Source organism: Alligator mississippiensis, chromosome 15 (genome assembly GCF_030867095.1).
Source record: "Alligator mississippiensis isolate rAllMis1 chromosome 15, rAllMis1, whole genome shotgun sequence".
NCBI classification, from domain to species: domain Eukaryota; kingdom Metazoa; phylum Chordata; order Crocodylia; family Alligatoridae; genus Alligator; species Alligator mississippiensis.
In genome coordinates this window covers 34411583-34483361 of record NC_081838.1, presented here as the reverse complement: position 1 = coordinate 34483361, position 71779 = coordinate 34411583, and the positions used below count along the sequence as shown (strand labels likewise).

Sequence of the window (71779 nt, the reverse complement as noted above, 5' to 3'; positions counted from 1 at the left end):
AAGCTGGGGCTCTACGGACTCTGGTGAAGCTGCTTGCAGCCTCCCTGCTGCCTGCTGTGAGCAGCCTGGGCTCTGTGGTCAGTAGCAGGGGCTTTCCCTGAGCCTGCAGGGTGAGGAGGCTGCAAGGAGCTGCACCAAGGCCTGTGGAGCCTCAGTCTGGCTTGTTGCTGGCAGCGGGTGCATACGCACCTTGGGGTGGACTGCGGGGAAGGGACCAGGTCTGAGCTGAGACGACAAGGATTGGGCCCCTTGTAAGATGTTGGCATGCCAGGGGCAGAAGTGGAGGTGGGGGGACTTGCAAGTCAAAGTTGCAGATGGTTTTGACACTGCCAAAAAATGTTATGGACCCCTGCTCTTAGAAGTAAGTCCATTTAATAATATTTCTACAGTTGGTCAGAAAAATAAATATGTTTTTAAACAAATAAAATATGGTGGAGTTCTCTCCTGAACACTTGATATTTTCTTTAGTAACAAAACAGAGGACGACAACCAGGGCAGCAGCCCCATCCACTGCTCTTGTAGAGGGCTGCAAGACTAGAGCTGTTGTGAACATCTCTACTTCCCTGGGCTTGGAACCCGCCTGTTAACACGTCTTCCATGTCACCAGGAACCCCTGAAGTTGTAAAAGTAATTTAGTTTTTGGGCCACTGAAGATTATCAGCCAAAGCAATTGAAGACAAGGTCTAACATATTCTGAAGTAGATGAGTTACAAAACATAGAGCATGTATTTCTGAGATCTGAAGCCAGTTTGCATGCTTAGTTTGTACACATCCTACCAGCCATTTTATTACAATTTTCCCAGCTGCCAAGTACTTAACACACTGGCAGGGTCTATGATATATGTCCGTAGGAAAATGGAAATAATATGGGGTTGTATTTTGACTTCATAGCTTCATGATCAGCTCTTCCTGGGTCAGACTTGGGCACCAACATTCATGAATTATGGACTAAAAAGGAGCTAGGCCAGTGTATGCCAGTATGATAGTGCATTGACAAGTTCTTCATTTTCATAGACATGGGAAATGTATGAGCTCTAGTCAGGGGCAGTGAAAAAGGCTCTGTAGAACCACTGGCAGAATATTTTTCCTGTACAGTTTTTGGATGAAATGCCACAATATTCTGAATTGAGAAAAAAGTTTCATGACAATTTTTGTCACAACAGGAACTCTATTTTTTCACCAGAAAACTGCCTTTAAACTGAAAAGAAGGTGGCCCTCTAAAAATCAAGTCATGCATAATTGTGGGTATGTGGAAAGGTGAAGTAATTTCTTGCTTGCTCTTCTTCTGACAAAGTAATTCCCTTTCCCTCCACGGACATCCCAAAAAGCACTGTGGATGATGACGTCCAATTGCATCACTGTGACTGAGTTCCTACTCCTGGGGTTCTCTGATGCCCTGGAATTGAAGATCTTGCACTTGGCCAGTTTTCTAATGATATACCTGGCAGCCCTGACTGGCAATATCCTTGTTATCATGCTCATAGCCTTTGACAGCCACGTCCACATCCCAATATACTTCTTCCTCCTCAATCTGTCCATTCTTGACATTGGATCCATCTCTGTCACTGTTCCAAATTCCATACTGAACACCAGGCTGATTTCCTATTCTGGATGTGTCATTCAAGTTTTTCTCGTCGTCTTCTTCATTGCAGCAGACCTCACCATCCTCACCATCATGGCTTACGACCGATACATCACCATCTGCAAACCACTGAACTATGAAGCAGTGATGAACAGGAGAGCTTGTCTGTAAATGGCAGCCACAGCCTGGAGTGCTGCTCTTCTGTACTGTGCCCTGCACACGGGGAACACCTTTAGGCTGCCCTTCTGCCACTCCAACATCATCAACCAGTTCTTCTGTGAAGTCCCCCAGCTCCTTAGGATCTCTGGCTCAGAGGTGTTTACTAGTGAAATTCAGATCCTTATCTTTAGTGCATGTTTAGGTCTTGGTTGCTTTGTGTTTATATTTGTGTCTTATATTCAGATATTCACTACTGTACTGAGACCCCCCTCTGAGCAGGGCTAGCATAAACCAATTTCCACCTGCCTTTCCCACCTCATTGTAGTATTCCTGCTTGGTAGCCCTGCTCTGATTGCCTATATGAAACCCACATCTGGGTCCCCATCAGCTCTGGACCTCATGGTGTCTGCTCTTTATTCTATGATCCCACCAATGATGAATCCAGTCATCTACAGCATGAGAAGCAGGGACATCAAAGCAGCACTGTGGAAACTGTTGAGATGGAAATAATTTATTGTGATGAAGATGCCAGTTTTTCTCCAGTGACTGTGGTTTCACTGAACATTTTTTATAGAAACTGAGCTGATTTAATACAAATTAACTCCACCAATGTCAGTAGTGGATTTTTTATAGAAACAACCAACTGTGTTATTCATACAGATTAAGATAACTAATGTCATTTGTTTTTTTTTTTTTTTTCATGTTTATACCATTTTAAATAACCTCTCTATCTAATTTTCACCCTAAATCTCACTGGACTAGTTGTCTCTAAAATACCACTCTGTCCTTGATAATCTTTTTGTTCCTGTTAAATTTTATCTTTGATGCTTATACTGTCATTTCTTACTGCACTGTTGCAACAGCTTTTACGTACCTTAAAATGTATAAGATGCCTTTGTGGAGAATATCACTGGATCTTTCTCTCTTCTGGGTTAAAACAGTTTTCTTGAGGTTTTATTATTTCAGACCTGGAAGGAGGGTATGAAAATATTTAAAAGGGAGTGATAACAGTTTTTAGATAGTGGGTGTCAGTGATTACTCAGGTGCTGGGACTTTCAGTCATGCTTTCCTGTATGGGTTCTTCAAGAGCGCTGAGGGTTTTCCTCCACACAACACTGAAGAGATGGAAATGATTTCTTGTAAGTGTGCACACATTAGAGCTCCCGTGCACGTCATGACTGTAGTGATGCTGGATACTGGTTGTTCTTTTATTCCACTATAGGGATGCTGGAGATAGTTAAACTTGGAGATGTTGTCAATGGTTTTACTATGTCAAGCCCAAGTGACGTTCACACTGCTAGTCTGTAAATCCTTTCAGGACAAGTTGTGGCTACTTTCACTTTTCCAACAAGAAGCCTATGCCAAAAACTCCAAAAATGCAAATAGTGTGGCCTTTTTTAGAATGGATGTGAAAGGAAACTCAGTAGAGACCACTATCTGTTACTGTACAACTCCATCAAAATTGGGACTTCTATTCTATGGGACATCTGGCAAGGTAAAAAATGTGTTTTTCTTGTGTCGCAGAGCACTGAGGTGCCCTGCTCCTAGAGGGCAGAAACTGCCAGAGGAAAAGCTCTGGCAGTGCATAGGGAGCCCTAGCAGGGAATAGGAGCCCACCTGTGGGTTGCCAAGGCAACTGGAGGGAGCAAATGACCCACACCTGCCAGCGGTCAGCTGCCTGTAGGAGACAGAGGCTGGCTCTTATAAAGCCCAGGGCTGAGGCCAGACTGGCTGTTTCCTGCCAGCAGTCAGAGAGGTAGGAGCTCTGGGAGTAGGGATATGAGAAGCAGTGAGACCCGCAGGTATTACTTGAGCAGAGTTAAAGAAGGCAGGTCTAGGGCATTTGTGCAATGTGGTTTAGCCAGGCAGCTTTACATTATCTTATAGCCAGGAGGCTCGAGTTTCTGTAGTATTTTGTTGTTTATTACACCGGTGGTTTGGGTGAGGCTATAAGGGGTTGGAGGAGGCCTCATTGGGGACTCACAACGGAGTGTGAGGACCCCAGTGCCAGAGCGGGCGCAGTATCCTCATAAATGGACCCACAGTGGTGTGGGGGCCCTGGCGCCAGTGAGGGTGCAGTATCCTTAAAGGGGCCTCACAGTGGAGTGTGAGGACCCCAGTGCCCAGGAGGGCGCAGCATACAGGGTTCATAGACCCTAGCCCTAGAGAGGGGCACTTTTTGAGAAGCCCTAGCATGGGTGTAGCAAGCCCCAGAGAAGGGGACACTATTGGGAAGCCCTAGTATGGGCACAGTGAGCCCCAGAAGGGGGGTTGCCCTACTGAGAAGCCCAAGTTGGGTATGGCGAGCCCGGGAAGGTGGGTCACACTTCTGAGAAGCCCCAGCGCGGGCGTGGCGAGCCCCAGAAAGTGGGCAACATTATTAGAAAAGCCCAAGTTGGGCATGGCGAGCCCCGGAGAGGGGAGCGCCTTATTGAGAAGTCCAGTGCAGGTGTGATGAGCTCCAGGAAGGGGGCAATATTTGAGAAGCCCAAGTGTGGACACGACGAGCCCCAGAGAGGGGGCACTATTGAGAAGGCCCCGAGAGAGGGCAACAGTGCAGTGAAGGCCCAGAGTGGGCGAGGAGAGCCCCAGGAGGGGGCGGCAGCGTACATAGAAAGAGAGAGATAGACAGACCAATGTCAATTCCATCCGAGGCTTGGGGCATGGTATCAGGGGTGGTTGGAGCCACGCATAGCCCATAAGGCTAGGGTGCCCCAAAGCACCCATTTGTAAGACAATACCCACGAGGAGTCCGGGAAAACCACGGGGTCTGAATAAACATAGAGATGTGTCCAAGAGGGCGTAAGGTAGCCTCCCAACCAATTCAAACCATCAAAGGCGTGGTGGGTGAGGAATAGAGGGTGCCCTTGGGCCAACTTGACACGGGGAGGGGGCCTTAAGGAGATCACGGCCCTCCTGTAGGACCCCGCTGTGATACTTGCAAATCAGAAAAAAAAAAAATCAACATTTCCCAGAATGCCCCAGAGAACAGCATCTTCCAAAAGAAAAATAAAGCAAAATATCAGCTCAAGGTAATTTCTTCTGAGAGTTTAGGTAACTGTCCAGAACTGACACCCAAAAGGAAAATTTTGAAAGTAATGAATAGGATTATTTTGAGTGATAGTGACTCATACTGTTGTGCAATTTGAAGCTAGTTCAGGCAATGTGCTTTTCACACAAGAAACAGAAGCAAGGAGAAGTCTGCCTTGAGCTGAAAGGCAGAGAGATGGTACAATCTCCTTCCTAGGAGGTTCTTAAGAGTGGGCTAGACAAAACCATGGTTGGCATGACTCGGTTGGAGATAGCCTTTCTTTGACTACAAGTATAGGGATTTGTCTGACCTAGAGTTTTGCCTTTAGTCAGGGTTGGACTAGATGACCTCCTGAAGTCCCTCCCATCCCTAACTTTCTATGCTTCTATTATTGTATGAGAGGAGTGGTGTTGTAAAACTCTGAGGGATGTTTTCCCTGTGCCTAACACTGCTGCTAACCAATGACTAATCTTAGGATCATAGAAAAATAGGGTTGTAATGGACCTCAGGAGATCATCATGTCCAACACACTCCTCAAAGCAGGACCACTCTCAACTTGATCATCCCACTCAAAGCTTTGTATAGCGGGGTCTGAAAAACCACCAAGGATAGAGCTTCAACCACCTCTCTGGGTAACCTGTTCCAGTGCGTTACTACCCTGCTGATAAGATTTTTTTTTCCTAATATCTAAACTGAACCAGAGACCAGTGCTCCTTGTTCAATCATCTGCCAGTACTGAGAACAATTGGACTCCATCCTCTTTGTAATCACCCTTAAGGGAGTTGCAGGCTGCTATTAAACACCATCTTGGTCTTATCTTCTCCAAACTAAATAAGCCCAGTTCCTTCAGCCTCTCCTCATACAACTTTTCAGTAATGGGAGGCCCAAAGCTGGACACAGTACTCCAGATGTGCTCTCACCAGTGCCAAACATGGGGGAAGAATCACTTCCTTTGATCTTCTGGTTATGCTCCTGCGAATGCAGCACAATTGCTATTGGCCTTCTTTGCAACAAGGTCACAACATTGGCTCAAATTCAGCTCCTGGTCCAATTTAACCCCTAGGTTCTGCTACTAAGCCAGTCAGTCCGCCTTCTGTACAAATGCATAGGATTGTTCCATGCAGGATTTTTCACTTGTTAGTGAACCTCATGAGATTGCATTTTGTCCAGTCCTTCAATTTACTGAGGTCTCTCTGAATCATTGTCCTGCCCTCAAGCATATCTATTACTGCTCTGAACTTGGTGTCACCTGCAGACTTGCTCAGGGTGCACTCTCTGCCATCTTTCCAGCTGTCAACAATGATATTGAACAAAACTGGTTCTGGACCCAACCCCTGGAGCACTCCACTTGATACTGGCTGCCAGATAGACATTGAGCCATTGATTACTATCCCTTCACTTGTATCCTCAAGCCAGTTTTCTATCTACCTTGCAGTCCATTCATCATCCCCATACTTCCTTGGCTTGCTTGTGAGAATATTGTAGTATACTGAACTGTCATAGACAGTATCAAAGGCCTTGTGAAGGAGACGATATATCATGTCCAGTGCTCTCTTTGCATGCACAGTGGCACTCATCATGTTGGTCACTCATGACTTGTCCTTGGTGTACCATGCTGACTGTTCCTAATCACCTTTGTCTCCTCCAAGTGCTTAGAAATTTAATCCTTGATGACCTGTTCCATGATTGCTTTACAGACTGAGGTGTGACTGACCTCTGTGTAATTTCCCAGATCCTCCTTCTCCCCTTCTTCACTTTCTTAAAGATGGGCAGTATTTTTGCCCTTTCCAAACATCTGGGACATGCCCCAGTCACCATGAGTTTTCAAAGATAAAGGCCAGTGGCTCTGTTGTCACACAGAGGGATTACTGGGACTCATCCAGCCCTCTGACTACTACCTCATGCTGCTCATCTGTGGATGAGAATGATATAGTTGGGGGTGATCCTGAGCAGAACAAATAGGATTACAGAGCTCTGGATGCAATGGTGAAGGGTTAAGGGACTTGGGTGGTGGTCTCCTTGATCTTCCCAGTCAAGGGGAAGGGCCCAGATAGGAGCAGATGCATCCTGCAGATCAATGCATGGCTGTGCAGATAGTGTCTCCAGCAGGGTTTGGATTCAGTGACCATGGGGTGCTGCACCAATAAAAAGACTGCAAGGCAGAGATGGGATCTCCCTGACAAAAAGAGGGAAGAGCATCATTGCAGACAGGCTACCTAACCTAGTGAGGAGGGCTTTAAACTATCTATGCCATGGGATGGGAACCAAACCTATGATGTAAATGTGGAAGTGGGTGAACTGGAGGAAGCACAAGCAGAAGGGGACAACAGTGGAAGCCTTCTAATTCTTCTTGAGAATGTAGGATAATCAGTTATCTCATGTGTCTGTACATGAATGCATGGAAGCTGGGGAAGAAGCAGGAACAACTGGAAGTCTTCACTCAGTCATGGCACCATGACATGATTTGAATAACAGAGACTTGGTGGGAACTCACATGACTGGAGCACTGTCCTGGATGTTTACAAACTGTTCAGGAAGGGCAGGCAGGGGAGAAAAAGGAGGAGGAGTTGTGCTATATGGTAAAGAGCCCTATGATTGCTCAGAGCTCCAGTATGAAACTGGAGATCAGGCCTGTTGAAAGTCTCTGCGTTAGGGTTGGCAGGGAAGAAGAAGAGTGATGTCATGGCAGGGGTCTGCTATAAATCACGAGATCATAAGCATGAGGTGCATGATGTTTTCTTCAGACACCTACGAGAAGTTTCCTGATCACAAGCCCTGGTTCTCATGGGGGACTTCTTTCACCCTGACATCTGCTCAGAGGCAATACAGTGGTACATAGGCAATTCAGGAAGTTTTTGAGTTTTTTGGAAAATGTTGCTGAGAACTTCCTGGAGCAAGTGTTGGAAACACCAACTGGGGGTTGTGTTCTTCCTGATACGCTGCTCAGACATAGGGAAGAAGTGGTGGAGAATTTAGTAGAGGATGGCAACTGGGGCAGCAGTGCCTACGCGATGATTGTGGGCAGGATCCTGAGGAAAGGAAGGATGGAGAGAAGTGGAATAGGGAAAACAGACTTTGACTCCATCGGAGAACTCATGGGCTGGATGCCCTGGGAAGCCTGTCTGAGGGGGAAGCGGTCCAAGAGAGCTGGCTTTGTTTTAAGGCAACCTTACTGAGGGAACCGAGACAAACCATCCCGATGTACATGGAAGCTGGCAGGTATGGCAGAAGACCAGCATGGCTCAGCAGTAAATTCTTCAGTGACCACCAAAGGATGCTACAAGAAGAGTACGCTTAGATCAATGACTGGGGAGAAGTATGAGAGTATTTCTCAGGCCTGCAGGGATGAAATCAAAAAGGGCAAAGAGCAGCTGAAGTTTCTGTTAGTTAGGGACATGATAGGTAACAAGAAGGATTTGTATAAATATGTCAGGAACAAGAGGAAGATGAAGGGAAGTATGGGTTTCTAGCTGAATGGGGGAGGCAACCTAGTGACCGATGATGTGGAAATGGCTGAAGTGCTCAATGCTTTTTCTATCTCAGTCTTCACAAAGAAGGTCAGCTCCCAGACTACTGCACCGGTCAGCACAGTTTGGAGAGCAAGTGAGCAGCCAACACTGGCAAGAGATCAGTTTAAGAGCTACTTAGAAAAGCTGCATGTGTACAAGTCCGAGGGACTGGAAACAACACACCTAAAGTGAAGAGGGGAACTAGCTGATATGCAGAGGTGTGCAGAAAAGAACAGGCTTCTTCAGGTATATGAACAAGGTGGGGGAAGTCCCAAACTTGTAGTTGTGGAAAGCACCCAGACCACTAATGTTAGAAGCTGGAGAAGGAGACAGCCCTCCTCACTTCTGACAGAATCAGAGAAAGTAGACCTAGAAGGGATGTCTGGATGTCATCTATTCCAGGCCTATGGGCAGAAAAGATGTCATACAATCAGTGGAAGCAAGGGGCTGTCACGGAGGAGGATGATACCTCCATTGCTGAGGACTGCAGGGAGGCGGTTAGGAAGGCCAAGGCAGAGATGGAGCTGGGGCTGGCGACCAGAATTAAGGATAATAAAAAGTCATTTTTCAAGTACATAGAGAGTGAGAGGAAGGCATCGGGTAACATGGGGCCCCTACAGGACAGGCATGGCAATCTAGTGATTGCAGCAAAGGAAAAAGCTGATATCTTCAACGAGTTCTTTGCATCCATATTTCCAAGCAGGGACCAGGACAACTCCCCCACTAGGATTATGGACAGGCTCAGGGGACACAATGGCATACCTAGCGTCAGAGATGATTTAGTTAGGTTACTCTTGGAGGGGCTGGACATGTTTAAATCAGCAGGTCTGGATGCTCTTCATGCAAGGGTACTGAGGGAAATGGTGGAGGTCATAGCTGGGGCACTGGCACGGCTGTATGAGTGTTTGTGGTGCTCAGGCCAGGTCCCAGAGGACTGGAAAAGTGTCAATGTGGTCCCCATTTACTAGAAGGGGAAAAAGGAGGACCCGGGTAACTAGAGGCTAGTTAGTCTCACCTCGGTCCTTGGGAAGACCTTTGAGAAAATTATCAAGAAGCACATCTGCAGGGGCCCAGCATGGGAGGTAATGCTCAGGGGCAACCAACATGGGTTCATTGCAGGCAGAGCCGGCCTGACCAACCTTGTTTCCTTTTTGACCAGGTCACAAAGTCCTTGGATGTGGGCATTGAGGTGGTTCGATGGTCACACCCAGAAAGTGGTGGTGGACAGGTCATTTTCAACCTAGAGGGATGTGGGGAGTGGAGTTCTCCAGGGCTCAGTCCTCGGGCCTGTGCTATTCAACACCTTTATGAGCGATGTGGAGGTAGGCGTGGAAAGCACACTGTTCAAATTTGCTGATGACGCAAAGACGTGGGGAGAAGTGGGCACACTGGAGGGGAGGGACTGAATCCAGCTAGATTTTGACAGGTTACAGAGGTGGGTGGATGAGAATAGGATGGAGTTAAATACAGACAAGTGCAGGGTGCTGCATCTAGGGAGAAGGAACCTGCAACCCACCTGTAGGTTGGGGAACACCCTTCTCAAAAACACCCTTCCCAACAATAGCCAACAACACCTTTCAGCACCATAGCTCTCAGCCTCTCGTCGTAAGGTCTGTTTTCCTGACCTCTGATCATTTGCATGGCTCTTCTTTGCACTCTCTCAAGCTTCTCCACATCCTTCTTGAATTGTGGAGCCCAAAACTGAACACAGTACTCCAGGTGCGGCCTCACCAAGGCCTAGTGCAAGGGGAGAATGGCGTCCTGGGATTTGCTTGAGAAGCATCTATGGATGCAAGCCAGTGGTTTGATCACTTTACTAGCCGCAGCATCGCATTGCAGGCTCATGTTCATCTTGTGGTCAATGATAATCCCAAGTCTCTTTCTTCTGTAATGCTAGCCAGCGTAGCACTGCTGAGCCTATAAGGATGCTGCAGGTTTTTCCTCCCAAGGTGGAGAACCTTGCATTTTTCAGTGTTAAACACCATCAGGTTCTCGTCCACACATCTGCTGAGCCTGTCCAGGTCAGCCTGGATCTCCCTCCTGTCTTCAGATGTGGATGCTTTGTATGATTGCTTAGAGCTCCAGTATGACACTGGAGATACGCCTGTTAAAAATCTCAGGGTTAGCCTCAGAGGGGAGATCAAGAAGTTTGAAGTTGTGGTGGGTGTGTGCCATTGACCACCAGACCAGGAGGAAGTGTTGGATGAGACTTTCTTCCAGCACCTTGGGGAAGTTTCAAAATCACAGGCACTGGTTCTCATGGGGGACTTCAATCACCCTGATGTCTGCTGGGTGGGGGTGGGGGGCAATACAGCAGTACACAGGCAATCCAGGAAGTTTTTGGAGAGTGCTGGGGACAGCTTCCTGCTACAAGTGCTCGAGTGGCCAACGGGGAGCCATGCTCTTCTTCATTTGCTGCTCACAAAGAGGAAAGGATTGGTGGTGGATGTACTAGTAGATAGCAACTGGGGCAGCTGTGACCATGAGATAAGTGAGTTCAGGATCCTGAAGAAAGGAAGGATGGGGAGATGCACAGTAAGAACTCTGGACTTAAGAAAGACAAACTTTGACTCGCTCAGGTAACTGAAGAACAGCATCCCTGGAGGCCAGTCTGAAGAGAAAAGGAGTCCAGGAGAGCTTAGTATTTTAAAGAAACCTTCCTGAGGGTGCAGAAACAACTGATCCTGATGCACAAGGAGACCAGTAATTATGGCAGGAACCATCTTGGCTTAGCAGGGAAATCTTCAGTGTCTGACTGACGACAAGCACAAGAAATACCCAGGTAAGAGACAGGATCCCAGATAGTCCTGGGGTTGGTGGGGGGCTGGGGGAGGGGTGTGCATACACTTTCAGGAGGCCTTCAATGCCTATACACTAATGCTCACGGTATGGGGAACAAGCAGGAGGAACTTGCCCTCCTGCTAGCTAACACAAACCCAGACATAGTGGGGCTCACCAAAGCTTGGTGGGATCCAACGCACAACTGGGCACTGAACATCAAGGGCTATAGGCTGTACAGGAGGGATAGGACAGGGAGGAAAGGCGGGGGTGTGGCGCTCTAAATCAAGGGGGAATACATATCCTTAAAGAGCAGCATTGGGTCAGAGGAGGGGCACACTGAAGTGCTCTGGGTCAGAATACAAGGAAATCAAGGGAAAAGGGATTTAATGGTGGGGGTCTACCACAGACCACCCAACCAGGGAGAAGAGCTGGACTGGGAATTATCAGGTTAGCTCGCGAAGGCAGTTAAGTCAAAGGATGTGGTCATCATAAACTATCTGGACACCTGCTGGGAAGAGCAGTCAGCCAGGTCTGACTGCACACATAAGTTCCTAGCCATGTTACAGGACCTCCTTCTAACCCAGGAAGTGCACAGTCCCACCAGGTGAAAAATTTTGTTGGACCTGGTCCTGGACACAAGCAAAGACCTGGTGAGGGGACTGCAGGTGCTCGACCACCTGGGCAATAGCGATCATCACCTGCTGGAATTCAATATCCAGTGCAGGGTGGAAAAGGCCTGCAGCAAGACAGCAGTCTTGGACTTCAAGAGAGTAGATTTCATTGAGCTAAGGAGACTAGTTGGGGAGGCACTGAGGTCCCGGAGGGGAGGGGAGTTGGGAGTCCAAGAAGAGTGGTTGTTCCTGAAGGAGACAATCCTCCAAGACCAAAGGGTAGCAATCCCAACACGGATCAAAGGGGGCAAAGGTGCTCAAAAGCCCCCATGGCTCACCAGAAGTATCCAGGAATATCTCAAAGCTAAAAAGAAGCATACACACAATGGAAGGGAGGGGCCATCACCAGGCAGGACTATACCTTTGTTGCTTGGGATTGTGGGGAGGGCTCTTAGGAAGGCCAAGGTGGAGATGGAACTGGGGCTAGTGACCCAGATCAAGGATAACAAGAAATCCTTTTTTAAATATGTAGGGGGAAAAAGAAGGTTCCGGGTAACATGGGGCCTCTGCAGGACATGCAAGGAAATCTGGTGATCTCACCAAACAACGAAGCTAACCTATTTAACAATTTCTTCTCCCCCATTTTTCTGAGCGGCGACCAGGTCATCCCCCCACCAGGATCCCTGATGGTCCCAGGGGAGGTGCACCTAGGCCCAGGGTCAGTGAGGACCTAGTCAGGAAACTTCTGGAGGGACTGGACGTGTTCAAATCAGCAGGTCCTGATGATCTCCACCCAGAGTGCTGAGGGAATTAGCAGAGGTCATTGCGGGACCTGTGGGATGGCTTTACAAGCAGTCGTGGTGCTCTGGCAAGGTGCCGAAGGACTGGAAAAGGGCCAATGTGGTCCCCATTTTCAAAAAAGGGAGGAAGGAGGACCCAGGAAATTATAGACCTGTTAGTGTTACATCGGTCCTGGGGAAGGTCTTTGAGACAATTATCTAGGTGCACATCTGTGAGGGGCAAGAAGGGGAGTGTATGCTTAGGGGCAACTGACACAGGTTCATTAAAGGCAGGTCCTGTCAGACCAACCTGGTGGCCTTCTGTGACCAGGTGACAAACTCCCTGGATGCAGGTGTTGCGGTGGATGTAGTCTTTCTGGATTTTAGAAAGGCCTTCGACACTGTTTCTCATCCCTTCCTCATGAAAAAAAAACAGGAGATTGTGGTATCGTTGCCTACACAGTCAGATAGATCACCAATTAGCTAGAGGACCGCACCCAGAGAGTGGTGGTGAATGGGTCCTATTCGACCTGGAGGGATTTGGGCAGTGGGGTCTCACAGGGCTCAGTCCTCGGGCCTGCACTGTTCAACATCTTCATCATTGACTTGGACAATGGTGTAAAAAGCACCTTGTTCAAATTTGCACATGACACTAAGATGTGGGGAGAAGTGGGCATGCTAGAAGGGAGGAATAGGCTGCAATCGGACCTGGACAGGTTACAGGGGTGGGAGGATGAGAACAGGATGGGTTGCAATACTGACAAGTGCAGGGTATTGCACCTGGGGAGGAAGAACCAGCAGCACACCTACAGGCTGGGGAATGCCCTTCTCGTCAGCACAGAGGCAGAGAAGGATCTTGGAGTCATTGTAGACTCCAAGATGAACATGGGCCACCAATGTCGAGATGTGGTCAGGAAAGCTAACCGCACCTTGTCGTGCATCCACAGATGCATCTCAAGCAGGTCCAAGGAGGTGATCCTCCTCCTCTATGCAACACTGGTCAGGCCACAGTTGGAGTACTGCTTCCAGTTCTGGGTGCTGCACTTCAGAAGGGATGTGGACAACATTGAGAGGGTCCAGAGGAGGCCACTCACATGATCAGGGGGCAGCAGGGCAGGCCCTACAAGAAGTGGATACAAGACCTGAACCTGTTCAGCCTCCACAAGAGAAGGCTGAGAGGGGATCTGGTGGCCATCTATAAACTGACCCAGGGAAACCAGCAGGCAATGGGAGAGTCCGTGTTCCCCCGAGCACTACTGAGAGTAACAAGGAATAACGGCCATAAATTGACAGAGAGTAGATTCAAGCTAGATAGCAGGAGGTACTACTTCACTGTCTGGGTGGCAAGGATCTGGAACCAACGTCTAAGGGAAGTGGCGCTCACTCCTACCCTGGGGTCTTTAAAAGGAGGCTAGATGGACACCTTGCCAGGATCGTTTGATCCCAGCACTCTTTCCTGCCTGTGGCAGGGGGTCGGACTTGGTGATCTGCTCAGGTCCCTTCCGACCCTACCTACTATGAAATTTTAAGAATATTGACAGATGTCAGCAACAAGAGGAAGGTCGGGGAAAGTGTTGGTGTCTTGCTGAGTGGTGGAAGTAACTTAGTGACCAATGATGTGGAAATGGCTGAAATGCTCAATGCCTCTTTTTACTTCAGTCTTCACAGGCAAGGTCAACTCCCAGTCTGCTGCACATGGCAGCACATTTTGGGGAGAAGAGTAGCAGCCAGTAGTGGCAAAAGTTCAGTTTAGGGTCTATTTAGAAATGCTGGACCTGTACAAGTCCATGGGGCCAGAAACAAATGTACCTGATGGTGCGGAGGGTTTTGGCTGATGTGCAGAACCATGCAAAGAAACAGGCTTCCTCGGGTGTTTGAACAGGGCGGCATCAGTCCCAAACGTGCTGTTGTAAAAAGCACCCAAGCCTCAGGTGTTGGAAGCTGGAGAAGGAGACAGCCCTCCTGAGTTCCCCTAGAATGAGAGAAAAATAGAGCCAGAAGGCACCCCTGGATGTCATCTAGTCCAATCCTCCACTTGAAGGAGGACCATCGCTATCCAAAGCCAAACCCTGTCTAAAATTTTAGTAAAAGTGCACAGACAACCCCGCTCCAATGGAGGATGAGAAACCCTGCCATGGTCCTCCCCATTTGACCATAAATTGAAATTCCTCCCTGATCCCAAATACAGGGATTGGTCTGACCCTGAGTGGAGGGGAACACCCTCTAGCTAGCAATCTTGGGGTTTTAGTTTGAGCAGGAGCTTTGGCATACTGAAAACCCACTGCCTTGGCTACACCCAACACCCAGTGCTTCTTAATGTGGCAGAAACAGCCTCCTGACACATGTAGCAAAAGGAAGGGAAATTAAATCTTTCTAATCCCATTTAGCAAACTGCAAAGACCAGAAGAACAGGAAAAACGCAGAGTAGAGCATAGGCATCGCTATTCCTAGATCATCCCTTACAATGCTTATCCATCATCTTTTTGAACACCTCCAAAGATGGAGATTTCACAACATCCCTAACCTGTCTAGTCCACTTCCTCACTGGTCCATCAGCAAAAACCCTCTCCTGATACCCAATCTAAACCTACTTTACCAGTGTTTTGGATTCAATCTCTTCTCCCCTTCTCTACTGCCCTCTGTCCTGCTTCCCCCAGCCCTTGCCCCTATTCCTTCAGATCTCCCATAGTAACATGAATGTGGACATCATCCCACCTTTCCCTCCAGCTCTGGACATTATGTGGCACCCTCAACTGCTCATCTACCACATGCTGCCATGCCATTGTACCCTCTCTTTCCACACCTGCATCCTCCTGGGCTGGTGGGCTCTCCTCCGTTGCAGTACTTAGGAAGAAAAAGCAAAGAGAGCTGTAAAGATGAACACCATCTCATTCCCAGGAAAAGTCTTAGTTAGAGTCCACGTTGGACAATAGACCAGGGGATGGTCCCATGTACAAGTCAAATGTGATAAATCACAGACTAGCACAAACGTAGGACTGGAAGCAGCTCTGGAGGTCCAGCCCCCTGCTCAAGGCAGAATCTTCCCTATCCAAACTATCACATATGTAACCTTATGTAAACTGTTTCTAAAACCATGCAGTCTCCCTGTCACACCACTACAAGGTATATTGCCCACAGACACTAAAACCACTGAAATCTGCAACAGGTAAAAGAGGCAGAAGAAGACTGTCTGTGTCCTGCTGCTGTAAGGGGTTTTGAACTCCTTCAGGAGATGCACATAAAGCAGCCATGCCTTGTAGTACAGAGCAAGGACCCCCATCTCCCCACAAGTCTCCACCAATCCCACTCTGCAGTAAAATTCCCTCCTGCTCCCAAACGTGGTGACTGGCATGACTATAAGTGGCCCGGGGTCAGGGAGGGTAAACCCTTTAGGTGTGGCTAAATACTGCCAATTAGCAGCCAGTACTGACTGCTTGTGAGAAAAGCAGGGTTGTGGAAGGAGGTGAAGCCAGACACTTGTAGCAACGGGAGGGAGGAAAAATCCTTACCAGTCCCATGTGGCTATTAGCAAAGCCCAGAAACATTTGTCCACTGATAGACACGGCCTAAGTTAGAAGCCAGAGTGAAGTCCTCTGATGTGTGATCAGCAGAAGGTCAAATGAGAGAATCGTGACACTCCTTCTGGCTTCAAAATTACAGATTTCATAGACATTAGGGCTGGAAGGGACCTTGTAAGATCATCGGGTCCAGCCCCCTGCCCAAGGGGCAAAGGATCCCAGCATGATAAGCATCCAAATGTTTCTTAAAAGTGTTCAGAGCTGGTGCTTGCACCACCTCAGGGGGAGTCTATTCCAGTGAATCGGTGAATCCGTGTCTAATCAGTGAATCTAGGGGTGTTTGTCCCTGGCCTCTGCTTGTGAGCTGTGCAAGGCTCTAGGGACCGAGTCCCTCAAGCTCTTAGGAAAGATGCATAGAGAAATCACTGCGCTGAAGCTTCAGTCCTTTTATTCCAGCAAGGCTCCATGTGAGCTACACCCAGAGCTCTTTCTCAGAGAGAAATAATTTTGCTCTCCCCCTCTCCATTCTCTCATGGAGTGAGGGGAGGATGACTGCAAAACCTGTGCCCCTGGCATCTTGATAGTGCAGTGATAGGGGGACAAGGGTTTAGTTACAGTAGAAGACAGTCAGTAACCAAACTGCAAGCTTAGAGACAGCATTCATAGATTTCATAGATTTCATAGACATTAGGGCTGGAAGGGACCTCGGAAGATCATTGAGTCCAGCCCCCTGCCCAAAGGGCAGGAAGTCAGCTGGGGTCATAGGATCCCAGCAAGATAAGCATCCAGTTTCATCTTGAAGGTGTTCAATGTAGGCGCTTGAACCACCTCCGGCAGCATGCTGTTCCAGACCTTGGGGGCTCGGACAGTAAAGAAATTCTTCCTTATGTCCAGCCTGAAATGGTCTTGTAGTAGTTTATGACCATTCGACCTTGTCATCATCCCTTGGGGCACTGTGGTGAACAAACATCCCCCCAGATACTGGTGGTCACCCCTGATAAACTTATAGGTGGCCATCAGATCACCCCTGAGCCTGCGCTTTTCCAGGCTAAAGAGCCCCAGGGCTCTCAGCCTGCCATCATAAGGTCTGCTTCCCTGACCTCTGATCATGCACGTGGCTCTTCTCTGGATTCTCTCAAGCAGAATTAGAGCTCTCATCTTCATCTCAACTTCCCTGGGCTTGGAGCAGCCCTGCTTACATGTCTTCCTTTTTATCAATAATCCCAAAAGTACTAAGGATAATTTAGTTTCTTGCCCACAGAGGGATTTCAGCTTCAGCAAATAAAGAAAAGATGATCTTTTCAGATGATCAATCATGATCATTTTTTTTTTTAATAGATGAGTTACAATACTTAAAGCAAAACTGGGGGTCTTGATAGCCCATGCATATACATATTTGTGAGACTGGAAGCCAGTTTGCAATCAAGTGGCTGGCAGGATGTGAACAAAGCTGTGTGCAATCTTCTCAGATGGCTCAGAGCTTAAGACATTGGCTGTGTCTATACTATATGTGCCTAGGAAAATGGAAATACAATGGCATGGTCTTTTTGACTTCATACCTTCATGAGCAGCTCCTTGTGGGTCAGACTAAGTCACCAACATTCATGAAGTGGGTAGTAACTGTTCTCTTTTTTGAAGCTGTATCATGGAATGGACCTGAACCTGATAGGGACTGACACAGCCCCTTGGACTGCGGAGGAGCTAGGCCAGTTTATGCCAGTGTGACAGTGCACTGTCAAATTCTGCATTTTCACAGACGTGGGAAATGTATCCGCTCTAGTCGGTGCCAGTGACAAGGTCTCCACAAAAGCACTGGCAAAATACCTTTGCTGCCCACTTTTTGGATGAAATACCACAATATTCTGAAGTGACAAAAACAGTTTCTTAACAATTTTGTTACTTTAGGGGCCCTAATTTTTCATTTAACCCCCCCCCCCAAAAAAAAAACAAAAACTGCCTTTCAATTGAAAATAAGGTGGCACTATAAAAAAAAAAGAAAAAAAAAAGACATGCATGATTGTGGACAGGAAAGGTGGCAGTATTCTCTTGCTTGCTCGTGTCCTTACCACAGTCATTCCCTTTCCTTCCACAGGCATCCCAAAAGGCACTGTGGATGATGACGTCCAATTGCATCACTGTGACTGAGTTCCTACTCCTGGTTTTCTCTGATGCCCTGCAATTGCAGATCTTGCACTTGGCCAGATTTCTAATAATATACCTGGCATCCCTGATTGCCAATCTCCTTGTTATCACACTCATAGCCTTTGACAGCCACCTCCACACCACAATGTACTTCTTCCTCCTCAATCTGTCCATCCTTGACATTGGATCCATCTCCGTCATTGTCCCCAAATGCATGGCCAATTCCATACTGAACACCAGGCTGATTTCCTACTCTGGATGTGTCACCCACTTTTTTTCTTCTTCTTCATTGCAGTAGACCTCGCCATCTTCACCATCATGGCTTATGACCGATACATCACCATCTGCAAACCACTGAACCATGCAACAGTGATGAACAGGAGAGCTTGTCTGCAAATGACAGCTACTGCCTGGAGTGCTGCTCTTCTGTACTCTGCCCTGCACATGGGGAACACCTTTAGGATGCCCTTCTGCCACTCCAACATCATCAACCAGTTCTTCTGTGAAGTCCCCCAGCTCCTTAGGATCTCTGGCTCAGAGGTGTTTACTAGTGAAATTCAGATCCTTATCTTTAGTGCATGTTTATGTCTTGGTTGCATTGTGTTTATATTTGTGTCTTATATTCAGATATTCACTACTGTACTGAGAACCCCTCTGAGCAGGGCTGGCATAAAGCAGTTTCCACCTGCCTTCCCCACCTCGTTGTAGTCTTCCTGCTTGGTAGCACTGGTCTGATTGCTCATACAAAGCCCACATCTGAGTCCCCATCAGCTCTGGACCTAATGGTGTCTGTTCTGTATTCTGTGATTCCACCAATGATGAATCCGGTCATCTACAGCATGAGAAACAAGGACATCAGAGCAGCACTGTGGAAACTGCTGAGATGGAAGTGGTTTATTCAAACAAAGATGTCAGTTATTCTGCAGTGACTATGGTTTCACTGAACATTTTTATAGAATCCATCAACTGTGTTATTAATATGGATTAATTGAACCATTGTCAGTTGTGTTCCTTTAGTTTTAAATAGCCTCTGTATCTAATTTTAAGCTTGTGTCTCTCTGAAGTAGTTGATCTTAGAAGATGCTGCTCTGTCCTAGCTAATGTCTTTGTATCTGTTGAATTTTACCTTTGATGCTGATGCTGTCATTTGTTACTGCACTGTTGCAACATCTTTTACATTCCTCCTATATCTTCTTTAATCCCTGGTGGAGAATATGACTGGTTCTTTCTCTGTTATGGGTTAAAAAGTAGGGCCTGGATGGTTGGACTGTGAGGTGGATAAAAAACTTGCTGTGTGGTTCAGGTGTAGGCATAATAATAAATGGCTCAATGTAGCTGGCAGCCAGTATCAAGTGAAGCTCCCCAGATGTTTGGGCCTAGAACCAGTTTTGTTCAATATCATGATTGACAAGTGGGAAGATGGCATAAAATGCACCCTCAGCAAGTTTGCAGAGGACACCGTGCTGTGGGGAGTAGTAGATATGCTGCAGTGTAGTGCTAGTGTTCAGAGTGAACTAGATAAATTGGAGGATTGGACCCAAAGAAAGCTCATGAGGTTCAACAAGGACAAGTGCAAACTCCTTCAGACAGAACAATCCCATGCACCAGTGCAGGCTGGGGGCTGATTGGCTGGGTAGCAGTTGTGCAGGAAATGACCTGGGGGTGACAGTGGACAATAAGCTGAATATGAGCCTCAGTGTGTCCTTGTTGTACAGAAGGCTAATAGCATAATGGGCTGCATTGGTAGGTGTGTTGCCAGCAGGCCAAGGGAAGTGATTATTCCCCTCTATTCAGCACTGGTGAGGCCACATCTGGAGTACTGTGCCCAGTTTTGGGGCCCCCACTATAGAAAGGATGTGGACAAATTGGAGAGAGTCCAGTGGAAGGTGACAAAAATGATGAGGGGGCTGAGGGACATAACTTATGAGGAAAAACTGGTGGAACTGGGCTTATTTTGTCTAGAGAAGAAAACAATAAAAAAGGATTTAATAGCAGCCTTTGACTACCTGAGGCGAGGTTTGAAAGAGGATGGAGCCAGACTATTCTCAAAATAGTGGCACATGACAGAACAAAGAGCAACCATCTCAAGTTGCAGTGAGGGAAGTTTAGGTTAGATATTGGGAAGCATTTTCTCACTAGAAGGGTAGTAAAAAAACAACCAAAACAGGTTACCCAGAGGTGGTGGAAGCTCTATCTTTGGAGGTTTTCAAAACCTGGCTAGACAAAGCCTTGGCTGGGATGATCTAGTTGGGGCTGGTCCTGCTTTGAGCAGGGGGTTGGACTAGAAGTGACCTCCTGAGTTCCCTGCCAACTCTAACTTTCTATAACTCGATGATTCTGTGACATCATCTTGTGGCAGGACACTGTGGGTGCCTGCCACTTTAAGGGCTGAGCCCAGCAGGTGCTTAATTGTGGCAGCCATTTTAGATCCTTGGCTGCCCATATAAACAGGGCAGTTTGCTGCTGGCAGGCTAGGCAGTAACATTGCCTGGCTGTAAGGCTGCTTGTAACATCCTGGAGGTAAGGGAGATTGCTTCTTGGCCTCTTGAAGGCTCAGATCAGGTTAGCGGACGGGCCTAGGTTCGGCTGCTGCCTGGTCAGGCCTCGAGAGGTCAGGAGTGGAGATGGTGGTGCAGACGACGAGTGCAATGAAGGAAATGGTGAGGCGGACGGAGGTCGGGGAGCGGAGGAGATCAGAGAGGACAGAGGTCTGGGAGCGGAGGAAATCGGAGAGGAGAGAAGGAGACCCAGGAGAGAGCAGGGAGAGCAGTCAAACCATCGGAGGAGGTGAGCAGAACAAAGAAGGAGGTGAGCAGACGGTGGCAGCAGAAGGTTGGAGTATCGTAGGATGCCGGGGGAAGGTCCAGCTGGGAGCGGGGGGGAATGGGAAGACCCCCGAAGAGGGTGGACCAGTGGCAGCAATGGAGGGCAGACGGAGGAAGGAGTCCAGGAAGGAGAAGGAGGCAGCAGGGATGGAGAAAGCGGCGGACCCGGAGAGGGAAGAAGGCGACCAAAGGAGGGACGTTCGTTGGAAGGTGAAGGTGACTCTGGAGAGGGAAGGATTTCAGGGAGCAAAGACTTTGAGCCGCTGGGACTTTGTCTAAAATCTTGTTGGGAGTCCTGAAGGTGCAACCCGTAGACTTAGTCTGCATGGTAGCATTCGATAACTACCGAGAATGGCATGTGTCCTTTTGGAACGCGAAAGCATATAATGCTTTTTGGGATGCCCATGGGGAGGCCGTGGAGCGGGGGGAGCTGGAGGGGCTGAGGTTTGAGGTGGGCTGGAAGACGAGGGAACGAGCAGTGTATATAAAGAGGTATACAGATATGGTGGAGGAGGGAGAAGTGGTGAACTGGCTGGAAGCAAGGGTGCAGCAGGTGAAAATGGTGGAAAAGTGTTTTGACCGGTGGAGGGCTTGGACGCAGGGGTGGAGGGCACGAGTAATCTTACATGAAGTGGGGAATCCGGGGGGTGTGAAGTGCTTGCTACCAGTTGTGCGAATGGGGATGCATAAGGGTTACATTACATATAATGACCAGCCAAAGCTGTGTAGTAGGTGTGGGTTGGGGGGGCACTTGGCGGCGTTTTGTGCTTTAACAATTTGTTTTCAGTGTAGGGGGATGGGGCACAGGGCACAATTCTGCACTGAGAAACTGGTGTGCACGGGGTGCAAGCGAGAGGGGCACTTTTAATGAGATTGCCTGTTCTTGTATGCTAACAGAGTACGGGTACAAGAAGACAGTGGGGAACAGAAGGAAGAGGTGGAATGAGGGGATGGGGAACACCTGGAGGCACGGGTGGAGGAGGAGGAATTGATAATAGGAGAAACACCTGAGGGGGAGGGAGGACAAAGACAACAAATTGAGGAAGTAGTATTGGGGTTGGTAGAGGAAGAGTTAGGAGAGAAGAAGGGACAGAAGGGAGAGGAGGAAGGAGGGGCAGAAGCTTTAAAACACCTGAGAGGGATGGTGGAGTGTTTGAGGGAAGCGGAAACACCTGAAGGGGGGAGCTGGGTGGAGGAAATGGAAGCCCTGGAAAAAGGGCAGGAAGGGAACTTAAAGAAAAGGAAAAAGCAAGGAGGGGTGAAAGGGGGTAACAAAAGAGTGGGAATGGAAACGGAAGTGGGGGATTTGAGAGAGATGGGGAAAGAGGGAGGAGGGAAAGGGGGGAAAAAAGAACAAAGGGAGGGAGGGAAGAGATGGGGTGGGGGGGAGAGAGGAGGGAGGGCAGTATTTGAGTCCTGGAGTGGTGGAAGGGTTGGTCGTAACAACGAGAATATGGAGACAAGGGATGGTGTCTCCAGGGGATGGGTCTGAGAGTGAACTGGAGAGTGGGAGTGGGGTAGAGGGGTGAGGGGACAAAAGTGCGTGGTTTTGTTTTTGGAAAAATTTGAAATGGCAGTGAGGATAGTTTCACTAAATGTGAGGAGTTTGTTAACAAGGAAAAGGTGGGAGAGGGTGGGGGGGTGGTTAGAAACACTGGAAGCGGATGTGATTTGTGTTCAAGAATGCGGGATAGGGTGGGAAAGGGGTTATGGGTTCCTGAGAAAATGTTGGGGGAAGGGGCAGTCTTGGTGGGCCGGGGCAGGAGGGAACAGAGCGGCGGGAGTGGGTATTTTGCTGAATGGGACACGGGTGAGGGTGATTGGGGTGGAGACACTAATTGAGGGGCGGCTGCAGCATATGAAGGTGGAGGTGGGGGGGGGAGGAGGTGGGGATCTTTAATGTATACGCACCGGCGGTGAAAGCTGAACGAAGGGAATTCTTTAGGAAGTTGGGGATATGTGGGGGAGGGGGAGGGAAGAAGGTTGTCGTGGGGGACTTTAATTGCATTATAGAAGAAGGGGATAGGGAAGGGGGTGTTGGGGGTGGGCATTTGGACACTACAGGGAGATGGTTGAGTAACTGGATTCGGGAAGAGGGGTTGCAAGATGTGTGGGAGGGGGAGCGGGTGGGAACAAGGATGGATCCGGGAGGAAGAAGGGTGTCACGGATAGATTTTGTGTTTGTGTTGGGGGGGGTGAGGGTGGAGGGTAAGGAAACGGGAGAGGTGGGGTTTAGTGATCACAAGTGGCTGAGGGTGGATTTGCCGGTTGGGGAAGAGGGGAGAGGAAGGGGAGTGTGGAGATTAAATACTAGGGTGTTGGGGGACGTGCAGGTGTGTGGGTCTTTTGGGAGGGAATATGGGAGGTGGAGGACAACAAAGGCTCTTTTCAAGTCAAAATGGGAGTGGTGGAGAGCAACAAAAGAGAAAATTCAAAGGTGGTTTATACGAGTGGGGAAGCAGAAGGCGTGGGGAAGGAAAAGGGAATTGGGGAGACTACAGGGGAGGGTGCAGGATTTGGTTCGGGAGGCGATGGGGGGGAAGGATGTGAAGCGGGAATTGGGGGAGGTGAAGTGGGCAGTAGAAGAGTGGTTTCGGGGGAGGGAGAGGAAGGGGTTGTTTTTGGCACAGGCACCGTGGGTAGGGGAGGGGGAGGAGTGGGGAAAATACTTTGCTGAGAGGGTAAGGAAAGGGAGGAGAGAGGTGGGGGTGGTGGTTACGGGGGAGGGGGTGCGGATAGAAGAGCAAGGGGAGGTGTTGAGGGAGGTCACGGGTTTTTATTCAGGGTTGTAGAGGAAGTGGGAGGTGGACAGGGAGATGGGGGAGAATTTTTGGGGGGGAATTGGAAGGGAGGGTAGGGGAAGGAGGGGGAGTGGACTTGGAAAGGGATATGAGGGAGGAGGTGAGGGAGGTCTTGGGGGGAATGAAAAGGGAGAAGACACCTGGGTTGGACGGACTGCCGAAGGAGTTTTATGAAAGGTTTTGGGAGCTGGTGGGGGGGGGGGGGGAGATGTGGTGGAGGTGTTTCAAGAAATTATGGAGACGGGGGCAGTGGAGGAGGGGTTTGCGGTGGGGGTGGTGGTGTTATTATATAAAAAGGGAAGCAGGGAGGCGCTCACGAATTGGAGGCCGATCACTTTGTTAAATGTTGATTATAAGTTATTCGCAAGGGTGTTGGCAATACGGATGGGGAGGGTGTTGGGGGAAGTGGTGGGGGAAGATCAGACGTGGGGTGAAGGGTAGGAGGTTGGTTGATACGCAGTGGGTGTGGAGGGATGTGTTGGAGTATGTGGGAGAGAGGGGGTGGAGGGTGGTGATGGGGAGCATGGACTTGGAAAAAGCATACGATAGTTTGGAGCACGGGTTTTTGTTCGAGGTGTTGGGGCGGATGGGGTTTCCTGGGAAATTTGTGGGGTGGGTGAGGACACTATATGGGGGGGCACGGAGTAGGATTCTGGTGAAGGGGTTTTTGGGAGAAGAATTCCGGGTGGAGAGGGGGGTGCACCAGGGGTGCCCCTGTCTCTGGGTTTGTTTATGTGGTATGGAGCCACTGGCACAAAGGGTGAGAAGGGATGGGAGGGTGAGGGGAATTCCGATACCGGGGGGAGGGGAGTTGAGGGTTAGTTTATACATGGATGATGTGAGTTTCATGGTTTGAGATGAGGGGGCTTTAAGGAGGCTGGTGGAGGGAATTAGGGAGTATGGGGAGGCGGCGGGGCCACGGGTGAACAAAGGGAAGAGCGCTTTGTTGGCAGTGGAGGAATGGAGGGGTTTGGAGGAGGAAGGGTGGCGTGTGGAGAGGGAGGGTTGAAAAGTATTGGGAGTGTATATGGATGTGAGGGGGAAGGGGGAACGGGCGTGGGAGGAGGTTTGAGGGAGGGTGAGGAAAGTGGCAGGGATACGGGGGACTAGGAAACTATCATTTAGAAGGAAAGTAGGGATTATAAAGCAATGTTTGTTGCCAGTAGTTTTGTTTGTTGCAATGGAGTACCTGCCCACCTGGTTGCAGGTGAGGCGGGTGCAAAGGGAAATGTGTCTTTTTTTGGGGGGGGGGAGGGAGACAGAGAGGGTGGCGAGGAGGGAGATATACAAGATCTGGGAGGGTGGGGTGTTCCAGAATTAGAAGTCTTTTTGTATGTGCACTTTTGGAAAGGGGTGGTGAGGGCTGCGGGGTTGGAAGGGAGGAAAGTAGGGGCAATGTGTAGATACTGGGCAGGAAGATTTTTGAGAAGGTTGGGGTTATATGCGGGGAGGTGGACAGGGCTGTGGGCTGAAAGACCGGAGAGGTGGTAAGAGCGGGGATGGGGGTTTTTGAGGGCAAAGGGGCTGGAGGGTTTAGGGTGGGAGGGGTTGAGAGAAGCAAAGAGGGTATTGAGGGAATTTCGGGGGAGGGACAAAATGGCCAATATAGAGAAGGTGGCGGAAGGGCAGGTGGGGAGGGTCTGCAAGGGGATAGTAGGAAAGAGGTGGAAGGGGGAGCACGAGGATTTTGTGTGGAGGGTTGTTAGGAAGGTAATACCGGTGAAGGCAGAGCAGAGGAAATGGGGGTCGCTGCGGTCGGGGGAGTGTCTAAGGGAATTGTGCGGGAGGGAGGAAACGGTGTTGCACGTGTTATGGGAGTGTTTTTATGCACAGAGGGTTTGGCAGTGGGTGGTGGGGTTCTGTAAAGCGATAGGGTGGGGGGATTGCGTGAGTTATGAGGGGGTGGTGTATGGTCTGGTAAAGCATAATGTGAGGGAGTGGGAAATTTGGATATTATTATTGTGTACACGGCTGGCGGTGTGGAAAACAAGGTGTCTGCTGGTTCAGAAGGGGCTATATTTCACTTTGCGGGAATGTGTGTGCTTAGTATACACGGAACTGGAGTATTATGGGAAGAAAGGGGAAAGGGAGTGGGAAGATATCGATTGGAGAAAATTGTTTGAGTAGGAGGGATTGAAGGGGAAGGGAAGGTTTAGGAGGAATAAGGTTACGATGTATATTATGTGTTGTGGAAAAAAATGTTTTTGAGCTGATTATGTAAAAAGGGGAGAAGTATTTGTTTGTTTGGGAATTTTATGTTATGATGGGATGTGTTGTCTTGAGGTTGAAGAGAGGAAAATTGGTGTTTTGTTGGTTGAGTTGAAATTCTTATGGTTTTGATACTTTGTAATAAAAAAAAAATCTTGGAGGTAAGGGAAGAGCTGTAGTGGGTGGTTTGGAGCATCCTGGTCTTGGGTATGACTTTAAACTGTGGCCTGGTGGGAGTGGGTGGCCTGGTGGGGCTCTGAGTGGTGTGGGAGCCCCCAGGAGATACCAGGCCAGTTGCCTTTCACTGGGGAGGTGAGTAGGCATGCCTTAGCCCTAGCCTTCACCTTCAGGTGGGCCATATAACATCAGAGTAGAGTAGGCCAGGTAAGCTTCTGGAGGTGCCTGAGCCTGCTGGGGGAGTGATATTGCAGGGCCAGGCACACTTCCAGGAGCACCTGATTTGTGGATGGGGGACCCTGCTCCCTAATTGCAGGCAGAAGGTGAAAACCCAGCCAAGACACTTAACTGGTCAATGCTGGGGCCAGGACTGGAAGGGTCAAAAGGGCCAGAGCCCTACCGCAAGGGACGCACACAATGAGTGAAGAAGCTTGAGGTCCTGACTGGCCTGAGCCAGGGCCAGGGCTTACGGAAGCCAAAGGTCCCATGATTTGGGTTCACAGCTATAGGGCAAAGGGGACAGTTGAGCCAACTGCCTGAGATGCCATCTGTGAGACCTGGGCCATGGTGTAGGGGCAGAATGGAGCTGTGGAAAGGCCCCTCGCCTCCCCAATATCAAGGTGTACAATGGGCAGCCTCTCGCCTTAATTAAGGATTTAAATAATTGGCAACAAGGCATGGTGGGTGAGACAGGTGGGCAGAGTGCCCTGAGTCAGGTGGGAAACTAGCCCTGTGGCTAGCTAGGGATTCTCACTTTGCCACACATCTATATACACTACCACATGACTCTGGGGCACAAATACTTGATCCGTAAGGTGCTGGAACATAATGGCTGCCTACGGAGTCCAGATGGCATGTGTTTTTAAACTTAAAAGAGGGTCTTCAAGAGGAGGTTAGATAGGCATCTAGCTGGGGTCATCTAAACCCAGCACTCTTTCCTGCCTATGCAGGGGGTCGGACTCAGTGATCTATTGAGGTCCCTTCCGACCCTAACATCTATGAATCTATAAAGCATCCCTAGGATGTGGCAAACTGTTCTCTTGAGCCTTTCTTCCTAAGGTACTTACCGATCCCCCTTAGAAGAATGTGAGAGAAAATTGAATAGGACCAGTATGTAGCCACTCTAGATTGCTCTAACATGTTCTAACACCTTCAACCCAGGTCACTGGGTACAAGTTAAACTTTTTTCCAAACATTGCTATCTCATTTTCCCATCTGATGCCTTAAAATCGTATCACTAAGGGAAGTAGTATGGAAAACTGAGAGCCAGAGGTGAGAGAACATTTTAGGAAAGGCTAGCTCAGTTAGGTTGAGTTAGCATAAGGAAGACTAACTTAACACGATTAAAGGCCTTCTAAATTAACTGATGCAAGATAAAAGAATTCAAACTTAACAGGAGGTCTACTCTGTTTATGGTATCACTATGGGGCCAATCCAAGGTTTCTGGGTTGCCTAACTGGTTATTTTTGTGTGTAACCAAGTGAAATATTTCAGTTGGTCTCTAGTGCTAACACTTGTTTTCTCAAGTGTGTAATGATTAGTTTTGAGGAAATTTAAAACATCCCTCGATGATTGCTGTTTCTCCGATCACTAATTCATTTTAGGAGTTGAAATGGAATGGCACCCTTAAGGCATGTGCTACTCCTCCCAGAGATCATACAACTATCATGCAAGTGTCATTGTGACAGGTGAGTGCATATATGTAATTGCCCCTTGGTTGCCCTTTTCCTTTCTCCTCCTTTTTCAGGCAGAAAGCTAACCTTTTTAGGAGTCCTCTCTATCAGGAAGTCTGTTTTTTTGTTAAATGAAGCGGGGCTTAAGGGTCTGGGGGCACAGGTGGTGTTCTCATCGATCCTCCCAGTCTCAGGCTATGGGCTGAGAAGGGACAGGAGGATCTATGTGGTCAACCAAAGACTGCGGCGCTGGTGTCGTCAGGAAGGCTTTGGCTTTCATGACCACAGCCCGCTCTTTGGCAAGAGAGGCAGCGAGCTGCTGGGAAGAGATGGTCTCCACCTCTCTCCCCTAGGGAGGAGGCTCTTCTCAGCCAGACTGGCTGACCTGCTCCACCGGGCTTTAAACTAAGCCCACTGGGGGACGGGGGGACGACCGCCACTGCTGGCCCGCTGAACAATCCTTGCAAAGCCAGCAGATCATGGCACTCAAGGGAGCCCGCCCCAGCCCCAGCCCTGGTAAAATCTGTGGGCAAGGAAGGAGCACCCCAGGGGGCGCTTGCCTTCCTGTACACAAATGCCAGGAGCTTGGGGAATAAGCAGGAGGAGCTCATCCTCCTGCTCAGTGCAAACAATTACGATGTCATAGGGATCACGGAGACCTGGTGGGACTCCACCCATGACTGGACCACGGGGATAGATGGCTATACCCTGTACAGGAGGGATCGTGTAGAGAAAAGGGGCGGGGGTGTAGCTCTCTATGTTAAGGAAAGCTACGCGTCCCTGCAAGCCGATATTGGCGACCAGGGTGGACGGCTGGAGACCCTCTGGGTTAAAAGCCGTGGGGAACACGGCACAGGGGACACAATGGTGGGAGTCTATTACAGACCTCCCACCCAAAGTCCTGAGCTTGACCAGGAGTTTGCCCAGGAACTGGCTGAGGCAGCTTGCTCCAGGACCATGGTTGTCATGGGTGACTTCAATTACCCAGACATTTCGTGGGAGGATCGCTCAGCAAAATCTGAGCGGTCGCAGAGTTTCCTCTCGTGCGTGGATGACCTCTACCTGACTCAAGAAGTCTATGGGCCAACGAGAGGCAAAGCGCTGCTCGACCTGGTGCTGGCTACTGGGGAGGACCTAGTCAGCGACCTAGTGATCGATGGGAAGCTGGGTGACAGCGACCACGAGCTGATCACCTTCACCATCCGCCGAAAAGCTGGCAAGTCGGTCAGCAACACGCAAGTCCTTGACTTCAGGAAAGCCGACTTTGACAAGCTCAGGAGGCTTGTCAGTGAGGCCCTAAGGGACTGTGACCGCAGGGAGAGGGGAGTTCAAGAAGAGTGGTTGCTCCTCAAGGGAGCGATCCTCAATGCACAAACTAAGTCTATTCCATCTCGGAGGAAAGGCAGCAAGAGGGCACAGCAGCCCCCCTGGCTCTCCAGGGACCTAGCAGACCTCCTGAGGCTAAAAAGAAAGGCCTACAAATGATGGAGGATGGGAGTCACCTCCAAGGAGGATTATTCTGCACTGGTCCGGTCCTGTAGGGAGCAGACCAGGAAAGCCAAGGCTGCAACTGAACTCCAGCTAGCTTTGAGCATCAAGGACAATAAAAAGTCCTTTTTCAGATATGTGGGGAGCCGGAGGAAAAGCAGGGGCAACGTTGGACCCCTGCTGAACCAGATGGGGCAACTGACAACTGACGCCCAGGAAAAAGCCAACCTATTAAATAGGTACTTTGCGTCGGTCTTTCATCAGCCCCATGGGACGCCCGTGCCCGCTACAGGGCCGGGAAGTCCGGGTGAGGGTGATCCCCTGCCCTCCATTAATGCTGACTTTGTGAAGGAACATCTTGAGAAGCTGGATACCTTCAAGTCAGCCGGCCCTGACAATCTTCACCCCAGGGTACTCAAGGAGCTGGCGAGCATCATAGCCCAGCCTCTAGCGCGGATCTTTGAAAACTCTTGGCGCTCTGTTGTAGTGCCCGAAGACTGGAAGAAGGCCAACGTGGTGCCTATCTTCAAGAAAGGGAGGAAAGTGGATCCGGCTAACTATAGGCCCATCAGCCTGACTTCTATCCCTGGGAAGATCTTAGAAAAGTTTATTAAGGAGGCTATCCTTAATGGACTGGCCAACGCCAACATCTTAAGGGATAGCCAGCACGGGTTTGTTGCTGGTAGGTCTTGCTTGACCAATCTCATTTCCTTCTACGACCAGGTGACCTATCACCTGGACAAGGGAGATGAGATTGATGTCATATATCTTGACTTCAAAAAAGCCTTCGATCTGGTGTCCCATGATCGTCTCTTGGAGAAACTGGCCAATTGTCGCCTTGGGTCCCCCACGATCCACTGGCTGGAAAATTGGCTCCGGGGTCGGACCCAGAGGGTATTAATTGATGGAAGTCACTCATCGTGGTGTCCTGTGACCAGTGGGGTCCCCAGGGCTCTGTCCTTGGACCCATACTGTTCAACATCTTCATTAACGATGTGGACACTGGAGTCAGAAGCGGACTGGCCAAGTTCGCCGATGACACCAAACTTTGGGGCAAAGCATCCACGCCAGAAGACAGGCGGGTGATCCAGGCTGACCTGGACAGGCTCAGCAAGTGGGCGGATGAGAATCTGATGGTGTTCAACGCCGATAAATGCAAGGTTCTCCACCTTGGGGGAAAAAAAAACCCGCAGCATCCTTATAGGCTCGGCAGTGCTATGTTGGTTAGCACTATGGAAGAAAGAGACTTGGGGGTCATCATTGACCACAAGATGAACATGAGCCTGCAATGCGATGCTGCGGCTAGTAAAGCGACCAAAACGCTGGCTTGCATCCATAGATGCTTCTCAAGCAAATCCAGGGACGTCATTCTCCCCCTGTACTCGGCCTTAGTGAGGCCGCAGCTGGAGTACTGCGTCCAGTTTTGGGCTCCACAATTCAAAAAGGATGTGGAGAAGCTTGAGAGAGTCCAGAGAAGAGCCACGCGCATGATCAGGGGTCAGGGAAGCAGACCCTACGATGACAGGCTGAGAGCCCTGGGGCTCTTTAGCCTGGAAAAGCGCAGGCTCAGGGGTGATCTGATGGCCACCTACAAGTTTATCAGGGGTGATCACCAGTATGTGGGGGAACGTTTGTTCACCAGAGCGCCCCAAGGGATGACGAGGACGAATGGTCACAAACTACTACAAGATCGTTTCAGGCTGGACATAAGGAAGAATTTCTTTACTGTCCGAGCCCCCAAGGTCTGGAACAGTCTGCCGCCGGAGGTTGTTCAAGCGCCTTCATTGAACACCTTCAAGATGAAACTGGATGCTTATCTTGCTGGGATCCTATGACCCCAGCTGACGTCCTGCCCTTTGGGCGGGGGGCTGGACTCGATGATCTTCCGAGGTCCCTTCTAGCCCTAATGTCTATGAAATCTATGAAAGTGTACCTAATAAAGCTACACATGCTTCCTGATTTTCCTGAGTTTTTTTTTAATATAGAAAAGATGGTGAGAAAAAAGGGAAGAAAATAAAGAAGGAAAGGGATGGAGTAATCACATTGAATATGATGTTGGAATTTTTGTGACTGATATGACAAATAATCATGAGTGGAAAAAAAAGCTCCGAAAAGACTAGCCCAACCACAGTCACTGAGGGTGAACTTCTTGGGTATGTAGGCAACCTGATATACATGACAGTTGGGGTTGTCTAAGGACAAAAAATGCCACTCAAACACAGGTTGTCATTTATTTATGGACACGTAGCTCCCCATGCATGGCCAAATAGTGGTGCAGATTGGACAGGTGCAAGAGTAGTTCAGGTCTATGTGCACACCCCTTGTGGATGCATAACGGCTTCAGACACTTGGCTGTCTTTGAGCCTGTACAGGAGAGGCTGTGGCACTCATCCAGGGAGCTTGAGTTCCTGGTTTCTAGGTATTCCTTGGTCATGGGGGATTTGGACCCTGGCTTCACTAATCTCTCATTGCACTACTATAACTATTATAAAAGCCATTCCCAATGCTACTTTTCAAGATAAGCCACTAATATAGTGATCGAGAAAGATGGATAGAGGGCACTATATGGGATTAAAGCTTCTACCTAAGTGAGAGCAAGGTTGTAGGCTATAATGTAGGGCCTTCTCCACTCAGGCTAACAGCCATCTCACCAGATCACGCACTCTGGCTTGTTCTTTCTTCTGACTTGAGGTATCTCCTACATGCCTTCCTCCATGGCTGCCCAAGGGGCAATATTTAAAAAGGAGCACTGGGGAAAGGGCTGGACAGTGTCTGGACCTTGGTATAGTGGTTAGACTACTATTGTGGGGGGTCAGCGATGCCCAGATCCAAACACCCTCTTCTTGAGGAGGGCCCAAGATCTCTGGCTGTCCTTTTGAGTGGCTACAGCACTAACATATTTAAGTGAAAAGATGGGGGCTCTTGCACATGTTTTGTGGCTGGTTCATATGCCCAGTTTCTGTGAGTATATAGTCATCCACACACCCCAGGTACAGCATGCCAACTTGCACATAAGTGGCATTTTTGGTCTTATGTGCCCATATAGGCAACCCACTTAGTACACTTAGACCTTCAGGGGAGACTAACATCACCCTAAGTTCTTTCAGTTTTTGTCCTGTGCAGAGTTGATGACATTTCACGCTCAAACATTGAGAAAAGTGGCTGTTACTTCACCTCCATACATAGACTCTAGTTCAACCTGCCCGAGTCCCTGAAAAAACAGCAATTGCAAAAGATGAGTGGATCTTCTTCCTCCTAATTTTTTTTTTTTTTTTTTTTTGTGACTCGGTCTTCCGGTCAAGTGGCACTCTGTGACAAATGCATGTAATATGGCTTACCAGGTACTTGAGGAGGATACTTTAGTATCATACTTAGACACCGAGGCTAGGGACAAAAGTTGCACACAAACCGGTATACGCAATCGGAAACTGGTTCAAATCTGTAGCTCGGCAAACATTCAGTGAACGTCAACTGATTTCAACATGGCTGAACCCAGTTTAAGATGAAACTGGATGAATGTAGACTTAGTTGTTCTAGGATAAGTGGCTGTTGACTTGCTTACCAGGTCAATCTTGTACTAACCTGCAAAGATTGAATGGGTTTGGGTTCAGGCTTCTTGACTGTCTGTACTTTGTCCCAGGCATGTTAGATAGACTTAGACACCCAATAGGTGAACTAGAATCTAGCCTTGGGTGCTTTTGCATTCAGAGTTCTGATGTGGTTTCCAGTGAGATGAAATGTCAAACTCCCTTTGTCCTGAAATGTAGGAGAATCAAGTGTGTTTCTGTTGGGGCCTTAATTCTGAATAAAATCATCCTCTCCAACCACTAGGGACTTCATAAGGATGGTTACACATTTCCTATGCGGTTATAACTGCAATTATGATTGTTAACTCCCTTTTAAAAAATACTATTATTGTCAAACTCCAGATCACTAATTCTAATGTCCCTGATGCATTGCATTCAAGGAGATTTTGCTCTTTCATATAATTGATTTAGTTCTAAGGAAAGTGAGACCCTTCTTTTCTTTGTGATGGATACCAGACAGGTGGGAACGTGCAGCTCAGGACAGGAGTCCCTTCTTTTCATTTCACTCCATAATTTTTAGCTTTTCTTACCAAGAAGGTAGAAGAGTACTTGGGGGTGGGGGAAGCATGAATGTCAGTGTGATTTGTATGCCAAGCCTTGAACATGTGGGTGTCTGAACAGAGTTTCAGCAGTGGATTTCCTAGGCAATCTTTGGATAAGTTTTTGTTTTCACTTACATGAATGAAAAAAAACTGAATCTACTTCCATGGCTTTCATGTGGCTTGTTTAGACTAGGATAATGTCTATCCACGTAGGAGGGCAGGTTGACAGAGGGATGTTTGGTTTGTTTGGTTTGTTTGTTGTGATGTTGAAACCTTCTGTGTTTCCAGATGTTAGTGATGGATTTGCCTGTGCAAGAAGAACTAGCATCTAACAAATAATTTCTGGAAGTGAGCTTGTGCAATAGTGGGAAGACAGTTTTATTTTGTGGGAATGTTCTCAAACTACCCCTACCCCACCCCCGCCAATAAAGTAGCAAATAAATATGTGAGAACTTTTTTTAGTTTTATCATATGAATGCTCATAATCCCCTTAAAAAAAACACTGATATCTGTGTGGACACTGCAGTCCCTTAGAATTGAACCTTACCATGTTATTTTTAAAGTGGATATTTTAGGGAACAAAGGGATGCTTCTTGACAAGGTAACTCGGACACAGCCCCTGTTCTTTGTATTGTTTTTGCTCTTGTATCTTGTCATCCTGGATAGGAGCACCCTCCTCCTGCTCACCATCTTTGCTGACCAGAGCCTTCTAACCCCCATGCACTTGTTTCTTGGAAATGTATCTTTCCTTGAAACTTGCTATACAGTCAGTATAGTGCCCAAGCTGTTAGCCATATAATTCTTCCAACGGTGCTCCTGACAGCCTGCTTGATGCACCTGTAGCTGTGCACATGGCAAAATGTCTCCATAGCATAGGGAAAGCAATGCTGCAGCTGGAATAATGTCTAGAAGCCCCCAGACAAATTCAGATGCCTTGACTTGCATATCTAATAGTAGGATTGAAGGATAAATCTTCTGTTTGTAGATGTTAATGTATAAAGGTAACCATGACCATCAGATCCCTGCTTAACAAAGATCAGATGATTCCACTGAGTGAGTTCTGCATACTGTAAAAAAAACCAAAAAAACCAACAACCCCCCCCCCATGTTTACTATGCAATATACAATAAGTATTTGTATACGCATTACCAACTCTTATAAAACTACTTTGAGTTCCACTAGTAATGAAAGGAAAGGAAATGCATTTGGTTCTTTACAATTGTGTAGATGTTATTACTTGGTTACATGACTAAAAAGTTGAAAATCTTCTATGACTTCAAAGAAAGTAGGTAAATATTGCTCTGATTGTCCACTTTATTTCTTGCATATGTATGACAGAATGTCATTCGAAATCTCTGTGTCTAGCTGAACACTTGCATGTATATCAAGACTCCAGAAACATTTGGATGTGAACTCGAAGAAAAGCATGAAACAACGTACAGAGCAGCCTGAAAAGCTGGGGAGGCGGTGTTGGAAAGTCCTCTCCATTTTGCTCCTCATACAACCAGTGTCCCTGCCAACCTCACACTCAGTCCCACCTTCTTTTCCACTTTCTACAGTTCTCAGGCTTTGCCTTTCTGACCATGGAGACACTATAGTGTTACTGTCTGGGTGCTACAGGCTCACTCCATATATAAAAGGAAAACCATCCAGAATTATTAGAGTGTTGCCGCACAGTTATTGTGGCCCAAATCTTGTGTCCCCCCTCTCAGATGAATCTCTCCAAATGGTGGTAGCAGAGCATCCTCTATTCCTCCCTTTAAAACTGGCCTACCGAGAGGAAAGGTTTCCAAGAGTCAAGTTCCCTCTTGCATGCTCTCCTTTTGGCCTTAGGACTCCCATCTTTTCCAGAAGTGCTCTAAGCACTTGGCTACTGGGCAAAAGGGAGTGGCAGTACTCATAGTAGGGATATTTCTACTACTATGGATCTGCAGGGCAAAATGGGATCAGCCTTTGCAGGAGCAGTAGAGTAACTACACATTTTTCAGCATGAACTAGGATTAAGGGCCTTGAGGTGACGCACATTTTCTGGAAAAGCCCAAACAAGAATTAGCCATATAGGATTTGGGGCTATATACTTACAGAGCTAACAGAATTGCTAAACAGATGATGTAGACTTACTCCACACTTAATATAGAGTTACTGCCTGGCTTGTACCAAGTTAATTTATAGTTATTCCATAAATATTATAGAGCAGGGGGTTGTCAACTGGGGGTTGAAAAACCCTGCTATAGAGTTAGTCCAGTGTTTCTACACAGCTGTTGTGGAGCCTGTCCATCTATATTATAGATCACTTCATGGATAATACATCTATTCCAAAGTTTTTCTATGGACCCAGAAAATTAGACCATAGGTTCTGTACTATTAAAAAATGCACAAGGTGTATCTACACCTGTTTAATGCACTTTTTTTAAAATGCACACTAGATTTACTATCTCCAATGTCAGGTACTAAATACATTTGCATTAAGCTGCCCTAATGTGCAGTATGTAAAGTGCCGTTTTTAAAGAGATGCACAATGCACAGTAGCCTATTTTACTGTGCATTAGCATAATTGCATGGGTTTTTACATGACAAGTTAATGTGCAGTATAATAGGCTACTGTGCCTTAAAGCACATGTGTAATGTACCCACAGTATAAAGAACCACTGTACTCCACAGATACTAAGTTTCTTAAAGTTTATTTCCAGCATACTTCAGAGGAACTCCGTGGTTAATTTGTAGAACCTATACCATGATTAAAGTGCTACTCCAGAACAACTCAAACAAAACCTTGCCCAGCACAACAAAAATGCTCTGATCTCTGTAGTTCTATTCTGGCATTCTTCTATTTTCCTTTCCAGAGGCCAGATCTGTCCAGCAGCCTCTTCATAGCACTGAGAATCATCCTATTCCTCAGCGTGTAGACCATGGGATTCATGAGGGGGAAGATCATGGTGTGGAACACGGCCACCACCTTGTCCATGGGGAAGCTACAGAAGGGCCGGCAGTAGACATAGATGGCTGGGCTGAACATGACACACACAATGATGATGTGGGTGACACAGGTGGAGGCTGCTTTGCTTTTCCCATAGGAGGAGCTTGCCCTTAGGCAGACCAGCAGGGCCCCATAGGAGATCAGCAGAAGGAAGAAGCACATGAAGGTGGCCAGGCCACTGTTGAAGAACATGATGAATTCCAAGATGTAGGGGTCAGTGCAGGCCAGCTTGATCAGCTGGGTAATGTCACAGAAGAAGTTGTCCAGCTTGTTGAGGCCACAGAAGGGGAGAGGAACAATGAGGACAACTTTGATAATGGAATGCATGAATCCCCCTGCCCAGGCGGCCACCACTAAGGCCCAGCAGACCCCTCTGTTTACCACGGTGGCATAGTGTAGTGGCTTACAGATGGCCACGTACCTGTCAAAGGCCATGTCAATGAGCAGGAGGATTTCAGCTCCTCCTAAGAAATGGAGAAAGAACAGCTGTGCTAGGCAGGCCCTGTAGGAGACAGCCTTGTGGCAGGTGAAGAAGTCAGCTAGCATTCTAGGTGGAGTGACAGAGCAGTAACAAATATCCAGGAAGGCCAGGTTGGTCAGGAAGAAATACATGGGGGATCCCAGGTGGGGATCTTTGTGGATGGTGAGGACAATGAGGATATTAGCTGGGAGGATCAGAGAGTAGAAGAGAAGAAACAAGCCAAGGAGGAACAGCTGGACCTCCCGGGTCTGAGACAGTCCCAGCAACATGAACTCTGTCACCTCTGTGCTATTTCCATGCTCCATTTCATCAGTGCAGAGTCCTGTAACATATGCATGATTTTTTGTTATTGTTTGTAGCTGTCCTTGTGTGTCATCGTTATGGCAGAAATGCCACCATCTGTGCCCCTCTCCAGAAATCTGTCTCTGCCAGCGTGAGAGGCTGATGTTGAATTCCTCAGGGCGGGGGATCTTCCTCCCTGTCTACATGACAAAAGCCTGGTGCCTGTGAGGGGGATGTTATGGTCACCTGGGGAGGGGGAGGGAAAAGCCCCGTTCAACGGCCCAGGTAGCCAGTGATGCTTTTTTAGATTGGTTGGCTAGTGGCCAGCACTGGCAGCTCCAATTGGACAGGGCTGTTGAGGTCAGAAAGGTTATTTAAAGGCCTGGTCCAGGAAGAAGGCAGCCATTAGCCATGCAGTCATCCAGGTGAATCTGAAACTGGCTCTCTCTTCATAACCGCATGCTCCAAGAGTGACCTGCCTCCAGAGGAAAACTCCAACCACCTCTGGATATTGCGTGTGAGTAAGCTACTCGAGATCTGACTAGATATTTAGCTTACAGTAACTCAGATGCGAGATCAAAAGGCTACCATCAGCCGTACTAGTTTGCTCTATGGTATTCCTCTGATATTCCTCTGCTATTTCTATGATACTGTGCTCTACCTTTTACCCGGTTTTCACCCTACACCCTGTAATCAATAAAGTGCTCCTTGTGACCGGTATGGGAGACTGATTGAGGGGTGGGTGTAAATTATGCCTAGGAGGCCCCTTAGGTCTGTGGACTAAGGGAGGCTTCCCTAATAAGTCCCTGACTTGGGGAAGTGCCCCAAGTGCCTGTATTGGGTCTAGTACCCATGGGATGATCAGACCTGCATTTTCCAAGGTGTGCAAAGCCAGAATTGAGTCCAGAGCCTTGGATGGTGGCAGCGGGATCCCCAGGCTAGCAGGTGTGCTCCAGGGAAGGGGTCGGCCAGACGTGAGGCACCCCAGGGAGGCACTTGGAGCCTGGAAGGTGGTCCGGCACAGTGAGGTGGGCGGCTCAACACAGGAGCGACCCCTACTGGCCCACCACAATCGTAGCTGTCATGAAAATGTCTGGGTGGGGGAGCAGCTAAGATCAGAACACTATTGTACCCACTGTTTCAAAGACCATGACCAAGGCTGAGCTCCCTGCATTGTACTAATGCTGAACAGAACTCAAATGAAAATTAGGTTCTCACTATGTGCATCTATATATGACATTAACTGAGCAGTAGCCTAATAACACTGCACAGTAGCGCGTCATACGACGGACAGTGCTAATATGCTACTGTATCGTATTATTAGCGTCACTAAAAAGGCATTTGCCGGCACTACTGTGCAATAACTCAGGTTACTGTGCATTTATTTAGTACTTGGTTATGCAAGTACTAAATTAAATGTGCAGTAACCACTGTGCATTAATGAATGTGTAGAAACACCCACTGATTCTGAGCTCTCTGTTGTGTTTGGTAGACAAGACTACTTAACTAATAACTAATGTAGACTAGTAACACAAAGATATGAATAAAGACAAGGCTGAGTGATAGAAAAGGAAAATTCCTCTTTGGGAGTTGCCCTTGGATAGTTTTTACTAGCATGCCTCAGACCCAGGTCACGTTTACTGTTTTCACTACCTAACTGGGCATATTTCAAATGTCTGCTGATGTAGCCGGCAGATCCTGAAATAGGGACAGAGGAGTAAATGCCAGTGAGAAGAGGGCTCTAGGCCTTTCCCTTTTGTCCCTGTGGCCAGTGTGGCAAGCCAAACAGACTGTGCCCTGTAACAAAGGTGCGAGTCCTGTGCCTCTTGGTGGACAGTGAGAATCTGCAAGGCTGTGGACCACCCTGTAAGCAGGGTCCAGGTCTCAGTATACCTTTGACAGCTCTTTCCTTTGGCTGGAATGAGGGATCTCCATGTAAGCAGAACTCTAAGCACGCTGTGGAGCCTAACAAACTCCGCGTGTGCCTTAGAGGAGGATACAGGGGCCTGATCAACCTCTAGCCTCTCCTCATCGCTGCACGATCCCTCGACGTACCCTTCCCTGAGCGCTTGTGGAGAGTCACCTTTTGGACTCTCATCATGGTATCCAGAGCTCTGTCTGGGTTGTTATCAAGAGGCTCGAGTTTTCTACATGTCTTGTTCAAGTTTTGTTTCCGTTTTGTAACTGCAACTCAAGAAAATATTTCCTGCCTGCACTGCGACCACCTACGGTATAAGTAAAACAATCTTTAATCAACCTCTACGTGTCAGTGCCTAATTCTAGTTCACCGTGCTGACCTTCTCCCCAGCCCACGTGCCCGGGCTTCTGGCCACAGCCCCTCGGCCCTGACATGGCGACGAGGATGGGATACAGGGAAAGCACAATAGAACTAGAATTAGTTAAGAACTGCCCTTGGCAAAGTGGGAAATGCGACGTAGCAAGCGTTGTGGAACTGGAGGCGCATATCGCTTACCACCAGGTGGGAGGAACGGGTAAGAGGTTTATCAGTGGATGCCTTTCGCTGAAGGGAGAAGAGGGAGCTTCCAAAGACGGAGCCCCAAGAGAGAGGGAAGTGTATCTTCACCCCGCGGCATTCGGGTGTATAATGAATGATGAGTGGGTCCTGTTTAGGCCCCTCGACACTGTGTCCCTCACCAGAGTCATTCCAGCACGCGCAGTAAACCCAACCCTCACCCAGGAGTGTGCCCATTGCCTAAGATGTGCTCGGGAGAGTGAAGAACCGGTGCCGATTGACTGGTTCGCCCCCTTTATGCTGTCGTCTAGATTGAGGGCTTCGTGAGCTTCCATCCAAGCTCCGCGAAGATCTGGAGATGGAGGAACGTGCCACAGATGAGAGGGTAACCCCAAGATACGACAAGGGGGGAATGTTAAATGCAACTTTTCGCACTGTAACCGATCTAATGCAGAAAAATTTAAGTTTGAAAGCCCAGCTGCGTATGGCCGTTCAAGCGGTCAAAGAGGTGGCTGTGAAAGAAAATCATGAGACGCCACGCGAAGATGGTGCCGAGCAAGAGGGAGACCGTGTGGAAGAATCAGAAGAGAAGGGTGGAGCTTCGGAGGAGTTCGCGAGAGTTTGGCCGGCAACCCCGCCCACCGACGCAGCGTCACTTCCAGCAACGACGCCTTCTTGCCGAAGGAAAGGAGAATCGAGCGGAGGAGTGCATCCACCCCTCCGGCCTGAAACAATAAAAGCAGCAACGACTCCTGCAGCAGCAACACCTCATCCTGTAACGACAACCAGCTGAGTTGCTACTACCTATTGTGCGGGCCGGGTCAGACCCGCGGCCCTTTTGTCGCTCTGCACACAGGCTGTGGCCGGCAGCCCGGGCAGGCCGGGTCGGAGAGGGCGGGCGCCGAGCTAGAATTAGGCATAGACACATAACGGTTGATTTTAAGATTGTTTACTCACACCGAGATGGTCGCGGTGCAGGCTGGAGACTTGCTTGAGTTGCTGTTACAAACAGAAAACACGAAAAATCACGTGGAGTTTGCTAGGCTCCACGCAGACAGAACTCCAGATCTCCAGGACAAGCGCGCATAAAACTCGTCGATACGTCTTATAGAAGGTTCCGTTCGAAGATGGGAAGAGGTGGGCGGTGGATCAGGCTGCCAAACTCCTCTGAGCAACACACAGGGTTTCTATTACCCTGCCGCACACACCCAGAGTCCCCACGAGATGGATGCGGAGTCCTCTTCGGCTTGGGAGGAAACTGCTCAAGCCTCTTATACGGCTAGCAGGCCAATCGTTAGCTGCCACGTGGGAATAATTTAGCACTAGCCAATTGTGGGGCATGAATTTGCATGCGAAGAGCGGGAACTCCTTTGCACTGTGCATTTCTGTGTTGCAAAGAAAATGCACCCTGCAAAGACAGCTGCAAAGTGGCGGGAACTCTCTCCTTTGCACACGGGTTCTCTGTGCAGCAGAACTCCACCGTGCAATGAAGCTGTAAACCAACGGGGATAATTCTTAGTGCCGAAGCACACACAAAAAATCAGACCTTTGGGTCATGACATCCCCCCTTGCTGAAGGCACAATAGAATTATACTTCAAACCTATCATCCGGGTTATTCATAGCTCTGTCAAAGGTTCGCGAAACTAAATGAACAAAAACAAAATCAGTCAACAATAAAAGTTCGTCCTCAAGGGATCGAATCAAATAATAGCCGGCACACACACATATACATAAAATCACATTCATAACAAAAAACTGGACGATCATGATTTCAGTAGGCGTCATGGTAGAATCGCGCGTCAGGCCTTCACTCCTTTCGGTAATGTTGTCCCTCTCGGCCTCTCTCCATCACGCACTCCAAATCCCAGGTATGTAAAAGAACTCTCTTAAAATGGTTATTCCACTACTATTTACAAAATCACACAGGACCGCACGATAATGCAGTCGATTTAATTTATCATCACTATTAAATATAAATATGTAAACACGATTCTATACTGGACAGCTTTTTTTCTTCACACTAAGCAACTCGATGAAATCGTCGAGAAGTCATCATCGCCTTCTTCTAGATAGTGAAAACCTAACTCGTAGGCTAGCTGCCATTGTCCTGCGTCTCCCAAAATCCGAAGCTGTCACTTATTAAGTCCAGAACGCTGCAGGAGGAATCCAAACATGTATCGCTCCTCTTGCATTCTCTGGCATAATACTGGACGTTCGGATTCATGGTGTTTCGTGTTCTGAGCCTCAGTCAGGTGTTGACATTCCCGATTGCTGGACAGTCTTGGCTCCATGAGGATGCGCAGTCTTGACAACTGATGAAGGAGACTACTCACAGGATGATCGACCATTGGGTTAAGCACAATTCGCAAAACCATGATGTTTCTTTGCCCATAGACTTTAAGACAACTATCTATGCTGTCGAGAGTCACCGGAATGGTTCCAGGGTCTCGCAGGTGACGATGAGGCCACGGTCGCATTCGTAGGAGCGGTGTTAGTCCCAACGTGCATTCTCTTGGGTTCCAGGCGCAATACAAAACTCCGATAATAGCCAGTACAAGCTGTTCTGCACCGGTGTGCTCTGGTCGTCCGTCATGCCATGCGTGGGCCTTTTGTTCGATCACTCCTGCCACAAGCGCTGGAATCGGAATAGGCCAGTGGATGCTAAACGCCAACATGTCGATGTCGGTGACATGTCCTTTACTCCATGAAGCTTGTCTCACCAAGAAGCTTGCTTCTTCCTGGTCCAGGAGGTCGGACACTAGCTCCACGACCAGACGTCCTAACCACACAGGCAGAGTTTCGTCGGATTGGATCCTGGATTCTCTACACAAATTCTGCAGTTTGGCTCTGGAATGAGCGTAATAGGTGGTAGCATGAACTGCACTCTGCGGACCGATGACTGGGCTGCTTGATACTGCAGGCTGATCAATTTCTTCATGAGTTGTCATTGCTGTTGCTGTTTCTGTCGGAGCTGTAGTCATTGTTACAGTGGGGGTTGTTGTTGTTTCAGGCGGGAGGGGCGGATGCACTCCTCCGCTTGACTCCCCCTCCCTTCGGCAGAGGGACATGGTCGGCAGAATCGATGCTGCGTCTCTGGGCGGAGTTACCGGCCGAACCCTCGCGGGCTCTTCCGAAGCTCCATCCCTCTCTTCCGGCTTCTCCATGCGGTCTTCCCTCTGCTCGGCACCATCTTGTCGGGGCAGTTTAAGATCCCCTTTCTCAGCCACTTCTCCGACCGCTCGAACAGCCATACGCAGCTGGGTTTTCAAGCTTAAAGTTTTATTCATCAGATCAGTCATAGTCTGAAAAGTTGCATTTAGTTCTCCCCCCTTGTCGCACCGTAGGACCACTCTCTCATCTACGGCGTGGTCCTCCGTCTCCGGGTTTTCACGGAGCTCAGACGGATGATCTTGACCCCTCAGTCTGGGTATCACCCTGCAAGGGGAAAGCCAGCCGATCGGCATCGGCTCTCCCATCTCCTGGGCACACCGCGAGCAATGGACACACTCCCGGGCTCGCTGGGTCGACTTCGGCGAGGGTCACAGCATCAAGGGGCCTGTATAGGACCCGCTCGTCGCTCATGATACACCCGAACGCCGCGGGGTGCAGACACACTTCTTTCCCTTCTAGGGCTCCGACTTCGGAAGCTCCTTCTCCCCTTAGTGAAAGGTGTCCACGGACACATCTCCTGCCCATTCTGCCCGCCTGGTGGTATGCGATGTGCACCTCCAGTTCTGCGATGCTTGCTACGCTGCATCTCCCACTTCTCCAAGGGCAGTTCTCAACTAATTCTAACTCTAGCAAGCCCTCTCCTGATCCCATCCTCGTCGCCATGTGCAGGCCGGGTCAGACCCGCGGCCCTTTCGTCGCTCTGCACACGGGCTGTGGCCGGCAGCCTGGCCAGGCCGGGTCGGAGAGGGCGGGCGCCGAGCTAGAATTAGGCACAGACACGTAACGGTTGATTTTAAGATTGTTTACTCACACCGAGATGGTTGCGGTGCAGGCTGGAGACTTGCCTGAGTTGCGGTTACAAACAGAAAACACGAAAAATCACGTGGAGTTTGCTAGGCTCCACGCAGACAGAACACGAACAATCATGTGGAGTTTGCTAGGCTCCACGCAGACAGAACTCCGGATGTCCAGGACAAGCGCGCATCAAACTCATCGATACGTCTTATAGAAGGTTCCGTTCAAAGATGGGAAGAGGTGGGCGGTGGATCAGGCTGCCAAACTCCTCTGAGCAACACACAGGGCTTCTATTACCCTGCCGCGCACACCCAGAGTCCCCACGAGATGGATGCGGAGTCCTCTTCGGCTTGGGCGGAAACTGCTCAAGCCTCTTATACGGCTAGCAGGCCAATCGCTAGCCGCCACGTGGGAATAATTTAGCATTAGCCAATTGTGGGGCAAGAATTTGCATGCGAAGAGCAGGAACTCCTTTGCACTGTGCATTTCTGTGTTGCAAAGAAAATGCACCCTGCAAAGACAGCTGCAAAGTGGCGGGAACTCTCTCCTTTGCACGTGGGTTCTCTGTGCAGCAGAACTCCACCGTGCAATGAAGCTGTAAACCCACGGGGATAATTCTTAGTGCCGAAGCACACACAAAAAATCAGACCTTTGGGTCATGACACCTATTACGCTCGCAAAAGAACTGAACTGCAGGATTTGTGCAGAGAATCAACAATCCAACCTGAAGAAACTCTAGCTGTATGGTTGGGACGTTTGGTTGTGGAACTTGGGTCCGACCTGCTAAACCAGGAAGAAGCAAGCTTCTTGGTCAGACAAGCTTCGTGGAGTAGAGGACATGTCACTGACATTGACATGGTGGCGGTTAACGTTCACTGGCCTATTCCACTACCAGCACTTGTTGCAGGACTGATCGGTCAAAAAGCCCACGCATGGCATGACAGACGACCAGAACATACCAGCACAGAGCAACTCATGATAGCGATTATCGGAGTCTTGTACTGCGCCTGGAACCCCAGAGCATGTGAACTTGGACTGACATCACTCCAGCGAATAAGACCATGGCCTCACCGTCATCTACAAAATCCTGGAACCGTTCCAGTGACCATTCACAGCATAGATAGTTGTCTTGAGGTTTATGGGTGAAAGAACATCGTTGTCCTCCAGATTCTGCTTAATCCAATAGTGAACCAACCCATGAGTAATCTTCTGCTTCAGTTGTCCTGACTGCATATCCTGATGGAGCCAAGAATATTCAGTGATCGGGAACGTCGACACCCGACCGAGGCTAAAGGCACAAGACATTGTGAATCTGATCTTCCATCGTTGCCACAGAGAACACCAGAGGAGCGATACATGTTTGGATTTCTCCTACAGCGTTCTGGACTCAATAAGCGTCAACTTCGGATTTTAGGGGACGCGGGCCAATGGCAACTGGCCTATTAGTTAGGTTTTCACTATCTGGAAAAACTGGATGACGAATCCTCGAAGATTTCATCTAGTTGAGTGTGCAAAAGATGGTTGTACAGAGTAGAGTTGTGTTCAAACACCTGTATTATATGTTTTAGAAATTATAGTGTGGTTCCATGTGAATTTTGTAAATATTAGTGAAATAACTGTTTTAAGAGAATTCTTTTCACAGATCTGGAATTCAGAGTGCGTGGCGGAGAGAAGCCCCAAGAAGGATAACATCATCAGCAGAAGTGAGGGCTTGACGCGCGACTTCGCCATGATGCCCACTGAAGCCCTGATTGTGCAGTTTTTTTTATGAATCTGGTTATGTGTGTATTGGCTATTATTTAATTCGATCCCTGGAGGATGAACTTCTTATGTTAGCTGATTTTGTGTTTACCTGTTTAGTTCAATGACCCGTTATAAGAGCTACTGGTGACCCGAGTGACGAGCATGTGGTATAATTCAGCTGTGCCTTCAGCAAGGGAGGATGTCATTGTCACAACCCAAAGTTGTGATTTTTTGTTTGTGTGTGCGCTTCGGCATCGCTAAATTATATCCTGCCGATTTGTTCCTTTCTTTGCACGGTAGAGTTCTCTGCTGCTAGAGAGAACTCTGGTGCAACGGGGGATTTCCCGCCAGATTACAACTTCTTTGCAGTGTGCATCTCTTTCTTGCATCGTAGTGATACACGCTGTAAAGAAGTTCCTGCCATTTGTATTAGGATTCGCGCCACGTTATTGGCCGATTCCTAATGTAGGCACACGTGGCGGCTAGCGATTGGCTTGCTAGCCGTACAAAAGGCTTGGGTAGTTTCCGCCCAAGCCGGAGGAGGGAGGACGAGAGATTCTGTGTGAAGATCTCCAAGTGCTGTGGACCCTCGCGGACCCGACGCGCCTCCCCTAAGCGGGCAATAGAGGCAATGGAACCGAGCCTACGGATCTTTCACTTCTCTCCTCTCCCCATCACCGAGTGCAATCCTAGACGTATCCCTTTCCTGTAACTTCGAACCCGCGGAGCCTAAGTAACTTCGGGGAAACTTTTCGAAGCCAATTTAACCGGACCCGCGGAGCCTAGCAAACTCCGTGGGAGCAATCGATTTGTCAGAGTCCTCCAATGAGGATTCAAGCAGGAGCTGTGCCTGGAAACCTGTCCAGCCTACACCGATACCATCTTTGGGTGTAAGTAAACAATCTTTTCAATCAACCATTACGCCTCCATAACTAATTCTAACTCGCGTGCGCTAAAACGCTCCGTGGTTCTCTCCAGCCCCACGTGCCCAGGTTGCTGGCCACAGCCCGTGTGCACTGAAGACAGGTCCGGTACCACCCCGGTTCGCTCCCAGCTCGCCCATGGCAGCCAGAATGGGATCAGAATCACCGCCGCACATGGCGACGAGGGTGGGATCGGGGCCCGGCCCGCACATGGCGACGAGGATGGGATTGAGATCGGGAGAGAATGCACATTTAACAACCCAGATGGAATGAAGAGAGAACACGCTAGAGTTAGAACTGGTTAGGAATTGCCCTTGGCGCGATAACCAACGCCAAGTGGAAAGCTTTGAAGAATTAGAGATCCATATCGCTTACCACCAGGTAGGCTGAACGGGTGAAAGATTTGTAAGCGGCCGTCTGTCGCTAAAGGGAGAAGAGGGAATCTCTGAAGACGGAGCCTCAAGAGAAAGGGAAGTGTACTTGCTTCCTGCGGTGTTCGGGTGTATAATGAGAGATGAGCGGGTCCTGTTTAGGCCCCTCGATACTGTGTTCCTCGCCGAACCCAACCCGACGGGCAAAACGAACCCGACTTTCACCCGGGAGTGTGCCCGATGCCTACGATATGCTCGGGAGAATGAAGAACTGGAGCCCATCGGCCCGTTCCCCCCAGGAATGATAATGTCTAGATTATGGGGTCGCATCCTTCCATCCGAGCTCCGTGAAGATCTGGAGACGGAGGAATGCCCCGCAGATGAAAGAATGGCCTTGCGGAATGACAAGGGGGGAGAAGGTAGTGCAACTATTCATACTAGAATGAATCTAATGCAGAGGAATTTAAGTTTGAAAACCCAGCTGCAGATGGCGATCCGATCGGTCAAAGAAGCGGCTGAGAAAAAGGAACCTGAAACGCCAGTTCAAGATGGCGCCGAGCAAGAGGGAGACCGCGTGGAAGAACCGGAAAAGAAGGGTGGAGATTCTAATGAACCCGCAAGAGTTCGGTCAGCGACTCCGCCCATCAACTCAGCGTCATCGCCGGCAACCCCGCCTAGTGACGCAGCAGTGTCTCGGCTGACCACGCCTTCCTGCCGACGAAGGAGAGAGTCAAGCAGAGGAGAGCATCTGCCCCTCCTGCCTGAAGCAGCAACAGCAGCAGTAACCCCCGAGGCAGCAGTTCAGCCTATGACAGCATCATCTCCCGAAGGAGCAGCTTGTTCTACAACAACGACTAATCAAGTTGATACTACTTATTATGCTCGCACTAGAACTGAGTTGCAGGATTTATGTAGAGCATCAAAAATTCAACCTGAAGAAACTCTAGCAGTATGGTTAGGACGTTTAGTCATAGAACTTGCATCTGACCTGCTGAACCAAGAAGCAAGCTTCTTAGTCAGAAAAGCTTCGTGGAGTAGAGGACATGTCACCAACATCGACATGATAACATGTAATATTCACTGGCCTATTTCACTGCCAGCGCTTGTTGCAGGACTGATTAGTCAAAAAGCTCACGTGTGGCATGCAGGATCGCCAGAATATACCGGCGCAGATCACCTTATGCTGGCAATGATTGGTGTCTCATATTGTGCTTGGAACCCAAGAGCACGTGCGCTGGGATTAACATCACTCCAGCGAATAAGACCATGGGCTCATCGTCACTTGCGAGATCCTGGAACCGTTCCACTAACCTCTCACAGCCTAGACAGTTGTCTCAAGATCTACGGACAAAAGAACATCGTCGTTCTTCGAATTCTGCTCAGTCCAATGGTAAATCAACCCATGAGTAATCTTCTTTGTCAATTGCCGAGACTGCCTATCCTGATGGAGAGAAGATTGTCTTATGATCGGGACTGTCAACACCCGACTAGGCCTCAGGGCACTAGACGACGTGGATCCTATTTTCCACCACTGCCACCGAGAACCCTAGAGGAGCGATACACGTTTGGATTTCTCCTACAGCATTCTGGACTTAACAAGCAGCAGCTTCGGATTTTAAGGGACGCAGGCCAATGGCAATTAGCTTATGAGTTAGGTTTCCGTTATTTAGAAGAGCCAGATGATGAATCTTCGACGATTTCGTCTAATTAAGCCATGAAAATCCTTTAAAATTATTTAAGTTTGTTGAATTAGGTCATTAATCTGTTTTGAGAGTTTTATGTTTACAGATCTGGAATTCAGAGCGCGTGGCGAGGAGGAGCCCTAAGAGGGATGACACCAGCGAAGGAAGTGAGGGCCTGACGTACGACTTTGCCACGACGCCCACTGAAGCCTTGATCGTGCAATTTTGTTTAGATTATGTGTTTATGTTGATTATTATTTCTTGATTGTTATGTAACTTGATCCCAGGACAGCGAACTTTATGTTTGTGTATTTCTTTGATGGCTTGTTTACTCATTGGATGATCACGACAAACTTCTAGATTGTTCAAAAGAGTGTGGCATAATTTAGCTATGCTCTCAGCAAGGGGGGATGTCACAACCCAAAGTTGTGATTTTTTGTTTGTGTGTGCGCTTCGGCACCGCTAAATTATTTCCCGCCAATTTCTTGCTTTCTTTGCACGGTAGAGTTCTCTGCTGCTAGAGAGAACTCTGGTGCAACGGGGGATTTTCCGCCAGATTACAGCTTCTTTGCAGTGTGCATCTCTTTCTTGCATCGTAGTGATACACGCTGTAAAGAAGTTCCCGCCATTTGTATTAGGATTCGCGCCACGTTATTGGCCGATTCCTAATGTAGGCACACGTGGCAGCTAGCGATTGGCTTGCTAGCCGTAAAAAAGGTTTGGGTAGTTTCCGCCCAAGCCAGAGGAGGGAGGACGAGAGAGATTCTGTGTGAAGATCTCCAAGTGCTGTGGACCCTCGCGGACCCGACGCGCCTCCCCTAAGCAGGCAATAGAGGCAATGGAACCGAGCCTACGGAGCTTTCACTTCTCGCCTCTCCCCATCGCCGAGCGCAATCCTAGACGTATCCCTTTCCTGTAACTTCAAACCCGTGGAGCCTAAGTAACTTCGGGGAAACTTTTCGAAGCCAACTTAACCGGACCTGCAGAGCCTAGCAAACTCCGTGGGAGCAATCGATTTGTCAGAGTCCTCCAACGAGGATTCAAGCGGGAGCTGTGCCTGGAAACCTGTCCAGCCTACACCGATACCATCTTTGGGTGTAAGTAAACAATCTTTTCAATCAACCATTACGCCTCCGTACTAATTCCAACTCGCGTGCGCTAAACCACCCTGTGGTTCTCTCCAGCCCAGCATGCCTGGGTTGCCGGCCACAGCCCGTGTGCACTGAAGACGGGTCCGGTACGACCCTGGTTCACTCCAGGCTCACCCATGGCGGCCAGAATGGCATCGGAATCACCGCCGCACATGGCGACAAGGGTGGGATCGGGGCCCGGCCCGCACAGTCATGACCCAAAGGGTATGATTTTGCGTGTGCTTCGGCACTGCAGAATTATTTCCCGCCACAAGGAGCTTTCTTTGCACGGTGCAATTCTCAGTTGCATAGAGAAAACCCCAGTGCAAAGGAGTTCCCACCACCCGTATGTAAATTTGTTTCCCACTATTGGCTGTTTCTAAATTATTCCCACGTGGCGGCTAGTGATTGGCTTGTTAGCCATATAAGAAGCTTGAGCAGTTTCCGCCCAAGTTGGAGAACTTCACATCCATCTTGTGAAGAACTCTAAGCGTGCTGTGGAGCCTAACAAACTCCGCGTGTGCCTTAGAGGAGGATAGAGGGGCCTGATCAACCTCTAGCCTCTCCCCGTCGCCGCACGATCCCTCGACGTACCCTTCCCTGCGCGCTTGTGGAGAGTCACCTTTCGGACTCTCATCATGGTATCCAGAGTTCTGTTTGGGTTGTTATCAAGAGGCTCGAGTTTTCTACGGGTCTTGTTTGAGTTTGTTTTCGTTTTGTAACTGCAACTCAAGAAAGTTTTTCCTGCCTGCACCGTGACCACCTACGGTGTAAGTGAAACAATCTTTAATTAACCTCTACGTGTCAGTGCCTAATTCTAGTTCGCTGTGCCGACCTTTTCCCTGGCCCACGTGCCCAGGCTGCTGGCCACAGCCCCTCGGCCCTGACAACATGAAGGCTTCCTGCCATTCTTTTTGAGAGAAGGCTATGCATTCCATATCTGAGTTCCTGGAGATGAGTGCCCTGGCACTTGGCCAGCTGTACATCTGTACCCCCACACCCGGCCTGCAGCCTGTAAGTAGGGTGCAGGTCCCCTTCATTCTCTGGATCTCGTTCCACTTAGGCTGGCCAGAGACGATACCCACAGATTGCAGGGAAGGTTTCAGGCTTGTGGAGGATACTGAGTATGTTGGGACCCTGAGGTTTCATGACCTTCCTTTAACTCAGGTCCAGGTCTCTTCTCCACTGTTCTGTTGCTTTATCACTATTGAGATGGCCTCCCCTAGCACCCTGTAAGCAGTGCTGTGCCTCCATCCCTGGCCTAGGGGGTGAGGCCTCATTTAGCGCTTTGGGCTCTGTGGCTTCTGTGACAGGACGCTCAAGTTTTTGCCCTCTTGTGCTCCAGACGCACGGGACACCTCTGACCCCTGATTGAGACTGCCTGTAACACCTCTTAGCTGGTATTTAGGTCTTTACAGGTTTCCTCTGGGTTTCATGCCCCAAGAACCAGCTGTGTGGAGGGAGCACTGCCCTGTAAGCAAGGTTGCCGGTGCTTGTGGTCACTGTTAATTGTGGCGCCCTAGCAGTTCTGTCCAGAGTCCTGGCCCATCGCACTGCTTCTGGCTGGCCTGTACGTCAGCATCCAAGCCCACGGATGTCTTCCCTCCCCACTTTCTGCGGACAGAGCACAGAGTGGCACTTGGTAAGGGTAAATGAGGGAGACAAGTTGGGAATTGTGGACGTATCTTTCACTGCAATGACTTACACCCTGTTTCCATCCTGTTTTTTCTGCCCCCAGAAGGAGGAGTAAAGAGGAGGACCGGCAGATGGGAGTCAACTGATAACCAGGGCTGAAAACCATGCTGGGCAACCAAGAGGAAAAGGTAAGAGAGTTTGGTAAACACAAGGGATTCACGAGCTGTGGAAGGCTGGCAATGCCAGGATGTCCTGGGCCCCCCGTCTGACAGGCAGGGTGCAGGTCTTCTGCTGTTATTTCTCCAAATCTTAGGCTATTTTGTGAGGTTGGGCAGAGGGGTTTCCTAGGGATGACAGGGAGGGCTGCAGGATTCTGGAGGATACTAAGCACGTTGGATTGCCTTCACATCAAGTCTGAATGGGGAAAAGTTACAGCTGCTCAAGGTGTATTCAGGCTGTGTTGACTTACATCTGGTCTCGTCTTTGTTTTTAAAGTCCTTGGAAGACTTGGTGGTGAAGCGGGGAGGTGGGATGAAAGGCAAGCAGGAAAACGGGGTGCAAAGGAAAGGACTCTGGACACAGTGACCACCCTGCCCTTAGGTCTCAGTCATGTATGAGACAAATTGTAGCTGACAGAACCTTGGACAGCAGGACCTCCCTGTCACCAGGAAGCAGGTCTTGGCCCTGGAGGCTATTGCTCTTGTACAGCTGTCAGGGGAAAGGCGGGCTATCCTGCAAGCAGGAGGATGCCCTCCCTATTGCCTCCCCTTTGATTCTGATGCTTCTTCACCTGCTGGCAATGATTGCACAGCTTGCCTGCCCTGTAATCGGGCCCAGGCCATTCCTGCAAGTCACTGCTGACAGAGCAGCCACCTTGTTAAAAAAGTGCAGGCTGCTCCCTGCTTAGATGCAAGACTGAGCTGTGCAGTGCTTTGTACGTTGGAGCTGCCTTATAGTACATGTGTGAGAAAACTGCCGTAGCTGGCTGGTGGGGGAGAGGCCATCCTGTAAGCGGGGTTTGTCTCTCTCTCTCCCCTCATTTCTGCTGCACAGGGAACTCTGGTTCCTTGAAGGGTGCGACCTTCCTGTAGCTTGGGGTCAGGTCTCTAGACTTTTTTTCTGCTGGCCTTGGTGATTTTCAGAAGCTCCCCCAGCTGTGAAAAGAGGCTAAAGTCATGACCTTTTTATCCTCCAGACATGGGGCAGCTTTGACCCTCATCAAGACCGCTGGAGGCACCTGTCAGCTGGCATTTAGGGCTTTGCAGGTTTTCTCTGGGCTTCAAGCCCCAGCAGCCAGCTGTGTGGAGGGCACACCACCCTGTAATCAGGGTTGCCGGTCCTTGTGGTCACTCTTCATGGTGCCACCCTAGCAGTTCTGTCCAGAGTCCTGGCCCATCGCGATCTGCTTCTGGCTGGCCCGGATGTTGGCAGCCAAGCCCGTAAATGTCTGCCCTCCCACCTTTCAGAGGACAGAGTGGCCGCAGGTCAAGGTAAGGGCAAAAGAGTGAGACAAGCTGGGGCCTGCAGATGCATCTTCCATTGCACTGACTTATATCCCATTTTTGCCTTGTTCTTTCTGCCTCTGGAAGAAGAAGTAAAGATGACAGACAACTAGGACTTAACTGATCCCAGAGCAGGAAACCATGCCAGGCAACCAGGAAGCAAAGGTAATAGAGTGGTGGGGGAAAGACTAGGGCTTTGTGAGCTGTGGAAGGTTTGAGTGCCAGGACTTGCTGGGTCCCAGCTTATAAGCAAGGCACAGGTCTCCTGCTCTTCTTTTGCCAAATCTTAGGCTACTTTGTGAGGTTTGGCAGAGGTGTTACTTAGAGTGTTCAGGGAAGGCTGCAGCCTTCTGGAGCAGACTGAGCATGTTGTAACTCCTGCACATCAGGGCTGAAAAGGGATTAGTTGCAGCCGCTCGAAGTGCACTTGGGCTGTGTTGGCTTACACCTGGTCTCGGTCTTTGTTCTTACACTCCTTGGAAGACCTGGTGCAAAGGGGTGAGGTGAGATGAAAGGCAGGCAGGAAAACGGGGTGTGAAGGAAAGGGACTCTGGACACAGTGACCACCCTGCCCTTACATATGTCACATATGAGCCAAAATGTGGCTGAGGGAGCCTTGGAGCAACGGGGACCTTCCTGTAACCAGGAAACAGGTCTCGGCTGCTTCCTGCCCAAAGGAAAGACTGAGCTGTGCAGTGCCTTGTACGTTGTAGCTGCCCCATAGTAAGTGTGTGAGACCACTGCCATAGCTGGCTGGTGGGGGAGAGGCACTCCTGTAAGCAGGGTGCGTGCCTCTCTTTCCCTTCATTTCTGCTGCTCGGGGAACTCTGGTACTTTGAGCGCCCTGGGTTTCCTGTAACTGTGGCTCAGTTCTCTTGTCTTGGCACTTTTCAGAAGCTCTGCCTGCCAGCATCTTTCCACCTCTATGTAATCAGGGGGTTGATTGCCCCTGACTTTGACTTGGGGGCTGAGGCCTCATTCAGTCCTTTGGGCACTGTGGCTGCTGTGACAGGAGGCTAAAGGCACGGCCCTTTTATCCTCCAGACACGGGGTGGCTTTGACCCCTGATTGAGACCACCTGAGGCACCTGTCAGCTGGCATTCAGCTCTTTTCAGGTTGCATCCAGGCTTCATGCCCTAGTAGCCAGCTGTGTGGAGGGAGCACCGCCCTGTAAGCAGGGTAGCTGGTGTTTGCGGTCACTGTTCATGGCGCCGCCCTAGCACTTGTGTCCAGAGTCCTGGCCCATTGCACTCTGCTCCTGCCTGAATGTCAGAGGCCAAACCTGCAGATGTCTGCTCTTCACACTTTCCACAGACAAGGATGGAGTGGCAGCAGGTTCAGTTACAGGTAAGAGGAGGGGAGAAGTTGAGGCCTGTAGTCTTGTCGTCCCATGTGCTGACTTAAATACTATGTCTGTCTGTTTTTTTAAGCCCCCAGAAAGAGAAGCAGGGAAATGACAGACGAGCAGGAGTTAGCCATTAAGGAGGGAGTAGACCCATGCCAGCCCACACGGAGGGAAGGTAAAGGCATTTGGACACAGTGTCTGTCCTCTCTGCAAGTTGCATGCCCAAGTTGTTGACCTTGTGATTAACATGTCATGGAAGGTTTGGAGCAGTGGGACCCCCTTATATACAGGATTTGTGTCTTAGGTCCTCCTGTTGTCATACAGGGGTGACTGCTAGCGAGACACTCATTTAGAAAACCAGACATGTGTCACTTCCCCCTTGTTTTGAAAGGATACCAACCTTGAGAGTACAATAGGTGGTGTGAGCTATGTTATTTTATATTTTAGTGGGGTGTGCAATTCATTGCCAGTCAACTTGACTTCTGTTTTATGCACTGTTTCAGGTCCCTGGAGGGCAGCTGGAGAAGAATGAACGGAAGCAGAAAATGAAGCTCAGGAAAAAATAGTGTGGGTTGGGGTGCGTAGGAGGGAAGGAGGGAAATTGTTAATGTATGCTTAGATGAGTCCTGATGGAGACTGTGCATCTCTATACTTTCAAACACCCATTAGGAGCAAGCAGCCCCACGCTTCAAGTTGCACCATGCATTCCGTCTTGGGTTGGCCCCGATTGTGCGTGACAAGGTTGAAGCATTGTGCTGGTTGTGTATATTGATATGCAGCAGTCGAGAGTTTTACGGGTTGTTTGGCTTTGCTGGTTAAGTGGTTGATCCAAGTAGATGCAATTGGAGGTAGAGTGGAGGTTTTTCTCGGTTGGGCTGTTGAGCAGTTCTTGGTGGTAGCGTAGAAACGAAGGTTTGTGCTCAGTTCTGTTAGTGGCTTGGCTGTAGCTTGCTTCGGCTGAGGTTGCGGGGCCATTTTCAGGCTGCTTGTGGTGCAGTTTGTTTGCATCTGGAAGTGAAGTCTCTGTGGGTGCTTGGAAGTGTTAATCTCCAACTCTAATTGGGACAAAGATCTTGTTCTGTGTCCAAATGATTGTAAAGTTAGTTGACGTCATTGTCAAACTGGTAGGAACAAGTGGGCCTAAGATGTACGCAGTCAAACAATCCAACGGTATAAAAACTTTTCACCTTGTGGCTGGTGCTTGTCTACACTGAGAAGATTCAGTCATTATCCTTCCTACTGAGAGTGGGCTGAAGGAATAAACTTTTTTATTCTATCTACCGATCCGACCTGTGTTCTTGTTTAATGCAGCTGTTTCCTGTTGTGATTTACAAGTGGTAAAAGACTGTGTAGCAGATGGTTCCTAGTCATCAATTCACAATTGCTAATGCACTGTAGGAAATCAGTCCTGATTCTTTAAGGAACTGAAAATAAGGTACAGTGAAGTAGCGATGCTTTGGTATGATCTGTGGAAGTTCAGCTGATCCTTGTCTGAAAAGAAAAACTTGTCCCAATAAAAGTAAAATACTTAGGATGAACTTGTGACCTGTTTGGTGTTTTTTTAGTTCCGGTGTTTTTTTAGTTCCAGTGTTTTAGACCTTATTCTCTGAATGCCTCTGGTACGAGTCTTGCTACTTCTAATACTACGGTGGGTGCTTTTTCTGTATCGGGCTGGGTCACGGCAGTGGGAAGATGCTCTTGTCCCCTTGCGAGAAGGAGAATGCCTGTGTCGATCCCCAGTCACCTCCAGGTTTTTGTGGCTCCCTGAAGTCCAGCTGTGGTCCCCCCTTGCCTGTTCAGTGTAGTGGCCACGGGCTTTCAGCCATCTCTGCCTATTTCATCCCTGAGGGGTTATTGAGTTGTGAGGGAGCCAGACCCATTTTCTCACTGCCACTATATAATTTTTAAATAAATTATATTTTTAAAATAACTTTTTATTTTCAAATGTATTATGTATTGTAATCATTGGGGAATGTTAAGTTAGTGGCAGCACATTTCCCAGCACATCTGGCTGGAGGGAGGCAATGATTATTTTTGAACCATTGAAACAAAATTCATTTGACTAAGTAGAGGCTTCTGATTAACAGAGGGTATGAGATACAGATCTACTCTTGCTTTTGGCTGATCCGCAATCAGCCTAGCTTGAGTATCTGAAGCCCAAGCCAAAATGAGAATATGCCTCATCCTTGTGCCCACAAATGCAGCTCCACTGGGGCCCAGATGCAAGCCATAGACGTGGAAGGGACCAGTGCTCTTGCTGTTTCGGCACGTGGTCCAGCACTCAGCCATGGTTGAAATGCCGCTCTGCTACCTGTGTGTGTCACATGTCAGTTGCTTTTGCTGTCATGGTGAAGTTCATGTCTTGATCTTCATGGTGGGTGCAAGGGCAGAGCTTTCAAAACTGCCCCATGATTTTGATTCCCTCCATAATGCACCTTGAAGAGCTGTGATATTCACCCATTTGCAGGGTTCTCCACAGTTCCTGAAAATCAGGGCTCTTTAAAAGCCTTTGCTTAGGTACCCAAAATCACTAGTCAAGTCTTAGATGCTGACCAGGCTATTATGGGCAGGGTCATAGTGGAGTGTAATTTTCCTGAGAGATGACATTGTTTGCCAAAGGGATTTTGGTTTCATGAGTGTTTCTTAGGTTCCCTTTTGAAGTAAGACCAATCTTCTTGCTTAAGTACTTTACTGCCAATTGTAAATAAACCATTTTGCACAGACAGCTATTCCTGCAATGCCAAATGTGAACCAAATGTAATTCCATTCCTGGATGTCTCCTATGAGGTGAAACAATTACTGGTAGCTCATGGAGATTAAAAAAAAAAACAGCTCTGAAAAGGTAAATTGCTGTCTAAAGGGAAGAAGGGTAACACACTCAAGTTAGTATGAGAGGAAGAGTAATGAAAACATGCTGCCCGGGGCAGTGACATCCAGCAGGATCCCTGGTGCTGGAGGCCTTGCGCGCTGCTGCGGGTGGAAAAAGCTCCCCAGAATACAAGAAGGCTCCCCCGGGACGTTCCCACACCCCCAGAATGAGCTGCCGTGCCATGGGAAGGCCAGTGAGGGCCGCCTTGGGCCTCCATGCACAAGCTGCACTGCTGTGCAGGGCCTTCCAGCCCCCAGGCCCTGTCTCGCTGCAGGGAGAGTGGCAGCACCCCGGGTTGCTTTCTGCATGAGGAGCCGGCACACCCACCTGGGAACATGGCATAGGGAAAGGAGCAGCCACCTGACCCTGCACCCAGCTGTGGCCCTTGCCCTTGGGCGGTGGCAGCAGCCAGGTTGAAGCAGGGCTTCCTGGGGCACAGGGGAGGCGGTGGTGGCCTGGGCCAGGGTTCCTGCCTGAGCCACGTCTGTGTTATGCCACAGCCCGCCTGGAGAATGGGCCAGGCTGGCAACAGGTGACTCTGCCCTGACCTTGATCAGCGAAGAGGACCCGCTCTCAGTCCAGTGGGGTTTTACCCTGTTCCCTGTCAGAAGAAAGGAGAGCAATTCCCTGCAGCTGTGACCTCTCAGAAGCTGGTGGGGCTGCGCAGGGCCCCGGGGAGGTTGGCAGGGAACTGTCAGGTTTGGGTAGGTGGGAAACCCCAGTAATAATTGTTAGACCCCGGCTCCATGCAGTGCCCAATGACTAGGGAGACGATGGTCCAATTACCCAGGGATCCTGTGACTCATTAGCCAGAGCAGAGCAGGGAGCAAACACTGGCACACATTACTCACAACAGCTTTATTCAGAATGGAGACAGCTTCGGACTAGGGGCCTCCCACCAGAAGAGACGGGGTCCTGCCCCGAACAACAGTGCGTTTTAATATTTATACACCTTGGGCCCTTAATATTAAACGTCTTAAACATATACTCCACCCTTGCTCCACTTCTGGTTCCACTCATTTCTCCTCCTATCTTAAGCTCCGCCTCTGTTTATTGTTTGCTTTATTAGCATGAAATCACCTATGCAGGTCCTCCATTTACATGCTCTTGTGCTAAAAGCGCATGTGGAAGACCATGAACTCAGGTACTCTTGGCCACTTGCTGGTTCTTTCTTGTTCTTTGCTGATTTTGGCACCATCTCCAAGGTTTGGCTTCTGTCTTATCTCCTGATAATACCTGGTGGGCTGCGTCTTGTTCTCTTTACACAGAGGACTCTAACACTACTCTGTTCAGAAAACCGCTTGCCTAAGCATTTGCAAGGTTGGTCTTAATACATCGTTCTGCCTCGTGACCAGCAGCTCTGCTGAGAGACAGAAAAAAGCCTTTGTTCAGCTGCACACTCAGTGCTCCCCAAAATTCATATCGTTATCCTAACGATAATGAGTATAAAGAAATAATGAACCACAGAGAGCTCTGTTACGACAGGGATCCCAGAAACAAAACCAGATTGCTCATGTGGAAACACAGTACTATAATCCAGAACATAAAACCAACTTCTCAATACACATTCATTGTAATGGGGAATAAAAACCCAGGAAAAAGTTCTTCTCACTTGGAAAATAATTTGGTGATTTGGTAACAGTGCAGATATATGGTGATTTAAAAAAAGAAGAAAATGGTGGCTTGGGACCTTTTTTGGCGGAAAAAAACAGTGATATTTCTGTGCGGATGTTGTGTGCTGGTTTGGTACCTGTGTGATGGATAATATGTTTCTTTCCTTTATGTTGTCCTGTGTTGAAACTGGTGTGCTGATTCTGGGGTGTTTGGGAACTTCTTTGTGGACATGTGTGGAGATGTAACAGGGTAATACTGTGTGGAAACTCAGGGATTTTTTTCCTTTGAAACTGGCACTCGTATGGTGATTTGGGGACTTTGCGTAGAAGTGTACGTGGGAGTATGATGCTCTTTGTGGAAAATGATGAGGACATGCCTGCAGTTCAGTGGGGTTTTACCGTGCTCCTCATTATGCGTGGAAGTATGGTGACACACGTGGGGTGATTTGGTAATATCGTGTGGCAATATTGGAACTTTTTTCTGTGAAAACTGGGGAGTTTGTGCGGTCCTCCAGGAACTTGGTGTGGAAATGGTGTGTGGGAATACAGGGATGTTTGCAGACGACAGTGTGCTGATTTGGGAACTATCTTTGGAACCGTGTGATTTAGGAACGTTTATGTGAAAAAAGTATGGAAATATGATGATTTGTTACCTTCTTAAATGTGGGAAGAGGCGTGGTGGCTTTCTTGGCTGGCAAACTGGTGATTTTGTGTGGTGGTTGGGGAACATTTGTGGCAGTGTGTGGACATGGGTGTGTGTGCGTGTCTGCCTTCTAGCTCATTCAATCAGGTCCTGTATGGTTGCTAAAGATTTTGTCTTCGTGCTTGTAGGTTTTGGTAACAGCAGATTTTTCACCCTTACTGTAATGTCCTTAACCTTTGGACTAGGTGGCAGACTTCACAATCCCAGCTAGCAGATGTTCGGTTAAAAATGCATCTTCTGGGGGAAACCCACATCCAAATTCAATTCCAAAAAGTGGAAAATGCTTAAAGAAGCCTGACTTCATTATACTCATCAAGGGTGATAGTGTCATTTCCTTTTCATTAGAAAAGCAATGCTATACCCAGCATAACTCCACTTCAGTGGATCTATGCCACCATACATGTTTCTGAAGACCCAGTTTTTCAGTCCATCCCTGTTCAGGAAACAGCTGTAAGCACACAGATAAAAGGCAGCTCATGATAAAATATGTTCTCCCATAATCAACAAAGTAAGCATGTACGTAAGCACAAATGCGCAGATGAGCTGTAGCTTAACCGAAGCTCCCTACCGAGCCGACGAGGAATCAAACAGCAATGAAAACTTGGGAATCCCGTGTTTGACATGGCTGTAGGATTTCATTTGTTCTTGGGTAAAATCTTCTGAATTCTGCTATTTTCTGTGGAGCCGCTATTCAGCAATGTGGATAGTGAGCCTTTAACCTCTCTAATGTCAAAATTGCTCTGAAAGGAAGATTTGTGTCCCTAAATTTCACCTTCTGAATCTTTTATGTTAATCCCATGGATACAAACTATACAAAAATGCCACGTGTAAAGGAATACTTGTTTCAAGTGCGCTACCCTTAGGACTATAGTGTTTATACTGTTTAGAGAGAAGATCTACAGAGGTGAAGGCTTTAGCCATTAATCCCTGTTAATGAATCCAGTCCATTAGCCCAAAACTTTACTTGAACTTTTAAAGCACTTCTAATGTAATAAGCTTCTTTTTGTCAATAGAGTCACGGCTCACTTCAAAGAACAGATTAATTTATTGACTTGATCTACTCTGCAACAGTTTAATATACAGGGTATGTTCTTACACAATAGCATTTAGGGCAAAGTTAAACTGTCCCTTTTTTATTGTACAAGTTTAATCAAAAGAAAGGCTGTGCTGTCATTGACATAGCTGAATGGCATGGGGATATATTTGCTTATTAAAGTACATTTCACTACATTAAGTAAATGAAGCATCAGTTGAAACCAAGTCAATATTAATACATGGTACAGTTTTCAGAAGAGGATATCAAATCCATTTAGTAGCAAATGCTGTAAATAGATGGGTACTGGTGCACTGTCTGGTGATAAATATCTTGTCACCCTACATTTTGTGCAGTGACTTGACTCAGTCTATGGGACTGTGCTGTCATGGAGCTTCACTGTGAGCCAAACACTCAATCGGATACTCTGATAGATTATACACGGCCAAGCAGCTCTCCTTACATTTGTCTTATTCTTGTCTGAGCAAATGTTTGACTTCATTATAGTTCACTGTGTTCCAGAGATAAATTTTAAAAGAGTATCATACCTTAAACAGCTTCAATAAATGCCTTCACAGTGTTATGATGGGACTGGCAGGTACTAAGTCAGGAATCTCCTCCTGTCTTTGCCATAATAAGAAAACTTTATGCATCTCAATGCAAGTGATTCCATTTTGGCCTCTCTGTATCAAGGGTTTTCAAATAAACTCTGCTGCAAGTGGGGTTAAAATGCTAAGTGCTATTTTATTATGATTATCTGCTTTTTCCACTTTGAAAATTCATAACCTGTAAAGAAATCTATGATTTAATTGTTATCATGGAAACTTGTTGAGACACCTCTTTTATACATGTGGGAACACTAAATGTGGGATGTGCTCTGTTTGAGAAGGGAAAGTTTGGGGGTTGTGGGGCGGAAGTGGCACTGCCTTGTCTGTCAAAAATCTAGTTATTTCTCTAATCCAGGAGGGAGGTGGGAGATTTTCAGTTTATTTCGGGGGAAGATAAAGGTGGCAAGAAGTTCAGTGGTGATATGATGGGGGCTGTTAAACTGGCAAGTCGGGAAGACAAGGCGGACTGATTTTTTTTTTCCCCGACACTTTTGACCCTTCCTTTATATACGAGTAGTCCTACAGCTAGTCCCCTCAGTAAGTAGCAGCCCAGCAACTTTCTGTAACAGCTGCCTGGCTCATTAAGGAGCTGAGTCCCCTAACTTGGAGAGAAGCCGTGCAAACTCAGGACTCGGGTGCCCCGGGAAAGGGAAGAGTCTGACGCCACGGGGAGCCTGTGCTTTTGGCTGGGTCGGAGCCATGGGAGAGTTCAGGCTGCAGGAGCAGGGGACTTGCCGGTAAAGGGAGGCAGTCTCTATTAAGCAGCCCTAGTTTCACAAGGAAAGGGAACGTGGGGAGGCATTCAACCTCCTAGTGCTTGTAAGAAGTTGATTTCCAGGCAGGAATCATTTCGCTGCCGTCTGAATGGAGGTTACCGTTTAGAGAAACAGGAGTCGTGCGCTGCCGTCTGGTGACCACTCACAGCAACAGCAGTGCTGCTATTTATTTCTATGGGAGTGAACTGAATTCCTGATGAAGCTGAGGGTTCAAGTCTACAATTTGTGAATGGACATGTATTGACAGGGCCATTGTACATTGGGATCACGTATTGCATGGACTATTCACTAATGTTGGGCTTAGAGAATATTTTGGGTATGGGTTTGAATGGGTGTTGTTTCACCTATGTAATGCATATATGTAGATGTGTGTATTAGAGTTGATACTAATCTTTCAGAGAAGAAGGAAGAACTAACCACTTCCTAGCTCTGAGCAGCAGAGGAATTTGCTCTACCATTGCAAAAGTTATCATTAGCCTTAGTGTCTCTAATATACATAGCTTGTTCCTGCCTTTCTAGCTAAAGTGCACCAAGCAATAAGAATCCATGGTAAATCATCCCTGTGGTCTCCCTTTTCCCTTTTCTGACCTTGAAATGAAGAGGTGTTGGTTACAAAATGAAATTACAGCCAATGTCCCCAGCTAGAATGAGCTTGGGTTTTCAGGTAGTTCTGGAAAAAGCTGATGCCTGTATACCTTGAAGCGTGTAGGGTTTGTTGTTTTTTTTCCTCCCAAAGATCAGGTTTCTTTCATCTTGATCTTCTCATCTCCTGCGGACAGGAGAATGACCTGAAAATGTAGATAGGAAGAGAATTATGGAAAACTTTTTTTTACTAGAAATTTTTACTTTTAGGATTAAACTTTACAACTTCGATTTTTTTTTTTCAAGGGTGCCTGTGTTCATTGTGGAAGTTTTCAGCAGAGGTGTGGTACAAAGCAATTTTAAGTAAAAGGATAAGCAGGACTGAGTAAGGGCCTTATTGCCTTCAGGGGGAATGTTCAAGGCTGAGGAGGATACATATCAAGTGAAGATCTGCACCGCTCCATTGCAGCTAGTGCAGTTATACAGACTCTTTCATCTGCTGCGAGTGTTACCTGGTGGTTGCTGTAGCACATTTCTAACATGAGATAATTCACAGATGTGAATTCCTCCAGCCAGTCAAACCACAGATGACTATGGGACTCGGAGAGCCCCAGTGACTTGCAGAATTGCTTGCAAGTGCTGTGAATGCAAAATCCATGTTTTAAGCAGAACTCGCTGTCCATAAGTCCCTCATAAGGGATCCAAAAGGCATTGTGAACACTTTGTGTTTCTTAAAAATTATATTGTGATTGTGCCTGGAGGCCAACGTAACTGAAACCCCATTCCACTATGTGCATGATATTTATACATGTCTCTCTCTGTTTTCTTTTCCCCTGCCCCCTTTTCTCTCTCCCTCTCACACAGGTTCCTCTACACATGAAGGCTTTGTCCTATTGCAACTATAGCCAACAAATGATCAGATACTGCCAGGCTCATCAGCTGCTTCATGTAAATAAAGGATACGGCACCATCTCCTGGGAGCAGGCTGAGATGAACAACTTCGAACTCAGTCAAGACCACAGCTTCATAGCTACAATCGCATGCTCGGCTGCTCCAGCCATCTACATTGAGAGAAGATCAAACCAATGATGGAGACAGTTTCTTTACCCAGTCTCCACCCCCCCCCCCCCCGGATGCCCTGTGCGTGCGGTTTGTGGTGGCGGGTGGCGGTAGTTCTCCCTGCAAGCTTTGAGCATGGGAGTTGCTGAATCCTGTTCCTAATAAAGCTATAGCTCTGTTTCCCACCCCACTGGGCTCTGCTGAATGGTAACTCAAGGACAGGACCCCAGAGGCACAGAGGTCTTAGTGCGTTACCCCATCCCTGAACCCAATGGCACAGATTAAACACTATGTGGTGTCAGAAGTGACCTGTCTCTCGGTGGAGTCACCAGCAGCCTGATTAAGGGGGTTACAGTTTTCAATTAAAGAGAAAAAAAGTGGAGCATTTCCAACCTCCACCATCATTATCTTTTATTGGAAATCTTGGGGTGAACTAGAGGAGATGGGAACAGAAGCTGCGATTATCCCTTGCAGTCACAAAGGCCAAGGAAGAGGCAGAGGATTATGAAATTGTAGTTGTGCTTCACTGCATTGGGGATAAAGCCCTAGAAATCTACACCAACGTGCCAGGGGTGTTTGCAGACCCTACTGACAGCACCCCTGCAGAGGTGCGTGCAACATTTGAGCACTACTGCGAACCCAGAAAAAACACTGTCTTTGAAAGTTGCCAAAGGTCTTTGACAACTTGGTTACAATGCGGCTGCAGGCAGAGATAATTTTGTTACAGAGCTCATAAGCAGAGCACAGCATTGTGAATGTGGACTAGCCGAGGATGTGATGTTGAGGGACAATGTTGTCTTCAGCATAACTGCCTGTGGCTCCTTGGAAGGAGAACCATGGGCAAAAAGTGGGGTGGGGGGAGCTTAGGGGTGAGGTAGCATTGGGGAGGGAGTGGGCTCAGCCATGGTTTCTTTGTTAAGTTTTTTATTACTCTTAAGGGCTTTTATTTATTTATTTATTTTTCTTTTTCAACAAACAAAAACATTTGCTGCTTTTTACATTTTTATTTTCCTTTTTTTTGGCTTGTTTTTTAATCGAGCGCTAGTACTTCAATCTCATGTTAGAAATGTGAATGGGCTACATAGCTACAGCACTGCAGTAGTGTGCCAGGGGACTTTATTAGTAGATGTTAAGAGTTATGAATCCAAAAAGATGACCAGGCCAGTAGGGAAATACAGATCACAGCAAGTTGTAACGTCCTACCGTGGAGATAATGTAGCCGTCTTAACTTGGGCCTGGATGGGCACTAATACATTTTTCCTCCGAGGCATGGAGGTAGAAGGATAGGGGAGAAGGCTGTCTGCCAGAAAGATGACTACATTACTTCTATTGCAGCATGAAGCATGGGCAAAATACCTTTTTCTGCTCAAAGCCGCTGTCCCTTTACTTAGGGATCCCATCCATTTTTTGGCTTTCAGAACACAATTGCTTCTTGTTATCACCTTATCTATGGGTACATTCTGACACCGTTGACCTGATTTTTGCTAAGCATTTCAATTTAAACGGACTTGCATCTTCCAAGGACTCTTGTTCCATCAAAGGTTTTCTGACCAGTTCTAGTGAAGCCAAAACTAGGGGTAACCCAACTGATGCAGAAATTACTGGATGAAGTTCTTTGACCTGTAGACAATCATAATGGTCTTTCCTGGGCTTAATATTTATGTCACTATGACTGCCCCAATATCAGAGCATCACTCCCTAGCTATTCCCCAGCTGCCAAAGACTTGAGACAGCCAGGGCATGAACTTTACAGCTGGAAGTGGAAAAAGGATGAGTCGAGCCTGGAGTGATTAGACCCTTATTTATTAGTTGTGTTTCTTCTGCCTAGGAGCTCCAGTCACGAACCAGGCCCCTGTTCAACAGCCTGTGCAAAAACAGAACAAGAAGATGGTCTCTGCCATCCAAGATTTTTTTTTTCTTCTATGCAAAGGAGAGCAGGTGGCTCCAGCCAAGAGAAGGAGCGCAAAGAGGCAGTACCGTAGACACTGATGTTAGACTTGATAAATCAAGTATTTGGCAATAAAGGAGCATTTTAAGGGGGGGATGTAGGGAGGGTAGTGAGGTGTCACTGCTAAGCTTGAGAAGCGGTGCGGGAGAAGGAATGAAAGTGCCCATTTATGTAATAGCTGATAATGAAGGCAAGAATTACCTGTCATTAAACCCTAAGTGAAATGCAATGGTCTTTTGACAAATTTTGTCGAGGTGGCAAAAGAATGAGTGCATTTCTGAGCCATAATAGATAGTATGCAAAATGCAATTTATAAAGAACTTACTCAGTATTTGCAATGTATGGATAGCACATTATGTAAGAGAAATTGTTGGCAAACATTCATAAAAGTATTTATTGGACACGCCACTGTTTGTTCAGTGATTTATAAATGTGGTGATGTGTAAAGTGGTGACACGGTTGCATATAAATCCCTTGTAAAATATGCCCTATGCATCAATAATGCTGATAAAAATTAGTTTACAGTTTATCTACAAGTGCTTTGAGAATGATTTACAGGTCACTTCTCTTTTCACTAGCCCGGGCAGCTAGAGGCTTGAAATCAAAGACAGATTATCTACTAAACCTCATTTTGCTTCTTTTTTTCCATATGAGGAGTGAGCAAACTCTGCACGTATCTGTATAGCAGAAGGGACCTTTGCTGAAGGCCAGCTCCAGCCTTTGTCTGAAAAAAGGAGTTAGGGACCAGCAAGGAACATGTCTGGATATTGAGGGACAGGGCAGCACACGCTTAAGAAGGATCACGTCAGTGGGAACGTGTTTAGGAAAACTCAGACTTAAGTGAAAAACAGCATGATAGATGCAACCCGCAGGTCTGCCACAGGCCTCCACTCTGACCTGGGCAAGTCATCAAATCCCTTTGTTCAACACCTTTTGCACTAGGATATCACATTTCCTTTTCCCTACCCTATTTCAATTGTAAGCTCCTCAGGCCAGATTCCCACTCGCTATTTATATAGTATCTAGCCCACAATGAAAGCCTGAATGGCACCAAGGTCTTTGTTCAATACTGCAGTAGAAGTAATAGTGATAAAAAGCAAAGATGGGATGTGAAGATGCATTAAACAGTACAATGAACCTTCACTCTAAAGCTATTGTTTTAATTCTCTCTTCCATAAAGATGAAATTATGCTACTGCCTGAACCGGGATCTTTCATATTTCAATTACTTACGGCTTATAAGAATTACCCCCTGATACCCTTTCAGAAAAGTAAGGGTGGGAGCCACAGTAGGCTGGCCAGATTTCACCTCAGTAAATATTCCCTTCAGGTTTAAACTAGGTCTAGGTTTCTTCTTTGATGCGGATTCGCTGTGTATTGTCATACAACCAGTGCTACACCCCAGAAGCAGTTGCATTTCACTTCATGAGCACTTTGGGCTTAGGACATGCTTTCAGATCCCAAGGGATGGCAGATACCCTCATCAACAGCAATGATTATAATTGTGAGATGGTTGCCTCTTCTGCAACAGAGGCCCCTATTTAGTAAAGTATGTATTTTCCTTTAGGCAAAGACTTGTCTCCCTAGATTTCATTGGTTAAATGAAATATTTTTATGAAGAGAACCAAATTTGTGCTTAATTCAAAGAGATGGTCTTGATTTATGGAGCCCTAATTGGGTGGGCCCTATATACCAAAGGGACCACTCCCACCATTATGTCTCATTCTGACCCCTAAGGATAACCAAAGGCAACCTCCTGCAAGTTCTATCTGTGTTTGGGGAGTTCTCTCATAATGTCCTATATCTATATCTATGAAGGCCAAGCCAGACTTAGGAACATTTTATATGTTTGATTTCTCAGATCAGCATCTGGAGTTCTGATAATAAGTGCTGTTTTTATCTAGGGGTGCACTGATAGAGATTTTGGGCACTGATACCGACAGCCGATTTTTAAGGAGGCATATCGGCCAATGCCAATCCAATTTTGATACAGCTAGTAATTGTGTTGTGCTGGACAGGGAGGGGTGCGTGGTGGTGGGGGACAGATCAATGTCCCCTGTGGTGAGGAAGGGAGGGGGCAGGGACAGGCTTTGCCCAGCCCGGGTGGGCCAGGGCACGTGCTGGAGCTGCAGCTCATTGTTGGGGGGCAGCTCCCACTACTGTGCATTCCTGGGAGGGCATGGGGGGAGCGTGTACCCCCAAGATGTGTGCAGGGCTGGGCAGGGCGGGCGGGCTGCAGCTGCAGACTGGAGCTGGGGCTGTGCAGGGCTCTTCTTGGCAGAGGCTGGGCTTGAGGCAGGAGCTGGGCTCAGGGCAGGGGCTATGGAGGGGGCTGCAGCTACCCCAAATTTTGCCATAGTCCCCCATAGCACCACTACTGCATGTCTGGCACAGCTCCGGCTCTTCCTGGCATGTAGGTGGAGGCATGCAGGGGCGCTTGGTGGGCACACGTAGCGGCATTTTTTTGGCCAAATTATCAGCAGCATTGGGCTGATTTCTGATACAACCAATTTTCTTTATATTGTACCAATTCAACATTGGACCAGTGTATCAGTGCACCTCTAGTTTTTCCCCCTATTTATTTATTTATTTGATTTATCCCACAAAGGGATCAGAGCAGTTTACAGTAACAACAAATAAGTCATATAGATATATATATATATATATATATATATACACACACACACACACACACGCACATACACACACAATAAGTGTTGGTTTTTGCCCTATGTATTTATTTATTTATTTGATTCATCCCACAAAAGGCTCAGGCAGTTTACAGCAAATAAGTCAGTTTTATATATCTGAGGGGATTTGGGACACAAGTTCAATAAACCAATTTATCCTAAATCAATTAAGTCTGATATCCATCCAGATTTATCTTAAACTGGTTTCAGCCATTTTGAAAGAGGTTTATGCGCACTGAACTTCTGCGCTAGGCATTAAATATATATATATAAAACGACTTATTTGCTGTTACTGTAAACTGCCCTGAGCCTTTTGTGGGATAAATCAAATAAATACATACATACATACATAGGGCAAAAACAAACATTTATGGGCATAAGTCCAGGTTCTGATCTGAGAAATCAAGCATATAACATTTTCCAAAGTCTGGCTCGGCCTTCTTAGAGCCCCTTGGAGCCTTTTCATCTTAGTCTGTTTTCTACCTTGAAGGTGATTCTCACTGCTAACCATGAATCATTTTTTGAACAATACAGTGAATTGGTGAACTCACCACCTTTTGTGTTAGGAAGGACAGAGCGAAAAAGAATTGGGAACGAAAGCACACAGCCGAGGCATATGAGGCAGAACCTAACCACCTTTTGCTTTCACCTGTACCTGGAGGCACATGCTGCTCTTCTGAGAGTAGCTGAGTTCACTTATAAGGCCAAGCCAGGAAGGAGTGCTTCCCCTCTCCCAGGGGTGATAGTGGAAGTGTTTCAGTGTGAGTATGTGATAGACCACAGGGATTAGTTAGGTTTGCTCCTTTTGGGGTATAAACAGTTCCAGGATGCATTTTGCTTGTAATAATTTGTTCTTGAGCAGCTAGTATTCATCTCACAGCAAAGAAGGTCTGTGCTTTGCCTATGCCTCTTGAGCAGGGGCTTGACTGGCGTGAATTTTGATGAGCCTGTTTAGGTGACCAAAGGACTCTGCATATATGTGGGGGTGTACACAGAGAGCAGGTATCAGTAACTTCTCTAGTTGTCTGCTTTGTAATGCTCCAGGTCTAGCTGTGGCACTCTGGCTGTTCATCTGTCATTCTCCTTATTGAGTCATTTGATTTGACCCTTTGAAGGTTCAAGTGTTTTGCAGCCTGAAGTGTGCTTTGCTCTAAGTGAAGGCTGAGCACCTCACATAGTCATAGCTCTCCTGGAGCTGAGGCTGAAAGAGGAAATAACTTAATTGCATAAAACTTAGTAACCCTTACAGCTAAAACTCCAGGTGCCAGTCTCTCCTCTGAGAGATCAGACCTATGACACTCCCTAGTCGTGGCCCTAATCTTGTCAAAGCCCTTAGAAACTCCCATTGCTATCTATCTGACAAGCTGCTTTAACCATGATATACTTACTATTTGTCTGAGGGACATGGTTATTATTACTATTATACGTTGCCTTCTTGCTGAATACAGCAGTCAGCAACCTGTATGACCAGAGCTGGAGGTGCTGCTCAGTCCTCTGTGAAACCAGACCCATCATGTTGCCCCTGTGCTTCTTTGAACCCTGAAGAGTCCTCCCAAACTAATAGGCTTTTCTACTTGACTGGGTACTCTAATCATAACATACTCATCCCTTATCTGAGACGGAGTTAGCTAGTTCACCCAATCTCCTTGCTGCATTAGCAAAGGGTTTCCATGCTGGCAGAGCAGCCTCTGTCAGGGAAACCCAGATGTGGGTGAAGCAGGCTGATTTTAATGAGCTATTGCTCACACCTGGTGTTGGAGAGGGGCCCAGGAGCCTCTGCCAGGGAAGCCCAGAGCTGACCCTAAGGAGTAACTGCTTGTGCCTCTATCTGGCTCCACACCTGAACTTGCTCAGAGGAGCTGACAAAGCCACTGCAAGGAGCTCCCCAACAGCCAGGCTTGCTGGTGCCTCCAGAGTGAGTACTTAAAGTATGTCATACTCCAAACAAACCAGACCTGCAGAGGCTTGTACTTGTTGTGGTACAGCTGTGTGTCTCAGGTTCAAGTCCACTGATGCAATCACTATTACTCAGTCTAGGGGATGTTGAACTTCTTTGCACTGTGCTTGAGCCCACTGAACAGCACACCCATTCAGAGGGCATGTCAGTGAAATCCTACTGAGTTGCCTTGGTTGAGCAACAGGAGTGCAGGTGTGTGTGTAATGGGGGCAGGTTGGTGTAAAACAAGGCTAATGACTTTTTTTTTTTTTTTCAACGGTGTTATTTATTCAGCCTGTCTCAGCCAGATTTCACATGCATGTGTGGCAGTGCTAAGGATTGGACTGAACAGAAGTGCCATTGGTTTCCCTTAGTTTTATCCCCTGGGTTGAGGAAAAATATGAAAAGGCCAAGCTGGTGTTTTGAGTGATGTGTACCTTGAAGTATTAAAGTGCTTTAATTTAAATTCTCTAGGGCATAATAAACTTGTCTTTGGCTAGACTTCTGGAGTTGGGCCCTCATTTTCTCTCTCATTTCCCTTCCTTCAACCAAACCAAACACACAAAAAAAGAATTATCATGGTCATTCAATAGGCACAAAACCTTTGGTTGTCTTCATTTGCTTTCTTAGTTTTGATCCTTTCAGATTCAAAAAGTGTTGTGTTCTATTTTTTGGTTTGTTTTTTTTTTTGTTGTTTGTTTTTAGTTTCTGTCTGTGTGCAGGACTATAAGCAAAGCCTGAGAATCTCTTTTAATCCTAGGATCTTGACTAAGCAAAAATACATCATGACATACTGCGAAACTTAGCAACATGTACAGCCAGAAATCCCAGAGCTGCTCAGGCTTTTGAAAAATATCATCCCCTTAAGCCTGCCTCTGGGCTTTGCATCTCTTAGGTGCCTTAACAATTGAAGGGGACTTGCTACTTTTGCTGGGCACTCTAGCCACTAAATATTAGCCAGCTGTGTGAGAGAGAGTGAGTTGGGTAACTCCATCTCCTTGTGCATTAGCAGTAGGTTTCCATGCTGGGGCAGGCTGTAGGTTGAGATGGAGGGGCAGGGCACTGGCATATTCAGCCCTGCACATCCTGGTGAGAGGAGGGGGGAGGGGCAGCTCTGATTTTTCTGTGACAAAAAAAGCCAAAAATAAATGCTGAAGTGTATAGATATCTAGAAGGGGTTTGGGTTGCAGCCATGTTGGTCTAAGGACATAGGCAGACAAGGTTCCTTGGGTGAATTTGATATCTTTTATTAGACCAGCCCAAGTGGTTGGAGAATAGTTATTAAGCAAGCTTTCGGGTTCAAAAACCCTTTGTCAGGCTAAGGAAGTTGCAGCAGTTGGTGTGTGCTCTTCCTGGATGGAATGACAAGTAAAGAAGCCAGGGGCTGGGCTGGGGAGTCAGTTGCCAGGCAGATTATAATGCATCAAAAATCCAATGTCTGTGTTTAGTCCATGATCTCTAGTATCCAGCAGGTTGATGAAATGGAGCTCATAGGCTCATCTCTGGGAAGTGTTGTGTAAATTTCCCTTGAGGATCAGGACTGAGAGATTGGAGAGAGAGCGGCCCTCCTGTGAGAAATGTGCCCCCACCGGTAATTGAGTGTTTCTGTCTTTGATGGATTTCCGGCATGCATTCATTCCGGTGTGCAGTTGTTGTTTGGTCTCTCCTACATATCTTCCATCAGGGCATTTGGTGCATTGGATGAGGTATATTATATTTCTGGAGGTGCAGCTGTAAGATGTAGGGATGCTGATGGCTCTGTTGTGGGGTGTAGTAATAGTGGGGGTGGTGGAGATGTGTTGTCAGGTTTTGCACTTCTTGTCCTGGCATGGTCTGGATCCTTTTGGTGTGTTCTGGGCTTGAGGAAGTTTGCTTCTGGTGATGAGGTTGGCGAGGTTTGGTGCTTGTCTGAAGGCTAGGATGGGTGGCTCTGGGAAGATCTTTTTAAGAATAGGGTCTCTTCCTAATATGGGTTGCAATTTTTTGAGGATTTTCCGTACAGGTTCAAGGGATGGGTGATACGTCATGACCAGCGGTGT

General features: G+C 48.0%; 1 protein-coding gene across 1 annotated transcript; it reads right to left on the bottom strand.

Moving 5' to 3' along the window:
- Positions 1 to 36240: 36240 nt before the first annotated feature.
- LOC132245563 (olfactory receptor 4N2-like) lies at positions 36241 to 37176 on the bottom strand. Its single transcript, XM_059718150.1, has one exon. It carries the CDS (start codon positions 37174 to 37176, stop codon positions 36241 to 36243), a length of 936 nt encoding a protein of 311 aa, XP_059574133.1.
- Positions 37177 to 71779: the final 34603 nt, after the last annotated feature.

Coding starts and splice junctions, on each gene's coding strand:
- LOC132245563 (XM_059718150.1), bottom strand. CDS start 37,176: ATGGAGCATGGAAATAGCACAGAGGTGACAGAGTTCATGTTGCTGGGA.